At 33.4% G+C, this 72,089-nt stretch overlaps 2 protein-coding genes across 2 annotated transcripts; one reads left to right on the top strand and one right to left on the bottom strand.

Moving 5' to 3' along the window:
• Positions 1-23,419: 23,419 nt before the first annotated feature.
• LOC143238895 (uncharacterized) lies at positions 23,420-37,068 on the top strand. Its single transcript, XM_076479524.1, has 4 exons — positions 23,420-23,536; positions 31,743-32,446; positions 34,886-35,023; positions 36,040-37,068. Exons 1-4 carry the CDS (start codon positions 23,431-23,433, stop codon positions 36,172-36,174), a joined length of 1,083 nt encoding a protein of 360 aa, XP_076335639.1. The 5' UTR covers positions 23,420-23,430; the 3' UTR covers positions 36,175-37,068.
• Positions 37,069-42,414: 5,346 nt separating this feature from the next.
• Positions 42,415-57,805, bottom strand: LOC143238919 (uncharacterized). Its single transcript, XM_076479565.1, has 2 exons — positions 57,677-57,805; positions 42,415-43,748 (listed from the first exon to the last, which is right to left on the bottom strand). Exons 1-2 carry the CDS (start codon positions 57,704-57,706, stop codon positions 42,621-42,623), a joined length of 1,158 nt encoding a protein of 385 aa, XP_076335680.1. The 5' UTR covers positions 57,707-57,805; the 3' UTR covers positions 42,415-42,620.
• Positions 57,806-72,089: the final 14,284 nt, after the last annotated feature.

Below are 72,089 nucleotides of genomic sequence, written 5' to 3'. Positions count from 1 at the left end.
GTCCCACTTGTTCTCCAAAACTATAAAAGATTCTTGAGAGTAAGTTGTTGTTTTGGAATTTCGCACAAAGCAACTCGAGGGCTATCTGTGCTAGCCGTCCCTAATTTAGCAGTGTAAGACTAGAGGGAAGGCAGCTAGTCATCACCACCCACCGCCAACTCTTGGGCTACTCTTTTACCAACGAATAGTGGGATTGACCTTCACATTATAACGCCCCCACGGCTGGGAGGGCGAGCATGTTTTGGCGCGACTCGGGCGCGAACCCGCGACCCTCAGATTACGAAGCGCACGCCTTAACGCGCTAGGCCATTGAGAGTAAGAATCAATAATATTGTTGAAACTTCAAGAAACTCGCGTGATTGGTATAAAAGCAGCTAAGCGAAAGACAGAGGAAGAATATTATTCGTCAGCTACATTCAGTGTGCCATAGTTGTGATTATCGCCTATTGAAAGGAAAACTACAGAATAGGAGCAGGAACTTTTACAAATTTCGAACATTACAAAACGTATAACTTCGGACGCTAGTATTTCTACGAAGATATTAGATATTCTCATCGGTTAAACTTATGGGTACTTCAAGCTTAACCAGCCATCAAAGTAAGTTTAAAGGTATATCAACAAGGAATTAATTTGCTCGTGGACCTTGATCATCGATAAAATATTCAGTTCCAGAGCAGATATAAGACTCAACATTGTTTGTAAAACTCTTGTATATAAACCATCATTTGTAATAACTATTAGTAATAACCGTTATTATAAATTGCATTGTTCTTGCTTGTTTGTATATTAAAATTTATAAATCGGAAGACTTATTGATATAACGAGCCATCTAATGTATGGCATAAAGCGTACTGTAATAACTGATATACCGTGAATGAATGACATTAATATCATTCTAAACAGCACTTTATGTCTTGCTTTCACAGACAACCTGATGACTTCTGGTATTGAACAAAATGTCTTGTTGGTACTGGCTTGCGCGCAAAGCACAGATATAAGTAATACTAGATTGTTCACTTATTATCTTTATTATTGCTATGTGTTGAAATTAGAAATGGCAAATAATGTAAAATAGCTGAGAGTGTCCGTCAAACCGAGATCTGAAAGAATAAAGGAAACACATACCGTAACCAAGAGCCGAAGGCGGAGAATGTTACATTCCACAAGTAAATAAAACGTTTTTGTGTAATATATTAAGTTACAGTGGCCGACATCTCCGTGGAAATGGTGGCGACACCGAACTGGCATTAAGTTTACATCTAATTTCAAAGTATATATGCGAGTCTGATTCGGAAGAAATTTCACCTACATAAGTCGGAATGACAGCTTGACACTATGATTTGAAATGCTGACAATATTAAGTACACACATAAGTTGATATAATCATCCACAATGTCCTAATGTCGCCTGCTGGCTAGTCGAGCTGTACAGAATCGTCGCTAAAACATACACATGTACAAGTTGTGTGTACATGCACTTTTGATGCTATCACTGAATATCAAGGTAGAAGTTTATTAAGTATACTACTTCTCTTAATGAATGAGAGAGGAGATTTTGAGTTAATTTGTATGGATCAAGACAAGTCTAATCTTATCAGTGACATTACAGCCTATCCGGGAAACAATTCAAACGTAAGCCTAATATTATCAATAGACTTATTCCCAAAACTATATTAGAAATTAAATTTTTGCAGGTGGCTCCTTCCAGTCCAAAATCTTTTAGCTGTCAGTCATTATATCAGTTAGTACGCAGTACGGGTAGTTTAAAGTTTTTTGTTGCTTGAACAACAACAACACATTAATGTATCTGTGATAGATAGATATATATAAGAATGCTTATAACAGAGTAAGCCTAGTTTTATTGCAGTGTATATCTACAATGGCTTTATATCTTATTACATTTCATTGTGATGTATGTCTAATATGTCAAGTAAGTGAGATGTAGCAGTGTTTTGCATATTGTCGATTGTGTATTTGTATGTTCACACGAAAATAAAGTACTGAAGAAATGATTCTCATATGAAGTATCTGAATTTAGCCAACATATAATTGTGAATTGTAATCCATAATCATTTAAGAATTACTGGTGGAAATTGTTGATTATGCTGTGGAAAATTATATTCCTCCAGTGTTCTTGAAACCGATCCATTGCAGCTTACTGTACTCAGAGGGAAAGATTGGATCTGTTTCCTGCGTATTTCTCTGTTTGATTAATCACTTTTGACAGATTTGTAAAATTACTCTGTGGCATACGTTACCCACATGGACGATTTTTGAAAAACTTATTTATTGAAGGAATATTGGTATTGTATTTTAACTTTTTGATATGTCAATATAAATGCTGGTAGACCAAAAGTATTGCACAATTGTAAATTCATAAAAGTTAAAAAAGGACTATTATGAACTGTATTTCTGAAAAATACGTGATGGAAAAATGTACTGGTATGAAAAATTAGGTACGTACATGGTAGAGTAAGACGTAAATAATAGACATATGATATGCGGATTAGACAACATAAAACTAATAAAACTGTAATGAGAAGAGACACACCTGATTTATTTTTGATTATGTAAGTGTATACCCATAAGTTGACCTGTTAAACACTTACAACTTTATTGCCACATGAAAATTATATAACTTGTAATTTCATAATTTGTCATACATTTCTGAGTTCAACATTATTTAAATATATCAGATCAAATGTGTGTGCCCCTTGCTAGTACAACGGTAAGTCTACGGATTTACCACGCTAAAATCAGGAGTTCGATTCCTCTCAGTGGGCTCAGCAGATAGCCCGATGTGGCTTTGCAATAAAAAACACAAACACACAGATCAAATGTGAACACGATTTTCGTGTTTTAATACGCATATATCTTGTACTAAACTAGCAACATATGATTTTTATGTAAAATAAAATACTTTGCATGTTTAAGTAACCTGATTTTGTTATATCGACATTTAAAGGTGAATCCCATTATGGGAAATGATACTTAGCCTTAATGGCAGGATGATCTTTAAGAGTCACTGTTCTAATGACGAGAATGCTAGCAGTTCATCCAAAATATTTTGTTATGATTACAGAATAATAATATTAACGAAATTTCTTTAACTGGGTTTTACCAAAAAGATAAATTTACAGTTTTAAGATAAATTCTTTTTTCTTATTTTTAGTAATGAGAGACTGGCTACGTACATGAAATAAGCTGCAATAAAAATTGGAAGGTTGTAAAAAAGTTTTTCCTACGCTTCAAGCCTTTAATTATAAGACTCCGCGGAGACGATTTTGAAGGAAGTGGATTAGACTTAAAAAAAATATCTAATAATAGGTGAAGAAGGAGAGGAAAACATGACCTTTCAGCCATAACTTGGTTAAAGGTGGAAATGGAGGTCTTTAAAAGCGTAACATTGTTAAATTTATTGTCTTTAGATCTTATACACTATACGTAATGCATCATTGATGAAATAAATATAATGACTTTTTTATTTCTTTTGAACTTCATGCCCTATATGTATACTTAGGCACCTGTATCAATTTTTGCCCTAAATTCTCAAATACATCCGAATAAAGTTCATTATATTTATAAACTAAATGTTCTTAATTATTTTCATCCACTTCTGTTGAGAACGTTGAATGTTTGGAGGCGCAGAAACATACATAATACTCCTCTTCTTCCGCAGAAAAGAACATGCGACACATAATAACCAGCGACGAAAGAGAATATATTTCAGTCTTAATATTTCACTTTGGACTAAAATACAATACATTATTCACATTGCAGGTTGGATAGATATGTGTGTTTTGCATTAGGTTAAAATCAGGTTTAAATCATTTTGGCTTGACAAATTTATTAAAATCAAATAATATATTCAGTTTAAATGGAAATCGGCCATAAGTTGTGAACTGAAATTGTCTTGCCATTGTGACTGGCGAGCACTTTGAAAGTTCAACACATAGCAATGGCGGCTGCTTGCGCATGCCAAAAATCATGTGACTTTCAATCTAGTGTTCGTGATGACGAGAGCCCCACATGAAGTAAAAATGTATTTCAGGGCGGCTGCTATGGATATTAAAACTTTTACTAAGAAAGCAGAAAACAAAATTTTGACCTTTTAGGTTATCTTCAGATTAACAAATCTAGTGTTACCTTTATACATAGTGCATAGTGTTGCAGTCAAAATGCCACTAAGTTTTTTCTTGTTGAAAACTTGTAATATATATATAGTGCCAGTCACGAACAAATTGTTAAAACTATTACCAGTCTTATTGTGGGGAAATGTAATAAGAACTATCGAGTCAACTGTTTGTTATATGTGGAATAACAAAACTAATAACAGACAATCTCAAGGCCTATGGCAGGAAATTTGTTTTTCAGTTAAATTCTTTCTTGAATTTCCTTTGTGAATCTATGTATTTGATTATAATTATGATCTACAAACTTTATTTTTAATATTATTATTCCTTTGTTTAGTAATATTTTATATGCTTTATTATTTATTAATTGTACAATAAATACTTATATTCATTAATGATAACAGAAATTAGAGAAACAAAATGAAACTAGAACCAAAAAACTACTAACCAAGAGAAACGTTACATCCTGATTATAATGTACAAGTTATACATTCCGAGAAAGGAGGAAGAAGACGACTGGCAGGAATTTAAATAACGTAAAGACTGTAATTTATGGCTGAAAGCTCTAAACCCAACTTACACAGACGAGTATATAAACATCAAAAGAACTGAAGTAAAAATTGAAAAAATAAATAAACCAATCTTAGGGAAGTGAACTTAATGACCGGTACTTAAAAAATTCTAGAAAACCACAAATTGATACTGTAAACACATATCATTGGCTGGTAGAATCTAGGAAGAAATAAAAACAGAATGCGCTATGCAAAACTGAATCAGTATGTACTATTAAAGGATACTTCTTAATCTGAAAGTGGATAGTAGATGTATGGTGTGTCTCACAAATACGGAGAGCTTGTAGACAGCATGTTATCAAGATGTGTTGTATTAGAGTACACCGTAATACACAATAAAGCTCTATGTACTTACATTAAAGCATTTGTAAACATACAGGAATGGAAATAAAACGTGTGTTATAACAGATGGAACAGTTACAGCCAACTGGTTAGGTATAATGATAAAGAACATGGAAACAAGAGCATGCACACTCAGTGATATGATAGTTCTTTCTGAGAATAATACCTGTATAAAGGAGGAAGAAAAACTCAGTAAATACTAAAACCTTGGTCTAAGACTGACATTAGAGAATATGGAATACGTATATTAGAGTAATTTCAATGATAGTAGGCACTCCTAGAACTGTTAGTAATAGAAAAAACACAAAAGAACAGAAAAATCGCTCATTAAATTCAAGAATAATAATTTTGCTAACGTGAAGCTACATTCGTATTCCCTAACTGCTTGGCATTCAAACTAACTGTACTAACTTCATGTCCTCAGAATGGGAAGTATTGAAACTATCAGTAGTTGCTGTGAGTAAGTAATTAGTAATCAATGCCTTTATTTAACACAACACTAAAGAATGAATATTTTTGTTATATTGTATACATTCAGAGTTGTACTTAATTAATATATGGAAGATGTTTGATTTTTCTCTTGTAAAGCAGCGTCTTTGGCTTCTGATGCATCTGGTTTCGGGCACATGCACTAGAACAAAATGTTAATCAAAATCAAGTTATTGGAATAGATCACAAACTGTTTTCATTTATTGAAAGCAACCCAAAGTGACTGCAACCTAAAGGAGCTGCTAGATTGCAATCATCAAGCATAATATAGTGGTGAAATTGTGTAAAAAACTGAACCACACTTCCCGTGATAGTTTCTGTTGTGAAGCCTACATTAGAATATATTGGGCAGGATAGTAACTCTAACTGTGAAACTGTTGGTGAAACCTCATCCCTTTTAAAGTTCTATGATTGGCTGGTGACTATGTGTGAAGGTTTGAAGCCGTCTCAAGTAGCTTCCACGTATCTGCGTGATGAGAATATGAATATTCCAGAAGTGAAATATCAAGTGTTAGTTTCAAAACTTAAAAGAATAAGTAATGAGGAAACTATTGACTAACATTTATAAGCATTGAAAAAATAGTAGATAGTAATGACTTATGTACACAAAACTTCATGCAATAATTCTTTTGTGTATTTTAAGATTTGGGTCATAACGACTTGTTAAAGATTAATAACAAGCCATACTATTTTATAAGCTAATCCATTTGATACTGAATGTTCTAAGAATTTGAGTTTCTAAATATTTTTTGCCGATTTCTTTGTGTTCACTGATTGTTTAGTCCAAGTTAAAAGTTCTATGTTGCAAGCCTTGGTTGCTTTGGCACCAACTGTAATTTTAATTTTCTGGTTTCTGAATACAAGCTCTTTGCTCACTCATTTGGAGAAGTCGTTCAACCTTGTTTTTGAAAATAATTCATCGCATTTTCTTGCACATGATAGAGGGCGGTTGAATGTATAGAAACTTCAGCTTTCTTTATCTCTTGATTTTAACTCTACCAGTTATATCTGAATTTTATCAAAAGTAAGTTTAATAACACCACGGCAGAATAATATCTGAATGACTTCATGATGGCGTTGTTGATCAGAACGAGTTAAGTCGATCAAGTTAAATATTATTTGTGATCATTTCTGGAATCAGGTTCTTGGCGATCATTGAAGATAGTTTCTCACTACATAAATGTTGTATATGTAATATTACTACACATATTGTGTTATTTTTACTATGTACATGTACTTTACATATTGTGTTACCTGTATGATATAGATGTTTTTAGATATGGTATACATATATAACAAGGTGAAATGTATGGATGGAACGATATTTTGGACTGTGCTATGATGCTTCTGCTCTATAACCTGTAACTTCATACAAAAACATGTTGTGCAATTAAGTACAAAGCTGTACAATGGGTTATTTGTACTATTCCCACCATGAGTATCGAAACCCGATCTCTAGCGTTGTAAGACCGCAGATATGCTGTATCACTGGAGAGATGTTGTATGTGTACTCTGTATATATAAATTACAAGATACATGCGTATATGTTGGTGTATCAGTGTCGTCAATACTTGGTATTTGAGTTCCATGACGCTCTTTTATGTAAATTGTATTTCAGATAAACTTTTGTTTTAGATCCTTCAGCCAAGCTGATGAATTCTATTGAACAAAGGTCTCCTAATCAGTGGTTACTTGCAGCAAAGCCCCCATTAACACAACTGTACGTCTGGAAGCTTATAACGCTAAAAACCGAGTTTCGATACCTGTAGTGGGCACAGCGCGATGTTTAATGTGCTTAACTACAAACAAACATGTAACACATAAAAGAAAGATCTGAAATGTTACTTCAAATATCCTTGATTTGAAAGACAAATTAGATAAATTAAAAAGGACTTTAGAATAATTATTTAGTTTAACGTAATTTTCTCACAGCTGTTAGAACTGTTAATTTTCCTGTGCTTTAGCATCACCACATTCCAGATGTTACTATGAAATTTTTGTATTATGTGAGTAAAGAGTGTTTCAGAAAAACGTTTTATGGTTTATCAAAAAAGCTACGTTAAAAAGCATTCCTCACAAAATGTTTGTTTCTCTTATTAACAGAGATCTGCATATTTGTGCCTTTACTAGATCAATGTACAAGATGTTGAACAGTAAATTTATTTATGATAAAAGAATATAAAGCAGTTACAGCTTTTTCAATTTCCCTTCATCAAATCACGGTTACCACTTTTAGACACAAACTTTTGTCGTCACAGAAGGTTGAGTACATTATATTAAAATCATTCTTTTATTATGTACTTACAATATTTAAGTGAAGAGAATCATCTTATTTTATTTTGTGCGGCAATGAGACGCGAATGCATCGACATTGCTAGGCGGTTAGTGCGCTTGACTCGTAATTTGAATATCGCAGGTTCGAGTCTCTATCACATCCAACATACTCGTCCTTTCAATCATGGGGGCGTTGTAATAGGACGCTCAATCCCATTATTCGTTGATAAAGAGTAACCCAAGAGTTGGCGGTGGGTTGTGATGACTAGCTGCCTTCCCTCTAGTCTTGCACTGCTAAACTGGGGAGAAGTAGCGGAGATAGCCCTCGTGTAGCTTTGCGCGAAATTCAAAATAAATAAACTGTAGGGAATGTAAATAATTAATTCCTTATTTTCCGAGAATTAGTTCTCGTAATCACATTAGTTCGGACAGCAATGCAAAGCTACACGAGGGATATCTGCGCTAGCCTTTCCTAATTTAGCAATGTAAGACTAGAGGGAAGGCAGCTAGTCATCACCACCCACCGCCAACTCTTGGGCTACTCTTTATCAACGAATAGTGGGATTGACCGTCACATTACACCCCACACACACACAGCTGAAAGGGCGTGCATGTTTGGTGTGACCGAGATTCGAACCCGCGACCCTCGGATTATGAGTTCAGTGCCATAACCACCTGGCCATGCCGGGTAGAAGATTTGTTTGTTTGTTTGTTTTGGAATTTCGCACAAAGCTACTCGAGGGCTATCTATGCTAGCCGTCCCTAATTTAGCAGTGTAAGATTAGAGGGAAGGCAGCTAGTCATCACCACCCACCGCCAACTCTTGGGCTACTCTTTTTCCAACGAATAGTGGGATTGACCGTCACATTATAACGCCCCCACGGGTGGGAGGGCGAGCATGTTTGGCGCGATCGGGATGCGAACCCGAGACCCTCAGATTACGAGTCGCACGCCTTAACATGCTTGGCCATGCCGGGCCATCGGGTAGAAGAAGACAGGAAAATAATTATTTAGAAAAATATAAAAAGATAAATGCAAAATATTTGTTTATCTGTATTTGGTTAGAAATGTGCCAGTTTTTTAATGTTAAACATTTAAATGACGCTTGTTTTTATTAAATCCAAGCATCAGTTTAAAAAAACCTATAATTGATATCTTTGAGAAATTAGCTGCAAAACATTAATTGTGGCAAATATTATAATATGTATATTAATGATATATCAAAATACTGTATAACTTATGAATAATTCTATTCTAACATGATATAAAGACTGAATTTTTTTCCAATAAATATTGCACAAGAAGTTTTGAAATAAAAAATAAAATGAATGAATCATTAACTTTTGTCCTATATTTTGGTAATTTAAAATATTTATACTCATAATTGACTGAGAAAAAAAAACTCTTACAGGAAAAGGCTGTCCAGTATTTTTCGTAAATTCACGCTTGAACACTGACGATTTCGTTACTCACTAAAAGTGATATGGACATTTGACAATAATTATCTATGTGGATAGTGAGTGTCTTAAGTTCTGTACATGAGGATATTTTCTTGATAAAAGAAAAACGTCATAGATATAAGCAGTAATCGAACTTTATATTCAAATAATAAACCATCATAAAGGAATGGGAGAGTATATTGTTAACGTGAAGAGCCATAGACTTAAAAAACGGTACATGGGCTTTATAATTAAAGAGCGAAAAGTATATAGACCACGTAAAAAGCCATCAACGTAAGGACGGACATAATGCACAGACCATTTGAATACCCAAGAAGACAAGAAAAATCCTTGGGTTTTACTCTTCATGTGTGATGCTGTTTATAGTTAGCTTGAAGAATAACACCAGTCTTTAGACTCTACACTTAAAGAACAATGAATAAAGCTCTTTATTCTTGACTGTGTATTGCGCAAGTCCCTCCTGTTCTTGAAACTTGTAGAGAATTTTTGAAAGCGAGAAGCAACAATATTTGTTTATGAAAACGCGCTAGAATGTTGTTGCAAGTGAACTTTTGTAAAGGTTCTAGAAACTCTCGTTTTTTTGTATAAAAGTAACGCGCCGAAAGAAGAAAGTTTTATTGAATAGCTACAGTCGGTGTGCTATAGGCTTAGGAAGCTATAATTATGATTAGCGTCTATTAAAACTACAGAATTGGACCAAGAATGTTATAGAGTTCGAACATTACCAACTGTTCAACTTCAGTGAATTACTTGGGACATTATAATTTCTACGAGGACACCAAATATCTTTGCTGGAAGGAGTTTTTGTTGTTGCTCTTTTGAATTTCGCGCAAACCTAGCAGTGTAAGACTAGAGCTAGTCATCACCACTCACTGCCAACTCTTTTAACAACGAATAGTGGGATTTACTGTAACGTTATAACAATCCACGAGCATATTTGGTGTGATACGAACACGCGACTACTAATCTCAAATTAAACTTTCTAGCTATTTGAAATAGTAAAACGTAACGTACGTAACAGTTAATCGGAGACTCGTCCGAAATAAATTATAATACGTAACAATACGGTAATTTATCACTTTGTGTAACTTGGAACTTTAACGACTGGAATTAATTAAGATGAAATTAATTTCATCTTACATATTTTTGTACAATGCACATCAAAAGATGGTTATGACGTGCACGATGATATATTTCTACATTCATCAGGACGTTTAGAATGGTTCTTCAAATATCCCGTGTCGCTATGAGTATATAAATACAAGTTGTAAGTAGCTGCGGGCCCGGCATGGCTAGGTGGGTTAAGGCGTTCGACTCGTAATCCGAGGGTCGCGGGTTCGAATTCCGGTCGTATCAAACATGCTCGCCCCCTTTCAGCCGTGGGGGCGTTATTATGTGCCGGTCAATCCCACTATTCGTTAGTAAAAGAGTAACCTAAGAGTTGGCGGTGGGTGGTGATGACTAGCTGCCTTCCCTCTAGTCTTACACTGCTAAATTAGAGACGACTAGCGCAGATAGCCCTTGAGTAGCTTTGCACGAAATTCAAAAACAAACAAACTGACTGCGCTAGTTTTTAATATTTTAATTTACCGACGCAAGTGTTGATAGTTTCTTTACTGCTATATGGACGTAGTAATAAACATTATAGATAATGTATATGAAACTTCAAAATCTTCTGTAATGATATGATACATTAATCCAGTTTCTTAAAGACAATATTGTGATAAAAGTTAGATGTCTTAACATCACAGCAACAACGTGTTTGATTATGTCACTTTTTCCATATTAGACTGTATTTCTCTCAGGCCTTGCCAGTATCATTTTGCCAGCCAGTCGCAACATTACACAATGAGGAAATGTCTTTGACCATTAAACTATAATTAGTTGTATTCAGATGTGGTTCTTCGTATACTACCTGTTCAGTTTTAAAGATACTTGTTAATTTAATACGTAGTTTTTGTTCTTGTTTTGGGACAGTCTATCAATCAGACGTTTTTAGCGAGCATCAGAAACTAAAGAATGTGCGCTGTTTGTGATATTTTTATTTTATAAGCTCCTTTTGTAAAAAAGATACAGATAACTTAAAACACAAATGGACAAAGAGCAGTAAAACCCAAGTGGCGCAGCGATCAGCCTGAAATGCCAAAAACTGGGTTACAGTGCCAATGGTGCAGATAGCCCACTGTGTAACTACATGTTGAACAACAAACAAACAAGAGCAGTAAAGCTGTTAGCAGTTTGAAATAATATTTAATCAGATATAACTGTTTAAATCTTAACATAGTTTTGTTTTTGAATTTCTCGCAAAGCTACACGAGGGGCATCTACGCTAGCCGTCCCTAATTTTGCAGTGTAAGGCTAGAGAGAAGGCAGCTAGTTACCACCACCCACCGCTTACTCTTAGGCTACTCTTTGACCAACGAATAGTGGGATTGATCGTTATATTATAACGACCCCGCAGCTGAAAGGGCGAGTATGTTTGGTGTGACAGAGATTCGAACCTGAAACCCTCAGGTTACGAGTCGAGTGCTTTAACCACATAGCCATGCCAGGCTACCTAGTTTTGTATAATATACAATACATTTAATTATTTTAATATTAGAAATAAATCTTTTATTTACTCACAAACATGAAAATACTTTAAATGATATTCTTATTTTCATAAACAAAACATTTCAATTATTTAAATATTTATTTGAAATGGAGAACAGTATAGCTTACTCTATGGATTCAACTTTAATAATAATACATGTTAAACTGTTTACTATAATTTTTTAAAGAAATAGTATTAATGTATGAATATATAAGTGTTTCAAGGAAAGAAAAACGTTTGATAAAATACACTTAGTATGAACTGTTTTATGTTTGTTCATAAGGTAATGTATGTCTATGATCTTATTCAACAAAGAAACAGTTGGTTTATAAATTTCTAAATATAAAACTTTTTGAAAAGTTAATCTCATATAATATAAATATTACTTTACCCAATAAACCTTTCACATGTTGTTTACGACTTAAATTATTGTCAAATGATATTTGTTCTCTATTTAATATGTTTGTATATTTGTATACAAAAGGGATTTTTTTTTAATATTAGTATACACTTTGCTTTTGCAAAAACATTTAAATGCTGTTCGCAAAATAGTTATAATATTATTATTTTATTTCTTTTATGGAATTAGAACTAAATGTCAGGTTTATATCATCAGAAAATTGTGAATTTCTTTACTCAGTTTCAGTCACAGAATTCATTTGTCAACATTTGAAATAATACCAGTCGAAATGTCAAACCCTGGTATACTAGATGTTTAATTAAGTCTTCGTCACTGAAACTATTTTTATTTGTGTTGTTTGTGCTCATTTTAATAAATAATGTTGAAATCATATTAATGTACTGCCTCTTCTTTATAATATTTCTAATTTGTCCGACAGTTGCATAGCGGAATGTCTACGAACTTACAACGCTAAAAATCGGGTTTCGCTACCCGTGGTTGGCAGAGTACAGAAAGCTCATTGTGTAGTTTTATGCTTAATTTAAAAACAGCAATAATAATTTATTTCAAATGTATATAACGTAGAAACAGACATATAACTTTTATACACGTTTCGGAATCTTTCTTATCTTTGACAAATTAAAACTTTATTGTAATTCGTCTTGCAGAACATCAATCTAGAAAGACAAGCTATAAATGCATATCAATGGATCTAAAATATAATCTTGTCACCTAACAATATTCATTGATATATCATCGTATCTCAAACTTGTTTTACACTTATAACTGAATTATTAATTTTTTTAAACCTATGGATGTTTGAGATATAATGCTAATACTCTATTTTAAATTAGATGTCTCATTAATTTCGTTATAATTTTCCTGTCTATTATTTATAAACTAGTGAACTTAAATGAACTCATTTTCATTTTCGTAGAGAAATTTGAGATAATCTGAGGTTTTAGTCTTCTATCTTTTCATCGGTAAGATGGGAACAGTGAATATAACATAAATGCTTTTTGATTGATATGTTTTTAGAAATTAGCTTTTAATCCTTCTTCATCACTTCGATTTATTTTCGTTAGATTTTAAAATTGTTTTTATAATATGAACTATAGGGATATTTGTTGTTTTTATTTATCCAATTTGTAATTAATTTATCATTTAATTTATAATCCACGGTTTCTTAAATAGATTCATTTTAACATAACATTATTTTTAGGGACAACATGGGGCCTGTTGATCCATTTCAACTGTCCCATCTTATAAGCTATAGTAAAACTATTAAATAAGTATTTAAGCCAGCCCTTATCCCTGTAAAGACTCTGTAAATAAAGAATCGTTTTAGATGATAAGACAGATCTTACTTCTCTGCTACTGATTGGATGTTACAATCAGTCTATCAAATGTATGAGAAATAAGGATGGTAGTGACATTAGTTTCTACTTTCAAAATTAGTGATCCATAATTACATACAAATTAGAGACTTATGTTTGTATTGCCTACCTTATCAACTTACTTCGAAACGTTTACTCACAAGATGCATTGTTGGCTTTAAATGTTTAAATTTTATCAAATCATAAATGTTCAGCAAAATCAGCTTCATTAGAATGTAAAGTTAACAGTCTAGCATGAAATATGGATGCAGCAGGACTACGAATTACAACAAAATGCATATGTGTTCAAAATCCTTCTTATTTTGATGTTTTTAATAAATGATGAAATGTATTGATATTTATTTTTAAGGACACGCCAGTCATTTTTGGTGTGTATCCCTAAAATACCCAGAAATGTAAAAAGGTTTACATGTATAAAATAAAGCAAGTCTATCGTTTCCTGTGTAGTTTCTTACCATTATCTTAAATATTAATTTTATATATTTTGATATATTACTTTCCAACAGTCACTTCCTTGTAAGGTTCCTGACAATAATTTGAAACATAAAATATATCTTACTGTGCACTAAATTATGTACATTCTCCCTGTGAGTCCTTACTATTCTTTTAAATGTCTTGTGTATATTTGTATTTAATTAATTGAGTAAGCTTTTATGAAAAATGCATTTTCAAAGATTAAGAGAATTCGTCTGAATTGTGACAGTACTTAGTTTTAGACAGCATACTGTACTTGACCATGGACTTCTTGTTAGAAGATGATAAACGAAATTAGTTGTATTAGAGACAATAATTAAGATATGTCAATGAATTGTTTCCCTTGACTGCTTAGATATTTTGTTCTCCAGTTTTGATTTTTTTTCCTTTGGAGGTGACCATAAATAAATTCATGTGTTTCCAGACAATAGAACATTCTTCAATAGGAACATTCTCCAATAGGAACATTCTTCAATAGGAACATTCTCCAATAGGAACATTCTTCAACAGGAACATTCTTCAATAGGAACATTCTTCAATAGGAACATCCTTCAATAGGAACATTCTTCAATCTTCAATAGGAACATCCTTCAATAGAAACATTCTTCAATAGGAACATTCTCCAATAGGAACATTCTTCAACAGGAACATTCTTCAATAGGAACTTCCCCAATAGGGACATTCTTCAATAGGAACGTTCTTCAATAGGAACATCCTTCTCAGAATATCGCGAATTCTCCTTCATTTAATTGTTTGTTTGCTCAGCATGGACCACTGGTTCTTCAGGTGTTGCAGGGTAAGAAGAAAACATTCTTCGCTCTGGAATAGATACTATTTTTTTCTTTAGAAAGTTCAATGGTTGGGATGCCATCCACAATTGTGGAATGGACAGATTATTGATCTCTGGACTTTGGGACAGATTTCGACATAATTTACAAAAGTTCTTGAATGTCAGAGCTTTCCACCAACAGAAAGTCATTCTCCATTGGCAGATATATAGCTATAGTCACTTTTCAGAATTAATTGAAGTCACTGTAGTAGTCAAAGCTAACATTGTAAATGAAGTTGTCGGGAACACTTTCTGATTGCCAAACTTAATAAACATGGGAAGCTAGCCCAAAGGTTCAAAAATTTGATTTATACACTAAATTATGGTTAAAATTACTGGTATATGTCTAAAGTACATTTAGTTGTGTAGGGTTGAGCGTTTTAACTAAATTAGTAGTTTAAGGTTGAAAATTTTAAATGAGAAATTTCAACTAAGGTTTTAATCAAAATATTTTATATCCTGGGTGTTAAGCATTACCCCTTCACGCTACATGTTTCTATCGCCCAAAGTTACGGCCATGGTGTAAATGCTAATTACATTCACATTTGCATGCCCATAAGTATTCTTTCAGGGTCTTTTGTATCAACACATATACAAGAGGAAACGAAAAGATTTTATAACATCTGTAATCACTGGATGAGAACTGTGTATACAATTTGAGCTAAAAAGAGCAACCAAAATTCCGGGAATTGCTGGTTAAATATAGTGACGTGTTTTTGGAACATAAGAACGGTTTGAATTAGACAAGTAGAACATGGCATAGCATGCATCAGCAAACCAGTTCTTTGTAGAATCAGCTGAAGGGTTGTGTATGATGATGGCACACACTTTTAGTCGGTAAGCGTTTTCTCTAAAGGTATTATACAAGAAATTCCATAATATGCAACACGCGCGACAACAAATGTGAGTGAGGAAACGTTTGGTGAACATTAAATGTTCACCTTTCTAAACTAAAGGAGACATAAACACCTGTTATGCTTCTAAATCTCACCTGAAGATATCCTTTCTATATTGCGAAACGATTCTATGTAAGCTACATTTGTTAATTAATCACATTAGTAATATTCTTGTGAAGGTCATTGTAATTCTAAAACATGAATTAATCATGATGAAATACAAACATGAAGATGATGTTTACCATGTCTTAATTCTTAAAATACTCTGAATCACTAGCTGTGTATCTGTTTCTAAACAATAAATCAGTCACTATCTAAATTCTTACAATGATGATATACATAATATATGTATGTATGTAATGATATAATAAATCAAGAAATACCGAGAAAACACATTTAATGTTTGGAAATTTTCTCGGTTCTTTTTTCATCTATACAATTGAGTTATTAGATTGCTGCAACAAAAAGTGAAGTGTGTTTTTAATATAACTTGTTTTTGAAGTATGTTCTTGTATATCTCTAATAATTGATCATGTACTTAAAAATTCTTAAGATTAAATTTCATGTTTTTCGTGATATTTCTTTCATTTATAGATTTCTTGTCTGAGCCACCAAATATTCTTCGTAAAAATGCTTTATACAGTGTGATCAGTATATAGATCTGTATAAAGCATGGTAAAGCACTTACTTGTATACATCATTTTTATGCTCTAAGCATGAATTGCATATATTTATAGAAAGCATAATCATGCTTTCTTATATAAATATGCATATATAATTTTCACGCCCTGAGCATTACTTATGTGCCATACACTGCATGATAAATTTTTACCATGTATAAATCATCTTAATCTACACTCCACAGCATAATGTGCTATTTCTTTATATACGTAACTTTTAGATCCTAAGCATCTATATGTATATTTGCATATAGCATGATCGATTACTTCCTTTTATATATAGTGTTCACGCTCTATGCTCCAGCGTTTTTAATATTTGTATATATGTATGTGTGTGTGTGTATATATTTCCTATAATTCCTGGTATATATCCTTTTTGTATTGCAACATCAGATATTTATATTTTATTACGAAATCACGATTGCTCCAACTGATGCTTTAAGTCATGAATTATAGATTTTACTTGCACCGAATCACCTTCGTTATATTCGCGAGTTATATGTATGTGCGTTATGCTAAACATCAAATTCACTTCTGGAAAAACAATTCCCACTCGTGTACTAGATTACACCGGACTTATTTCCTTCGGTAGAACTTTTTGCACCCATGACACATTAATTGTATATTTTTATAAAATTCCTGAGTGTTTCTGTGTGCATATACTTCTCATTGTGTAAATTATTAATTAAATATGTTGGTTAGAAATTACATGCGTTATTTTATTGTGCAAATCCTTGCTATGTCTGAAATACTTATTACTTACTTTTGTATATCACACTGGTTTCACTCCCCATATACTTTTCTTCTGTGTTATGAAACATTAAGTGTTTCCCTTCACAATTAATTTGTTGTCGATAATTTTATTTAATTACATAAATTAAAAGTATTGCTCAGTTATGTAAATACATTCGTCTAATGCTTGCCATCATACAAATTCTTATTAGATGAAAGATAGTAAGGAGCATCAATAAGCAAGGTACAATTCTCTAATCCGTAAGTTATTTGTTGTTACTACTTCACATATATAATAATTTTCCTCAGGGAATTGAGGACGTCAAATTTTTGTTATTTTTTAAGTTTCACATAAAGTGTTTGCAATCAGAAAGTATAGTTGCTACAACAGAAATGTCACACCTTGACCGCGATATTTAGTATTACAGTAATATATGAAGATTACTTTTAACATGTGTTTTTCAGAAGACCATGCGTCATACATAATACTCGATGGATCACTGATTCCACAGGAAGTTGATCATAATTATTCATGCAACAGGTATGTATATTTCACAATCACTTATTTATTGTGCTACACTAATCTATCTATCTATTATTTTAAATCTTAATTTGAACTTCTGATTAACAAACTGTTAGACACATGGCTTGAATATTTGTCTATTGCTGCGTTGTTAATGATATAACTAATAAAAGATAATCGTTCAGCTATTGTTAAGTATCAGCATTATTGTTTTAAAATATTGTAATATTTTGTGCAATCCTTTTCAATTTTAGGAAATTAATAAAGTATTTATAATTATTGTTGTCGTTTTCAAGAGAAAACCGACATATTTAAATATATTTCCAGCTTCAGAATACTGCAATTGATCAAAGTGTAGTGAGAATGGTAACCAACTGCCTTATCATATGTCATACGAAACAAGTAAAGATTCTCCAGCAGATGGAGCTCGGTAACCTTCATATCTAAGCTTAATAAATAGTTAGGCGATATGTGGTTGGTAGTTCAACCTCTAATTACCTCTAAGACGCCACCTTAGAATAACTCTGCTATATAAGACAATAAAAGAGTATATAAGATTGATTTTAGAATTTGAAGGATGAAGGGATCACCTTAGGTTTATAGATACGAAAGCTGTTTTAGGTTTACCACCAAATAGCCAGAATAAGCCAGAATTTGTTCTACCTGTATGTAAGCCAATTAACTTTATATATTTTTAATGTTCTTACAGTCTAAAAGAAATCAAGCATATTCGTTTTGATAAGATGTTATCTCTTTATATTCAGTAAAGTCATGACAGACAACTAAATTAAGTAGGGATAAATATCTAATAATTAGTTTACTTGCCATACGATTAATCGCAAGAACATCTTAAGTAAAACATAAATTCTTTAGTTTGGAAGTAATCTCCTTATTATTGAAATCGTTTTTTCTTAAAGTTCATTGTAGACTTTTACTGAGCGACTGTAATCATATTAAAATTGAACAATAAATGGTTACCATTAAAGGTGCACTACTAAGGTTAAGAATTTTCGCTTTCAATTTGTTATTAGTCTGTTATCATAATGACCGCTGTTTTAAGTAGCAATGTACTTTTTGAACTGTAGAAATGGTAATTCTTTGTTTCACCTAGTAGTTCGAAATTTTAAAAAAAGTTCTTAATCTTTTACTTTCATATTATGAAGGTGTTTATTCCTAAATGCCTAACTAGGTAAAATATTAATTTTCTACTCCGAAAGAAAATCATAATTTGTTTACCTCTTGATTTTACCATATATTGAAGAACGTCTATAAATCGTTTTTGGATATCAGAAGCAACAAGAAAAATGTAACGTTTTTATGAAACAAACTATTAGTATCATTCCTTAAATGTTTCTAATGTTTTTATGTCTCACGTACTGACGTATTATATCATCAGTTCTATTATCTGTACATATTAAATTGAAGTACTGTTTTAACTTTATTGGTTTTTTTCTACATGGCTAAAGCATGCATTTTATAACTCTTAGTGATGTTTTTACTGCTTTTTTATATAATTGTATGCTTTAGTTGATTATATATATATACAGTAAAATAATATTGCTTTTATACAGCAGGTTAAATAGTTTCCTTTGTTTACTTAAACTGAAATGCTTCTACACAGTCAAATCATGTTATAATGTCCCACACCATTGTCTTTTATATCGGCTAAACAAATATATGCGTGTGTCTATTGCTAAAGTTTTAAAGAGACTTTTAAACCACGACGTTCAAAATTTAGCTAAATCATATTAATACAATTCATTTGAATTACTTGCGTGTTTTTTTACAACCTCCATGAAATGCCAAAGTTTTTATGTATCCTACTTAGGGTCTTACACAGTTTTAAATTTGTGTTATGGTACATTTATTCACTACATTAAATTATAATTAGAAATAAAACACTCACAGTCAACTATTATCATTCAAATATTTTGAAATCCTTCCCTTAAACTCCACCTCAACTGCATCTACCGCGTCTGATGAAGCTAATCTATTCCAAAAACCAACCAATCATCTTCCTCATAGTGAGCAATACACAAAACTTTAATATAATCAGCAAGTCGAAGTAATTTATTGACCATTCTTTTATCTCCATCATTTATAACAATCTTCTGCTTTATTCCACCTACCCAGTTTTCTATCCAAACTATTTTTTATACTTTCAGATAATTATGGTGAACGCTTTAAAAAGCTTTTTATGTGTCACTTTATCTGAGAATCCAGATGTATCAAATCCATATCCGTATCCTCATCTACATAACCTCTTCAATGAATGCTGAACGATTAGTCGAGTAAAATTTTATCCTAGTGAACCATGCTGACTATCAAATAAAATTTTGTTAAGTGACTTGCAAGGCATCTTTTGACAGAACTTTCAAAAACTTTTCGCACCAATGATGTGCGGTCATAGGTCTAAAGCTACAGGGACAATGCTTATCATATCTTTTGAAAAGAGGAATAGTATTACCACACTTTCAATCTTCTGGCACTTGTCCACTGTTCTGGCAAGTGGCTCACATACCAAATCCTTAGACACCTTCGAAACTCTTGGTAAATATTAATCGAACAAGGCGGTTTATCAACCTTTAAACTTTTCAAGATAAGCAATATTGCATATTCATTGGTAAAAACAAGAAAAATCAGAACTTAATAGCCCAGTTATCTCATAATCATCAGATATTAACTTCCTGCATTATCACCCAAAGACACTACCCTCATTCTTATATTTTTGTAACTTTTTTGTATTTAAAAAAAATCTTTATTATTAACATTCAACAATTTAGTAGTCTTTAATTTTATAATTTCACATCTGCCCAATTCTTAATTTTCTATAATTCTCCAAATCTCCAATCATTGTTGCTAATGAAAAGTTCTTATATTTAAGGTGCTTTCTTTAACTTATATTTTATACCCATTGTGAGCCAACCTGGTTTTTACTTGCAACCATCTTTTTATCTGTAAGGAACATGCCTGTCTTGAATGTTTAAGAATTTATCTTTTCAATTTGCCCACATTTTGTCAGTGCATGTGAAATCAGTTCAGTTTCCAAGTTCACGAAAGATAACTCTTTCTCATTCCATAGATGTTTGTTTTTTTAGAAACCTGGAACCAAAATATCATTATTATTTATCTTCATATACAGCAGAACGTCTAATCCAATAACTTGTACCCAGATGGTCCACAGTCTACACCTTATTAATCATTTCTATATCAAAAGTCAAAAATAAATATGAAATAGTATTGAGTATTGTTCCTAGTTGGTTCTTTAATCAATTAAAAAAACATAACGAAAAAATCTACCTTTCATGAATAAAAGGTTTCCCAATATATATGCCTAAAATTAAAATCTCTCATGACTGTAACCACACCATTCACCTGGAATTTTATGCCACTGCAACGGTTCTCATTAATTTCAAGTTAGTTTGTACCAAATTCTCTCTCACTAAAAGCCTTATTCCCTTATAACCATTAACAGAAACTCTACGGATTCAACATTATTGCTCTTAGTTTGCATAACCTAAAAGTCGACGATATGTAACTGATATTTTACTTTTAAAGGACTTTTCCAACGTTTTAAAAGTATTCTGTCCATATCTATAATTTTGTGTATCAAAAAACTTTCTACATTTAACCAGATTTTTAGTTGTTTGCATTACATCAAAATCTTCAGTTATGACCGGTGCTCTAAAGTAAATTATTTTACTTTTACACTTATAACACTGAAAGTATAACAATTTAGTCTATCAATAAACTTATTTTTTCTTTATTATTCTGGTCCTCACTGTTGTCCAATCCTAGTTTATAGCTGTTATTATAGTGAAATTAAGAACTATAGTAAACAAGCCAGGCCTTTTCTTTGTATCTAACTATTTAGTTTCACTCTGTGTAACATCTTTACTGCCATGTCTTATGTGTGATTTCGAACTACAAATATCTCAGTGTTCCTTTCTGTCAAGTTTCACTATTTAACATATTTTGAATAATGTAAGTTGCGTTATACCTTCTAAAACCTTTGTCGTCTCAATACTCGTATAAGGGCTTGGATTCTGTTTTGTTTAATTCTTACAGTAGTTGAAACTGTTGTACTTACATGTTGTTTCTTTTATTTAAACTCTTTATTAGTATAGTGCAATATGAATATTATTCATGCATTTTTGCTGTGATAAAAATAAACCCACACATAAAGTGCCCTGCTTCTAAAAAGTTTCTACATTTTGCCATCTGAGTTTGAAATTATGAAACTTTCAAATGTGACTTTATATTTACAATATACACAATTTGCTCCAAACTGAGAGAACCGGCATGGCCAGGTGGTTAGGGCACTCTACTCGATGTCCGAGGATTGCTGGTTTGAATCTCTGTCACACCAAACATGATCGCCTTTTCAGCCGTTGGGGCGTTATAATGTATGGTCAATCCAACTATTCGTTGGTAAAAGAGTAGCCCAAGGGTTGGCGATGGATGGTGATGATTAGCTGCCTTTCCTCTAGTCTTACCCAGTTAAATTAGGGACAGCTAGCGCAGATAGCCCTTGTTTAGCTTTACGCGAAATTCAAAACAAACCAAACTGAGAAAGCTAAAAAAAACGCTGCTATTATATGAATAAGATTGATTTTCAAAGACAATTTGAATATTCTCACTTGCATAAGTATTCAACAGCTTTGCTACAAATATCCTAAATCAGTTCAGGTGCAAATTTTAGTTTGAAAGATCACGAAATTATTGTAATAAAAGTGGTTTAACTTGAATTCAGAGTAAATGCATCTGTTCAAATCACAAATCACACAGCGATATGACAAACCGACAATAAAGATCAAGGAGCTTTCCAAACAAATCAGAGATTAAATGAAAGATAAGCACAGATTAGGAGAAGGTTAGAAGAAGATTATAAAGTGGCTGATTATTCCTCTGGGAACGATGAAGTCCATCATTAAAAAGTTCAGACCGCCTATTCAAACTAAACAGCAGGGCAAGAGAAAAATGATTAGGGATGCCACTGTGAAACCAACAGTGACTTTGAAAGGTATGTAGAGTTCCGTGTTTTTGATAGGACTCAGTGTTCATACATTGACAATATTCCGATCCCTACTCATGTATGCCATGTATGGGCAAGTGGTAAGAAATAACCTAAAGCCACACTAGAGTATTTACAAAAAAATAATGTGAATGTTCTGAAATGGCCCAGTCAAAGTCATGATTTGACTCCAACATAAAATTTATAGTAAGACTAGAAGATCGCAATCCATCAAGAAACTTTTCAGAATTGAAACAATTTTGCCAGGAAAAAATGGACAAACATTACATCATCCCATTGTGCAAAGCTGGTAGAAACCTATTAAAAGCAACTCACAGAGTAACTACTGTCAAAGGTGTTTTCCACCAAATGCTGACTTAATAGGATAACTAATTAAGCAATAAGCAAATTTCAGTTTATATATTTCTACACAGGTTCTGGTAATATTCATCTTCCTTTAAACATAACAGTATTAAGTTTAATCATTAGAGTTTTGAATAAGAACAAGCTAATAAAAATGTTTACATTATTTGTATTGTATCAAAATATAACATTATTTGTATGGGTGAATAATTTTACAATTCACTGTAAATACTTTTTCTTTCAGTAACAGAGTGGCGTACATGAAATTTCGAGACGTTTTACATCTTGAATCTGAATTGTTGACAAAAATGAGAAGAAATAATATATGGTACCAGGGGATCTTCTTGGCTCTTTTTACAATCATTGGTATTGTTTTCCTATTTTATGCAGTTTTGTTTATCATCACATGTAAATGGTAAATGAGGTAAAGTTCCAGAATGAAACAATTTAAGATCTGCGTCAACACTGTGCATATTACAACCGAGCTTGACGACGAGATCATGTTTGCTATGATGATTGGGATGAAACTGTAGTAAATAGTTTATCTCTTACTGAACTTTACATCATTTACATAAGATGTATTTTCCCCTAGAACCTGAACGTTTTTATACAGGCTTATTTCTAGACTAATACGTTTCACATATATTTGTTGTGCATAACTTGAAGTACACACACACATATATACATGTTTGTAAACATACAAACCTGTATTGTTTTTTCTGTGATGCTCATTATTCAACATCTGATGACGAGTTTGAACAATGTCTATTGAAACAAGTGTTCAGGCCCAGCATGGCCAGGTGGGTTAAAGCGTTCGACTCGTAATCTGAGGGTCGCGGGTTCGAATCCCGGTCGCACCAAACATGCTCGCCCTTTCAGCCGTGGGGGCGTTATAACGTGACGGTCAATCCCACTATTCGTTGGTAAAAGAGTAGCCCAAGAGTTGGCGGTGGGTGGTGATGACTAGCTACCTTCCTTCTAGTCTTTCACTGCTAAATTAGGGACGGCTAGCACACATAGCCCTCGAGTAGCTTTGTGCGAAATTACAAAAACAAACAAACAAACAGGAGTCACAGATCCATGATGCAGCAATAAAGAGTGTGTTGGTATGATGAGTGCCCAAATAGTTAGCGAACGAACTACCAGAGGGTAAAGTAGATCTGTATGTTATCAATTCTATAGTAACAACCAGAGTTTTTAATGTATTTTATCAAGTTTACATAAACTGTTGTACAATTATCACAATAACAGCTTCATTTTTAAAGTAAAACATTAAAATATTTTGTTTTACAAATGTGGACACTCTTGATGACTAGAAACCCATTCGAAATAAAAAATGCATCTCAGAACGGCTGGTATGGGTATTAACACTTTTACTTATAAGGAGAGAACAACGTTTCGTTCTTCCTAGGTCATCTTCAGGTTAAGAAAAAGAGAGTTTGAATGTGACCATTGCTGGGTAGATGTCTTAGGAACGAGAGTATAATCGGATACGGGATTGTAGGTGGTGTTGCAGATGAATGTTAGGTTATTAATTGGTACAGGTATAAAGGTGTTCCTTTACACTGGTTTAATTTTGGTTTTAGTTGCCGTATAGGAAAGTCTTCTTTGATTTTGCGTTAGTTTATATTTGTTTCCCTATTTAATATGTGGGTATTTTCTATGGTTATGTTGTGTAAATTTGACTTGCAGTGTTCAAAATCGTGTGAAAGTGTTTTTTTTTAAATCTAGTTTCCATTTTTCTGCTTGTTTCTCTAACATAGAAGTCGTGGCAGTTGTTGCATTGTATTTTATAAATTATGTTGGTGTTGTGTGTGTCAGTGTAGTTTTTACATAGTATGGACTTCAGTTTTGTGCCTGGTTTTTGAATAACTTTGGTGACACTGGAATGTTGTGTTTTGATATGTTTTTTTCTAAATATTGTTTTGTTTTTTTTTGCTGGTGTCGGGAACGTAGGGTATGCAAGAGTGTACGGTTTTGTAGTTTGTTGTATCTTAGGATTTGTTGTTGTTTGTTTGTTTTTGGTCTAGTGTGTGCGTATTATTTTTTCTACGGTTTTTGAGGAAATTTGTTGATGTTGATAAAATGTTGTTTTATTTTGTTGATTTAATCGTTAATTTTATTAGGTGAGCATAGTTTTGTGTCAGTGTTTATTTGGTTTCTTAATATGTTGCGTTGTTGCTTTGTTTAATGTGCTGAGTCATAGGAAATGAGGTTAAGAAATGCTATTTGGTTGTTGTTTTTTCCTGTTCACTTGTGAACTTAATGTTAGGGTGTATCGAGTTAACATGAGTGAAAAAAAACACTAAGTGTGTGTTCTGTAGATGTGAATCCAGGAACTGTATCATCAACATACCTGTAATAATATGGTGGTGGGTGTAAGACTGAATTGGTCGCTTGTGATTCAATATGTGTCATAAAAATGTTAGCTAGAACTGGTGATATGGGATTCCACATACTTAGGCCATTTATTTGTAGGTAGTTTGGTTATTGAATATAAAGTTAGTTTTGGTGGTAGTGAATTCTATCAGGGTTGCTAATTGGTTGCTGGGAATGTATATCAATGGGTTGAGGTCTTGGATATAAATGTCTAAAGCTATCTTGCAGGCTTCAGTTGCTGAGACTTTTGTGAAGAGGGAGATTACATCAAAACTGGCCATTAAGGCTTTATGATTTAGTTGATTAAGAATATATTTTAAAGTTAAAAGAGTATTTGAAAAAAGGAGCCGGCTGATGTTACATATTTAGAAAATTACCACGCTATATATTTACCGAAGTTGTAGGTAATAATAAATGTTTTCTGAGATTTTTCTGGTTTTTTTCATTTGTAGTAGTATTTTGTTTAACTGGTTTTCATGTGTGTGTTTATATTGGATTTGCGTTTAGTAGTCTAAATTTCTTTGTATCTGGCAAGATGTTGTTCATTTTTTGAATGTATTGGTTTGTATTTATTATAACAATAGCATTGCCTTTATCTGTTTTTAGAATTTTGATGTTGTTGTCTTGGTTTAAGCTGTTTACAGAATTAACGTCTTTTTGTGTGAGGCTGGTTTTTAGATTTCTTTTCTGTAAGATTGTGTTTATAGTTTTGTGTGAAAATTCTTTGAAAAACATATTTAAGATACTGTTTTGAAGTGTTTCAGGGAAATAGGTGTTTTCAGTTCTATCTGGAAAGATAGGTTGTTGGTTGTCGATGTAACTGTTGTCGAAGTTGTCTTCTTTCTGGTGGTTGTTTTCCGTTGTTTTGTTGGTGTTTGTTTAGAGTGGATCACCAGTCTTCTAGCAAAAACTGCCACGACTTCTATATTAGAGAATCAAACAGAAAAATGGAAACTAGATTCAAAAAACAAAAAAAGAAACACCTTCACACGTTTTTGAACACTGCAAATCAAATAAACATAACATAACTATAGAAAATACCCACATATTAAGGAGGGAAACAAATATAAACTAACGCAAAATCAAAGAAGCCCTAGCTATACATAAGCTAAAACCAAAATTAAACCAGTATAAAGGAACACCTTAAAACTTATACTAATTAATAACCTAACATCCACCTGCAACGCCCCCTACAATCCCGTATCCGTTTATGCTCTAGTTCGTAAGTCAACCGTCACATATTCTTTTCTTTACTTGAAGATGACCTAGGAAGGTCAAAATGTGTCACCAGTACAAACTCGCGGGTTTTTAAACATGCTTAGCCTGGGGCGTTAAGATGACCTAGTTGAAGGTCACAATTGGCGGTGGTTTGACTAGCTGCAAACTCTAGTCTTACACTACTAAATTAGGGACGGCTAGCACAGATAGCCCTCGAGTAGCTTTGTGCGAAATTCCAAAACAAACCTTACCAGTAAGACTGTTAATACCCACACCGGCCGTTCGGAGATAAATGTGAACACTGTTTGTTAGTTAGGAAGATGAATTAATCAGTAGTATTTTACCATATTTGCATAATACACTTTTACAAATATCTGTCATTAAAATCGCAGATGTTTTGTAATAACATCTTTGAATATCGCGCAATAACTTTATAGTTTTTCCTCTTTATATTACATATATTATATAAATGCTGACAGTGCTTCTATGATTGGATGATGTCGTTATTAAAAAGTTTTAATAAGTATAAAATTATTTTAGTCAGACGTTGTAACCAATGGCAGTGTTTCTGTAGTTCCATAGTATTTGACATATTTGCTTTAACAAGTAAAATAATTATTTCAACGAGACATTTATTAAAACACTGCTACATATGTCAGTTTTATCATGAATATTATATTAATGTCCCAATTATCTAACACAGCAAATATTATAGTCACTAATTTACCTTACATAGTTTTACAAATATCCATGACTTTATGTATAAAACATTTCATTAATTAATTAGTTCTGTCGTTTTCACATCTATATTTATTTTGCATTTTGTACTTTTTTGTCTTTGATATTTCTATCTAAAACACTTATTGCTAATCCACATCTGTAACAGTAAAATTGTATAACATATACCACCCTGAAAAGTATACTTATATAAAGGCCCTTAATACAACTGCAGTAAGTCTTCGGATATGCAACACTAAACTCAGGGGTTCGCTTCTCCTAGGTGAATACAGCAGATAGTTCAATGTGACTTTGCTATAACAAATATACGCACACTAATTTAAATCTTATGTTTTGTTTTATAAGTTTATTTATTTTGCTAAAGTTTATAGAATCTATGTTTAAATAATTATTTTTAACTGTAACTATTCTTACCTTTATCTGGATAGAAATATTTTCCTGTGGCTTGTTTCTCGCATATAGACTTATTAAGTAACATTCTTACCATTTCGGAAAACGAACGTTTGATACAGATAGGTCATTCGTTTGGCCTACTGCTGGCGCATCCCAGAAGAAGCCAAGTTTACAAAGTTTGATCATCGTGTAATATAAAGTGACAGGTGAGCCTAACGCTCAAATAAACAATACTTTGATTTTTATAAAACTTACAGATAAACCAGAAATTATATTTCCGTATTTTTTCAAACTTTATTTCATGGTCAGTATAACATTTAAACGTATTAGTTAACTAAAGCATTCACTACATTTATCGATAAATGAACATAGTTTATAACTGAAAAGAGAGTTGATAATCATAATCTTAATAAGACTTTTCATTATAAATCAAATGATTATTCTTTCACATGTCATAAATCCTCACCATTTATTGTTTATCGTTACATTAACGATGTAAAATTACAGACTTCACAAGTGTACTGAAACATTTATTAACGAAATTTCAAGATATTATAAACATCTTAACTTATAAAATACTGCATTAACTTCCGAATGAACATTTCTGCATTACGTAAATCCATATTACTATTCTAGTTAGAGTTCATATTTTTCATTAGTGTAATGTTATTGGAAAACAAACACTAAATTTATCACGAGACGTATTAGTCATATCACTAGAAAAATGAATGAAAAAAGGAGTCAATGCAAACTAAACAATTTCACTTTGAAGGCTTAGAAAAACTAGTTTATCGACTATTTAAACACAGATATTTTCCTTAGAAGGATTTTGAAACACTATTTCGGTAAAATGTGATGTATTAGCTTTGTCTTTGTAGAAAGCTCATCAAATATATATTAATCGTAAGTTACAGATTAGTGTTCTGTGATTTCGTAATATAAAAATCATGTTTCATGATAAACCAGTATGCTATCATTAACAAACGTAAGTAAAATAATAATAGACTTAGCATGCATTACACATTCAAACATTTATTAACAAAACTTCGAAACAACTAATGTACTACTTACGAAATCATCTTAGTTTATAAATGTATAGCCCTACACCTATAGCCCAATGTGATAATACCTATGGTATATATTTGTTCTAGCATGTTATTAGTCCACTAAAATAACTTACCATGGCAGAAACACAAGAATTATTTTCTTCAAGTTTATCCTGAGGATCAAATCCACTAAAAACTTGATACCCTTAGATATTTAATAATAACACAAACTGAAACATGTATGAATTGTACAATAATGGATTGCAAAAATTAAAATAAACTTCATACTAACTTTCTCACCTACAGGGCAACAAGAACTTACTTCCATGCCACCAAAATCTTTTGTTTACTGCACTTTTTAATCAGTGAATTGACTTTGTATCTAAAGTGCTGGTTGGTCAAAAAGAATCAACGTTGTATCACATCCTCTAATTGCATGCGGAAAGAGGCTATGATAACACTATGTAACACAAATTTTGTTCCTGGATAGTATGTGTTATTTCTTAATTGCTTATGTTGTAAAAGTACAGAAAATGGTCATTACGCCCTTCAAACTTTGGTTTTGTGACCTGAATAATGAAATCTAGAAATTAATCTATTTTTTATGTAGAAACGGGCAAATTTGCACATTTTCATTTATGTAAGGTCTGAATAAAACAACATATGAATCAAGATTTACATGGATTTTTACTAAAGCTATACAAAAATGAACAAAAATATTTAGAAGTGAGTAGTTTTCGAGATTTGCGACTGTAATGTAAATCACTTTTACATATTCGCCCCCAAAAATAGTATTCCATCATATTTTTGTTATATGCTTCTTGGTAGCAGCATTTAAAGTCCAGTATGTTTTGTGGAAGCACTCGCCTTGCTCCTCTGTGTATGCTCCCATATTCTCCTTGAATTTATCAAGATAGGCGTCAAGGATATGGACTTTCAGAGATATCCTTCAGCCCTTTTTGCCGTAGTTCTTCAGCACCAGAGCCTCAACCAGTTCCACATAATTTTTGGCCTTATGATTGCTCAAGAAGTCTCCAACCATTGCGACAAAGATGACCCAGGCTTTTTCCCTTCCTATTTAGCTTCATGGGGAATTCTGTGTACTCCAGGATCTTCTTTATTTGTGGTCCAACGAAGACACCAGCTTTGAACTTTGCCACAGACAGCTCAGGGAAGAAGTCTTGAAGGTACTTGAAGGCTGCAGACTCCTTATCAAGAGCTGTGAAAAAATTGTTTCATAAGACCCAAATGTTTGTGCAAGTGTGAGAACAATACCTTCTGGAGGTCCACTAGTGGCTCACATTTGACATTGTGCCTCCTCACAGAGAACTTGGTCCGTTGTGGCCAATGCTTCCTGTTGTAGTACGCTGCGGTTTCCATGCGGAAATTACAGGGAAACTTGGTAAAGCCCCCTTGGAGACCCATCAGGAGTTTCACCATTCTGAAGTTTCCGATAACCTCTCAGCCATACTCATCATAGTTCAAGGCTTTTAGCAAGGTCTTGACACTATTGTGTACTTCTTTGAGGTGCACTGAATAAGCCAGGGGAAGAGACGGATACTTAATTCAGTTATGGAGCAGCACAGCTCTGAGGCTTCTGGATGAGCTATCAATTGAAGAGACGCCACTCGTTCGAGTTACAGGCAGTTCCAGTTGCCTCGCACAGACCGGATACATTGTGGCAGAAGCAGAGCCCATCTTGACGAGTGACGTTCAACAACATTCTAGAAAATTTTATGTAAGCTCTACAACATTCTAAAACGTTTTTGAAAATTTTTGTAAGTTCGAGAAAATTCTCTACCAGCTACGCAGCACTGAATCTACCTGGAATGTTCTTTAAAATGGGTAAATTGGAAAATTTCATTACCCAGGTCACAAAAGCAAAGTTTTAAGAAAAAAATAGGTCTTTTTTTTTTCCTTTGCTTTAGGCACAAGGAATTGGGAAATAACACTTTCTACCCAGGAACAAAAAAAAAAGTAAATATTTTGTTACATAGTGTTATAAACATTAGTCCATAATTAAGTGTTTGTTTCACTAATGTTCAAAAGCTTTGTTTTATTGCTTTTAATGTCGTTAGTTTTTGCCTTCAGTGTGAAGAATATGTTAGTGAACTCGAAGTTTGCATGTTACAGTAAAAGATTTGAAAGGTGAGTGTCTTCACAAATGGACACTTTTGGTTGACTTTCTACAGATTCTCAAGTTGTTTTTTCCACAATGAGAAGCCAGTGTTGCTCTTGGCATGGGAGGTTTGTTTGCACCCAATCTTTTCAAGACCATCACACAAAATACAGATGAATTTAGCATTTTCTCATTTTTAGAAATAGTTATTTAAAAGACAATCCCAACACTTCGATATTTTTATAATACACATTTCACATACAGATGAACATAGGTTTTGTATGTTAATTCAAAAGCCATTCCACACGCTGATGTAGATAGTCACCATCACAAAATATGTTAGGGGTATTTTCCTTATGTCAACTGAAAAGCTAAGTTCCCTGTACTTAGCAGATGTAATCAACCAATCTAGTCTTGTTTAATTAGTAAGAGAGGTCTACATGAACAGTCTATTGACGACTCTTCACTGTGTTGCAGCTTGCTTCTTCTTTTACATTTTAAAATGATTTTATTGTTTTAAATATCTTCCTTGATTTTGAACCTAATTAATTCAGAGTATTTTCTGTTTTTCCTATTTCTAATGTATTTAAGCACAACAACTTTTTAGTACCTGAAACAGAGATTGATGTTTCGTTTGATTAGTTCTGGTTAACGTTTAATTTTTAATTTTATTTTAAAGGGCTAGTTAATGGAGTAGAATATTCCATTGGCACTGACTATATGACCACTATGAAACCAACAAAAGTCTCCAGTTTTTCTCTGTTTAATGATTTGGTCAGCTCATTCTTAGGCGACAAGTCTAGACTGAATATCACTAATTTTCCAACAGAGTTTCAACATCAACAAAATGTTGCTGATATGGTTTCAACGAATTTTGAATTTCAACTTAATACATCTACTGCTTCTCCTACGACTTTTAGAACTCAATCTAGTTCAAACAGTACTTTTTCAACAGAATTCGTCGACGAGTCCAGTTCAAGCTCTTACTTTTTAACTACTTCTGAAGCTCTTACAATTTCAACTTCTAATAACTCAACAACTTTTGAAGCTCATCCCACTTCTTCTCAAACAACATTCACAGTCAAATCCAGTTCAAACAGTATTTCTCCAATAACGTCCGAAGTTCAGTCGAATTTAACCACTACCCCTCCAGCAACACCTATATCTCAACCAGTTTCAACCACTATTTCTCTGACAACTACAGAAACTCATCCAAGTTCAGCGACTACTCTTCATACAACTCAAAGTCATTCGACAACTACTTCTCAAGTTGCGTCTGAACATAAACCTGGTTCAACCAGCACCTTGACAGCACCTTCTGGTGTATATAAGAAGCCTCACATCACCTCAGACAATACCCTTATAGCAAAGGATACATCCGAGGTAGGAACTAGGAATTATTGTCAATTGATGAAGTACAATTATAAACAGTGGCTTTTACAAGTAAATTATGATAGATAAAAGAAAAATATATTACTTTGTTAAAATTGTATGATATAATATTTAACCTACAAGATTCTAGTTCTAACGAGTTCAAAAATATTTTAATAATTAATTATTTCTAAGTGATTGCAAGTTAAAATGAAAATAACACCAGATTCAGCAACCAGTTATTAAATAAGTGTGCCTTATTGTGTTAGAAATGAGAATCTAAGGATTGAGGATTCATCCTACACTGCCAAAAAAGCAATGAATATCTCTGTTTGGGATCATGGTTGCACTATAAAAGTGATAGTCAAACATCAGTATTTGTTCAGAAGAGCAGTCATAGAGCACAAAATTAGGGCTGGTTATGCATAAATAGTTCTTTGTGTGTAAATTGTTGAACAAACAAATTAAATAACCAGTGACCCCTCCAAGTGGCTCAGCTGTATACCTCAAGGCTTAAAATGCCAAAAATTGGTTTTCGATACTGAATCTGTGCAGCACATAGATAGCCCATTGTGTAGCTGTATGCTTAACCACTAAAACAACTTGGCATAAGATCGTATTTTACTGATAGTTTTTCATTATTTTGCAGCTTTCTCTCTTTCTTTTTTTCCCCACTTATGACTTTCAGCATCATGGGAGATGCAAACATCTTTTCAAGGCAAGGTGTGGCATTTTGGAAATCATTACTTTCATGTTTTTAGCCGTTTTTTTACTCCTTGTATTGAACACTTCCTGGGTCTTCCTCTGCTTCCGTTTTCTCTTAGTTCTAAATTAAATGCTGTTGTTGATAGCTGCTTTGAACTCATCTGCCTCTTGTTCAATTTCTGCTTTTCTATATGTTTCAGTCCTTGTTTCCATCTATGCTGTTTTCTGATTGTTTAAATTCTTACTTTATTTAACCTGGTCTTAATGATAGCTTTACAGGGGCATTTTGTTTCACATAATGTTATTGTTTGTTTGATTTTCTTATTGATAGTCAATGTGTGGCAGCGATATGTGAGGATTGGAAATTAAATGTTACTAAGTGGTCTTTTCCTTTCTAAAAGGATGCATTGGTGAGACACCATAGGGATATTTAATAAAATATATTGTTTGCTTTCTGACATTTGATTTCTATCTCTCTTCTTAATTTGCCATCTCCAATGAAGATGGGCTCAAGATACTTGAAATCCTTATATTGGGTGGGTCTCCTCAATATTTAGTTTAGTTGTCCTGATATTTCCCCAGTCCTCACTGTTTCTGCTTCAGCCTTTCTAATTCTCATATTATATTTTTTACATTTATTGAGGTGGTCCTGAAGTAGTTTGTTTTTTATTTGTGTTAAACAAGAATTGGTAATTTGTGAACGTGAATTTATTGATTTTTCTGACATTAAACTTGCTTCTTATGAAGAGAAGGGGCAACATGACATCCTTGACGTACGTCATATGCTAAGACTTTCCAATTTGTTATCTTATACAGTAATTTGCCCTTTATGCCACAATCTTTTAGTACTTTTTAAACTCTCAATCAAATGCTTTTTCTTAGTCAATATAATTAAATTCAAATGTGGATTGTATTATATTATCTTTTCTCACGGCTGTCATAGCATGAATGTGACATCTATGCCACATCCTTTGCAAAATCCCATCCAGGCATTTCTAAATTGTTTTTCCAACTGCTGACCTAACTTTCTTTTCTAAGATTTGTCCAAATTTCTTTCCCATATGGCCATTTAGGAAATCCCTTTATATATGTTCACAGTACATTAATTTCTATGTTTTTCCATATAAGAATAATGATTGCTGTTTACCAGCTACCCGGTACTTTTATTTTCATGTGAAGTTAAAATTCCCTTTAACCATAATATTCCAAACTCTTAACATTTATTATTTTGCACGTTTCAGCCACTGTAAAAATAATATTTTAATTAAGATTCATAAAATTCATAATTGTTATTACATACAGAACCTTGCTAAAGTATTCACCCCTTGCGATGTTTCTAAATTTTGTTGCTGTTTAAGCATGCAATCATAAAACTTTCAAAGGGAACTTTATATTTAGAATCTATACAGTCTACTTTAAGCTGACAAAAGTAAAAAAAAGTTCTGTTATTGTGTAAGTAAGTTAGATTTTCAAAGAATATTATAATATTTTCTATTGCATAAGTATTACCACCCTTTCAGAGACCCTAAATCATTGTACAAACTATTAGATTGAAAAATCACAAATTTAGTGTAATGGTGTCTGTCTGTATGTAATTAAAGTTACATGACAAACAAGTCAGTGATAAAGTGGTAGATTTAGACCTCTGGTTAGCTAAACTAGATCATTTGTGAACTTCGTAAATTGTTTACATTTTAAATATATTATTCGTTTCTTGTTGTGTTAAGACTCATGCGTTTATTTCAGTCAAACGAAATACCAAGTATTCCTGGAATTCCAGGAATACCCGGAAAAGACTTCCCATTCTTCGGATTCCCTTTACCGAAAACAGAGTTTCGATGTAGGAAGCCTGGTTACTTTGGTGATCCAGAAACTCGTTGTCAGGTAAATACTGGCTTTCGTTTCGCTCAAATAAGTGCTGTTATCAAGTAGATATAAATGTTTTGTTATCATCTTAAATCAAACCTGATGTCAGATGATAATGACATTTTAAGGCATTTAGTATAATGCTATATAAATAATTAAATTTTTCGTTTAGCGTAAATGAAGAGTGATGAAAAGTAGATAATTACACTTTGTGTTAAACTTGTACAAAACCTGATAATAGACTCATAATAACATTTTCAAACCTGAAAGAAGCTCGATTTCAATAGTACGAGATATAACATATCATTAGCTAGCTCGACATATTTTACTAGTTTTGTTGAATTTCGTACGAAGCAACTGCGATAGCGTCCATAATTTTGAAGTGATTAAGTAGAGAGAAGACATCCAGCCAACGCCACCAACCGCCAACTCTTTAGCTACTCATTTAACAATAAATAGTGTGCTTCACAATCACAGTATAATGCCTTTCACTGCTTGAATGGCAAGGTTGTTCGGCGACGGGTTTCGATTGTGCGATCAGAAGATCGCGATTCAAGCGCCGTAACCATCAAGCCCTTGCCAGATCCAGTCAAGACATAATTCATTTTGTATTTCACTTTTAGCTTAATTCGCATCGTGAACCTCTCAAAGTAGATTAGAAACACAAAAAGGGTAAATAAAGAAAATCTAAATCACTGAGTATTTCAAACTCTAATCAAAATTTTATTAATAGCTTAAATAAAAAACTTGTTATTTTCAAGTTTTATACAACTAAAAATATTTTGTAATTTTAATGAAAATAGGGTAGTAGGATTGTTTGAAGTTAAGCACAAAGCTATCCAATGGACTCTCTCTGCTCGGCGCACCATGGGTATCGAAAACAGGTTTGTAGCGTTGTAAGCCTATAGACATACCGCTATTTTATATCTTAATTTCTTACATTTTTGGATAATTGCTATTTTCAAATATACTTCAACAGATTTTTTCAATAACACGAAGCGATATTGATGCTGTTATCATTTCACCTTTTTCAGATGTTCCATATCTGCCAGGATTTCAGGATGGATAGCTTTCTGTGTCCAAATGGCACAGTGTTCGACCAACGATACCAAGTGTGTAACTGGTGGTTTTCTGTTAGATGTCCAGTTTCTCCCTCAAACACAATATAACCTTAAGTAGTTAGACCTTCAGTGGATGGCTGTACGGTCGCGAAACTTCTTGCTAGAAAAAACTGTCAAGTTTTTATTTTACGACTTATTTTAATCAGATTTTACTTATTTGTTTATTAGAAGCATATCATTTAATGCATTTTTTATTATTTTTTACTGATGTAAATGAAAGAGAAAAGCCAATGTTGTAGTATTAAATACGGTTATCTTTCAACATGTATATTACACTGTAGTCAATTAGGAAATTTTTGAGATTATTGAGTACAAATATTTTATTTTAAGAAGGATATTTTTAGGGTAAAGATTTGTGTTTTTCATTTTGAAAAATAAGAATTATGGCCATATCTAGCAAATAACTAAAAATACGAGTAATTTGAATTACTGAAATATAGATTGAATTAAACACCCAACTAAGAAGACTCAGTGGATCCATTTATTACCTTCAATCAGTTTAATCAAGAAACTTTGCTTGTGTTTTAATCAATACAATTCTACTAGTTTTACCGTTTGAACTGTTTAGATGGAATAAAATATGAAACCAGTTTGATTCGAGCCAATAATTGTGCTGAAAAAAATAGAAGCTTTAGCCATTTAAAATGTGATGTAGGAAGTATAGTGATTATCAGGTTTTCTATTATATGAATTTGAGGTGAATTTCGAATAACGATAGTAGATTTGTAAGTCTGTGTTTGTTTTATTTGTTTGTTGCAATCGGGAAATGTAAGTATTTTAGCGTTCAAGCCAGTTAACCTGGAATTCTTGAGCAATTGCTCTAGATAATAAATGAAGTGAAACTGAGAATTCCAGCTTTTGAGATGATACAGCTTAGACAGCTAAAGTTTTAACCCAATAAATAGATGCTTTAATTCAGTTATTCAATATTTTAAAAATCATTATACTAACATTCAACAATACTCTTAGGATTGTTTTTACTCTAATTTGTATCTCAGGACGGTTGTTATGGGTATTAACACTTAAGTTTCGACCCTCTTGGGTCATCTTCAGGTTAATATCCATACCAGTCGTCCTAAGATACATTTTTACTTCAAATGGGTTTCTCGTTATTACGATTTACTCGCACTTTGTCTTCCCTTTCTGTGTCCATCAACATTATATTGGTTGTACTTATTCCTACAAGGAATCGAACCATACCATTGTAAACATAGTCGACTACTGTTAATTACTTGTAATCAATAGCACATGTATTTGGAAATAGGTCTTGTTTAGCTATATATTGTTACATATATACATACGCTTTATGTTATTTCCAAGTGAAATTACGGGATTTGACGTTTATAAATAGCCCTACACCCCATTTCACTAGAAAGACTGCCATCTTTCTAACTGAGCTTACACACATTCTTTTTCGCACGTATTTGTCCAATGTTTTTAAGTTCTAATAATTATTCTGAAATTTCTTTGGGCATTAAGACTTCCTACAGTCAAACGTCTTACCAATATTATTTTACACAGATAATAAGAGCACTTTACAAAGTTTATTTCTATTCTGCAGAATGAGCTCTTTTTCTTACAATTTCTTCAGTTTAAGGTTTCCTGTAGCAAATGGCGCTTTCCTACAGAATACAAACAATTCTGAACTAAATTTCTTGACTTGTAAATTAAATATCAATCCTATTTTGTTAAAATTCAAAAGAAACAAATTACAGTTATTTTCAAAGAGGTGAAACCCAGGATTAGCTTTCTAAGCCTAATATATCTGAAAGTTAAAATCATCTACTATAATAAAAACGCTTTAACTTAGACTACAGTTATATAAGCTCATGGAGGAGGTCCGGCATGGCCAGGTGGTTAAGGCACTCAACTCGTAATGCGAAGATCGCAGGTTTGAATATTCGTCCTACCAAACATGCCCGCCCTTTCAGCCGTGAGGACGTTATAACTTTACAATCAATCCCACTCTTCGTTGGTAAAAGAGTAGCCCAAGAGTTGGCGGTGGGTGGTGATGACTAGCTGCTTTCCGTCTAGTCTTACACTGCTAAATTAAGGACGTCTATCGCAGATAGGCTTCGTGCAGCTTTGCGCGAAATTCAAAAAACAAAACAAGCTCATGGATATACCTTTTTGGAATATTCTGATAATGTTATTCATAATTTAGGAGACTATTATTTGTCTAATGATAAGAAGCAGACGTAGCCAAAGGGTTAAAGCTTTATATCCCCACTAGGAAACTAACTGGAAAGTGTTAGTTATCTAAGTTCTGATACACTTTTACAACTTTTTTAGTGTTAAATTTAGAAAAATAGGGGCACAACTTTGAATAGATTAAAACTTAAATCGCACCCTCGAGACATTACAAGATTTTAGAGTTAGGAAAAACACCAGCAATTTAAACAAGGAGAAAACCAAATCATAAAAACTATATAAAGAAGTAATACTTGTTCATGTACAACTAGTAATGGTTTTTCATTATATTTGTTCTTGCTCGGGACGAAATTATTGACCTTTTTTCTAGCCTTATGTTTACTGAAAATAAAATGGAAAAGATATAACTAATGAACTTTTCAAATCGATTTTTTGTCTTGACACGAAATAATCACATTTTATGTTTAACAGTAACATCTATGAACAAACTGGTTGAGTTTATTTGTGTTCTAGCCTTTTCCCCTACTTTACTAACTTTTTATGTGGTTCAATGAAAAACATTTGGTAACCTGTCCTGAAAAGTTTAAGCCTATGTATTACATAAACCATGTTGATGACATTTTTGTGGTATTTAACAATGTTGGTTAATGAATTTCTCAAACTTTTAAATGGAAAAAACACAATAGTTTATTGTTGTAAATGAACGGAAAAACAACTTCGTTTTTAAATGTTCTCGTCTGTAAAGTTTGTCGTAAACCCAATTTAACAACTTTATATTAAGCAAATGTTCAGGAGAAATTATTTTCTGCTATCGCTGCTGAGTGGAATGACCCACACTAAAAATGAAAACTCAATAACCCATCTGTTATTGTTAAAGTTTCTGCAGCAAACTTACTTTCGTCATAACTTACTTACTATTTCATACATGATTAAGAAATTATTAACGATCTATATCGATAAGTTTTATTCAGCTAAACTATGTCTTTAAAATAGCTTGTGTTAAAAAGTCTCTTAAACTTTAAACTTAAAGACAATAATATCTAGTGACTACCTTGTTTCTTATCGATAAATTTACGTTCCCAGAAATATATTGTATCAACAACATGAAAAATCTGAGATGTAATAAAACACATTTACTCCACAAATCTACAACAACTGCAGTATTACCAAATGCTGTTGTGATGACATCAGCATCATTATTTTTTCATTCCTTGGAAAATTTTCACGTTAGAATGCTACTATATTTTGCCACTGAGAGAAGAAATCCAGCTTTTAAACAGAACATTAACGCATTCTTACTACAGCTTTATTTCAGAAAATGTAAAGAAAAATCAATACATGAATTTTAATCGATGACTATGAAGGAAAATAAAATAACATCTTACTACCTGAAAACACTTAATAAAATTAATGGTAACGTAGCACAAATACACTCTGATTAATGCTAAACATCGTACTACTTAAAATTAATGGTAAAGCTGTTACTACTTAGAAAACATTTGCTGGGATTAATAGTTACCTTTTATGTGTGTATGTGATTAACGCTAAACCTAAAACTACCTAGAAGTGATATCGGGGTTTATGGTAATTTTATGCAAACTTCGTATAACTAATATCAAACCTGTTATACTTAGAAAACAGTTACATAAAATCAACGAGGTCCTTGTCCAAATGTACAATGAATAATGTTAAACCTGTTTTTTTTAGAAAACATTTATTAAGAATAATGCTAGATCTGTTACTATTTAGAAAACATTTGCTGGGATTAATGGTAACTTATGCAAATTACCCATGATTAATTTTAAATCTGTTACAATGCATATAACTGTTAGTGAGACTTGCGGTAAAACTCTTACTACCTATTAAACGTGAAAATCAATAGTTAACCTATTACTACTTGTAGGCCTGGCATGATTTGTTTTGAATTTCGCGCAAAGCTACACGAGGGCTACCTGCGCTAGCCGTCCCTAATTTTGCAGTATAAAGTTAGAGGGAAGGCAGCTAGTCATCACCACCCACCGCCAACTCTTGGGCTACTTTTTTACCAACGAATAGTGGGATTGACTGTCACATTATAACGTTCCCACGGCTGAAAGGGCGAGCATGTTTGGCGCAAGGGGATGCGAACCCGCGACCCTCAGGTTACGAGTCGCACGCCTTAACACGCTTGGCCATGCCGGGCCAAATACTTTATTTATTCAAAGGGTGTTCTAAAGTAAATGAGGCTGTCTCTGTGGACTTTGATGAAAAGAAGACAGTTATTTGAAGTTTAGGATATAACTGTGTTAATCCAGGGGATAGCGTAAGTGAATTAATCACTGATATGTTTGTGACAAGATCAAAAAAGAAAAAAAGTTTGATTATAAAGTAATTGAATCAATCTTAGTGGATTTTTCACAATAAAACGGGAAGTATTTGCAGTTTGAGACGTAACTGTAATATCCGTAGTGTAAGGAATTTTTCGTACATATACTTAACTTCTTTTTAATGTATTACTTTAAAACAAACGGATTGTGTGCTTTCCGTTTATTGTTCAAATTTATCGTCAACAAGTCACAGACACCTACTGTAGAAGAATATTCAGCCCACACACATATTTAAAATCTTGAAATGACTCATGGACTGGTTTCTTTATATAAAAAAAATATTATCTGATATGTGGTAGGGTTTTTTCAGTTAAATTTGCCCCATAAAGCCAGCTAATTCCCATTTCCCACGTCTGGTTAGCCCCTTTTCATTTCTTTGATCTATTTGGGTTGAAAAACTCATTCTTAGGTTATTGTCTCCTTTTTGCATTAACAGGTGTTGGTTTCTTACACTCTGTGTTGTAAATGACCATGCTTCCCACTTTCGTGAAAGTTGTCTCTTATTTCTATCTTTTGGGATTAGCTGTTATTCTTCCAAAGCTAAAATTTTAGATTTGTTTCTTTGCATTGGACAATGCTCAGACAGTTCATTGTATGACTTTAAGTTGAAAAAAATTCAAATTGGTTATTATTTCCTACATTCATTTTTCTGCATTTCCTGCTTATCTCATTCTGCTTCCAAATGACTAACTAATCCTTTCAATTCTATTAGGCTATCAAAGGGAGATGATCTGATGATTCCATAACTTCTTGATGATGTCCGTATTTCTTTATACGCAACTTTAATGGATTCAAGTTTTATCATTAACTAGTTAATTCCATTATTCGTTGATAAAGTGTAGTCCAAGAGTAAGTGTCTTATTTAGAAACTTGTTACCAACTTACTCGTGCACATTTCAAGAGGTTGGTTACAATTCCGCCTGCTATTTACGATACCAAAAACTTTCAGAAAAAGGTAATGCCAGTTAGATATGCGTTTGTAGAATAAAGTTCACTGGTAACTAACAGCACAGATTTGTTATCTAGTTTCGTCATATTACTGAGCCTTGAATAGAGTAGAATATGTACTTAGGAACGTAAGCCATGTAAAATGTTTTCTAATGTTCATCTATTTTATTATATTACAATATTTTTGTAGTTTTAAAAAACAAACTTATATTAAATTTAATTGTTTTTAAAATTTTTATTAAGTTTTCATTATAATCAGAATTAATACTTCATTGAAATTTATGTATTAACTCATTGTAAACATTTCGTCATAAATTGTTTACTGTTTCATACTAACGAGAAGATTCTCAGCATTATATGTTTACGTCATATATAAGTATTATTTGTTCGTTTTTGTTGTTGAACACATAGCTACACAAAGGGCTATCTGCAGTCTACCAACTGCAGACATCGGAACCCGATGTCTACCAATATAATTCATAAGACTCACCGCTGAGCCACCAGGTGCCAATTGTAGATAACTTTTAGTTTCCAAGAATAATTTAAATTTGTCTTTCTTGTTCTGGAATAAGAAGTTAAATACATTGTTCTTAATTTAATTACAATTTCGCTGATTAATAACAATTACAACATTGTGGTATTTCTAAAGACTTTCCCCAATAACATGAATAATTCCTTATTTTTGTGTTTATTCTAGCTTCAGCTTGATTCCCATTAGTCGGAGCAGTTTCTAAATTTTGCATTTATTTTGTCTCTAAGATATATAACTGATACTAACTAGAGTAACCAGAAAAAACCTTTTTTCTTTAAAAGATGTGTCTTTATCTAAAATGTAAGATAACTAACACTTACAAATAAGATTCCTGAATTTCATTATAAGACATTTGACATTAATAAGATGAAATCTTCAAATACGCTATAAATAAAAATATACTTCTTACTAACATTTCCAGCTACAAAAGGCCGTACAATCTACAAGATCAGTTTGGATATTTGGTGGTAATGAAAAATCATTAGCTTGTGGAGTGTTCAGATTCGCTTAGGTTTTATTCCATTTTTACCTGAATTAATTTTTTTAAAGAATATGTCTTTATCTGAAACTTTCTTAGAATTTCTTTTTTTTGATGGTTTGGAAATATTTTCATTCAGATCTTGATAGGATTTAAGAAGATAAATTGGATGCCTGTTTCTCAAAAATGGAGGTTTGAAGGTTTGTCTCTCTTCTCCAGTTTTGCTTTCAGTGACTGGTTCAAATCTCGGTGTTTGTTCATTTTTGAATTTGTTTTCATTATTCAAGCTGTCATCTATTGTTCTGAAGAAAATAATATCGTCATCTGTTCCATCTTCATGTATTTGTTTATTTTTAACTACCTCACGAAAATTTGTCATTGGAGCTGTTTTCACTTCTCCCAGTTTATCATTACGACCTTCAGAATTTTGAACAAACCATGCCTGACTTGTCCAGCTAGGATTCTTTGGTCTGTAGACTTTAACCTGTTCGCTCTCACTTTCAATATGTCGACTAGTCAATGGTTTTAGTTTAAATCCTTGAAATTTTTCACTAACTAGCACGTGACCGCTACCATCTTGAACAAAATGGTTATGGTCAGTGACATCTCGGGCAAAGCGGCGATGACCAATTCGGTCTTGGCCATAGTAGTTTTTACCAGCATTGTCTTGAACATAGTGACCTTGACCAGTATCGTCTGAAATAATGTGACCAGTTCTGTCTTGATCAAAGTGATTTTGTCCAGATCTGTTTAGGACAAAGCTATCTTGGCTGTTTTGTTTCGTTTGACGACCGGTTCCTGTAGTTGCAGCATACTTGGGAAGTTGTGCGATGTTCACATCTTGCTCTGTACTACCACTGTTCTTCTTCTGAGGTGGTTGTTTCACATTGTTACCAATGGGCGACCCAAATAAGGTGGGAAAAGCTCTGGGACTTAATATTTGAATCCTTCCCTGCTGTAGAAGTTGTAGAATCGGTGCGCTGTTTAGTCTGAAAGCCCCTAAGCCACTTCGAGGAGGAAGCAAAACGAAGGGAGATTTAAAATGTGTGTTTCTATTTGTGTTAGTATCCGTGAAATTCGTACCAGCTGTTGTGATTTTCTCCACAGTTAACATCAGCTTTAATAACATCACGATAAGGAAAGCCATCTGTTAAAAGGAAAAAAAATGTGATTAATTGGCTTGTGCTAAGAGTAATAAAGCCAAGAGAGAGACTCACTGTTTTAGTTTACTTTCCAGCCCTTTAGTCTAAAACAAGTCTTGTCAAAATAAACAAATAAAATCCTTAATGTATAAGTACAGATAAAACTTTAACTTAAAACAACAATCAATATCAATATTGAATTTTCAAATATACGTGTAACGCTTCAGGTTTTCATTTTTGAAGAAACTTTCTAAGATTGAAATAAGTTTAGTCATATTTGGTCAGTCCAAATGTATATATGCAAGCGGACACACAAACTGACTATTCAAAAAATCTGTTAATAAAGAAAATAACCAGAAATTATAAATGAAAAGAAAGGTGAAGGCGGAATGAAGACACAAGAAGAGTGGCAGAAGATTTTTTGTTGTTGTTATTAAGCACAAAGGGCTATACACATAGCAAGAAAAGTCCGCAGACATGCCACTGTGTCACTGGGGTCAAGTAGCAAAGGAAATACAGTGGTAAGCAAGAATAGGGTAACATCAAACATAAGGCTAGTCTAGAATGATGGGCGCATTTCTGATCCAACTATGACATTGTTTTTCAATTTTTATACATTGCAAAACAAGCAGTCTTAAATTATGTTTCTATTAACTTCAAGAATAAGTATAACTCAGGTGTGGGTATTACCACTTTCCGTCGTCATTACGAATTCAAGAATAAATGTTCCAACCATCCGGTAGATGGAGGTGTGGTTAATATGGGAAATCAAACTAAATTGTATGTGTGTGCGTGCGGAAGTATAGATAAAAGAAAAGGATTTTACTCCAAAATAATCGTAGTAAATATGATTGAGGAAATCTAGTTTAATAAAAATTTATACCTAAGAAAATTATATTTTTTACGTTTATAGAAATTTGTAAGCCTAGTGGCAACAGTTTGGTTTTTACGTAATATATCAGCTGTGAGCTTTAAAGCAAAAAACACACAACATAAAGATTGGACCCAACACGCAAAGTGTTAATAGTACTCAAGATTATTCTCAAAACAAGAATAAATGAATCTGCTAAATTCAATACATTTTTCCAAGTATTAATGGAGATCATATAGCTAAACTTGCCTTTTTCTGTTTCATGGTTGTACCTATAACACTATATTAAAAACATGCAGGAAACGTAACTCGCTCTTTGGAAACGTGTAAGGATATTCCTATAACTGAATGTGCATTTAGCTCTGGATTTAACTGTTTATAATGTAAGGCGTCTGTCTTTTATATGATTATATTAGTAAGCAAAGTGACTACCTTTCAGAAAAACATTTTCCTGAAACTACTAAGCTTCTTTATTTAGTTGTATTTCCCTGAAGAATAACAATACTACAATAGTAATTATACAGTGGAAACGCTTCGAGCATGCACTGGAAAGCAGGTTATTTTAAAAAGTTCAACTTTCTTCAGGAAATACGTTCGACTTGTTGACTGATTTAGAAAAGGAGAAACAAACTTCACAGAGCCGATTAAAAAGTAAAGTTTTCAAGCTCTGATTATTGTGTTCAAATATCCAAACATATTTGTTCTATGAAAAGATTGCATTAAGAAATAAAAGTTTGATTTGTGTGGATATGAAATTATTTTCTAGTTTTACTCTAAATGAAAGCAAAATCACTATTAGTATGCAATTTCTGTCTTTAAAGGCTGACTCGACTATTAAACTTAACGCTCCGGTGTGTGACGAATTTTACTTATTTTTGTGTCTATGGAATGTGACGATTTAAGAAAACTTTTCTTTGTGATGTGTGAAAGAAAATTCAACCTATCGTTATGGTGTGTTAGGAATGTTATTCAATTCGTCTAATGTGTGAAACATACCAGTAGAATTACCTCTACTCTGTATAACTAATATTAAATTACCTAAAACTACCTAGAAGTGATATCGGGGTTTATGGTAATCTTATGCAAACTTCGTATAACTAATACCAAACCTGTTATACTTAGAAAACAGTTGCACAAAAGCAACGAGGTCCTTGTCCAAATGTACAATGAATAATGTTAAACCTGTTTTTTTTAGAAAACATTTATTAAGAATAATGCTAGATCTGTTACTATTTAGAAAACATTTGCTGGGATTAATGGTCCTTATGCAAATTACCCATGATTAATTCTAAATCTGTTACAATGCATATAACTGTTAGTGAGACTTGCCGTAAAACTCTTACTACCTATTAAACGTGAAAATCAATAGTTAACCTATTACTACTTGTAGGCCTGGCATGGTTTATTTTGAATTTCGCGCGAAGCTGCACAAGAGCTATCTGCGCTAACACGCCACCCTTAGATTACGAGTCGAACGCCTTAACCTACCTGGCCATGCCAGGACCACCAATAAGTGAAAACAAACTGTAGAAATGGGTCTCAAACCAAAAACGTTTGACTGACAGAGCCAATACTGTGTCCAAATAAGCTGCCCGGGAGTAAAGTCGTCATCCTCTCCTTTCACCCTTAAGTTTTTTTTGTTTTTTGTATTAAGGTTCTGTACGATTTGGTTGGATGATGGTAAATCAAACAACTAATTGTTTAGCCACCAACAGCACAAAATGGTATGAAATTTACACTCATAGTTAAAAAAGAGAGAGAGAAGAAAAAGCCTCATGTGTGAAAAAATACGAAAACGATTTGTACTCTGATTTTTCAGTTAGCAGAGCATTTACTCATTAAATAGGGCTGAGAGTTTAGAGTTTCTTTTAATTTTTTCACCTTTTTCACTTACAATAATGTTTGTTACAAAGTTTACTTTAATTGTTTCCTAATGTGAATTAAATAACACCAGCAGATACTGCGTGTATCTGAGTCTAATCAGACTTGCATGATTCGGTTGGAAGATAATAAATAAATCTACCAGCTGATTTTCAAAAATAATACAATAATAAAAAAATAAAAATAAAAACTTTTTTAGCATTTAATAGGGAAAGTTTAAACACTGAAATTAGCCTAAATACTAGCTAGTCAAAAGTTTAAGACCATATTAAAACGAAGCGTTAATCGGTAAATACGTAACGAAATTTAGTCATTTGTGTTCAAGTATTAGCGTTGTCAACATCTCCCACTGACATCTCCCGCGTTGCATTGGGTAAAAACATGGCAAAGGCTAAAAAGTTGACAAAGTTTGAAGGTGGCAGAATTGTCGAGCTGCAAAAGCAAGGTCTCTCTCAACGTGCCATCGCTGGTGAGATTGGGCGTAGTAAAACTGCTGTTGCAAATTTCTTAAAAGACCCTGAGGGATACGGAACGAAAATTTCAAGTGGTCGGCCCAAGAAAATCTCGCAAGCATTGAGCAGGAGGATTCGACGGGTTGTCCGACAAGACACCAGCCGATCGTCGAACCAGATTAAGGCCCTTACGGAAGCAGAATGCAGCTCAATAACAATAAGACGGCATCTACGAGAGAAAAGCTTTAAAAAATCGTAAACGTCTTCAAAGGCCACGCTTCTTTCCACACCACGAAACAGCTCGGTTAAATTTTGCTGAGAAGCACCAAACACGGGACGTTGAAAAGTGGAAGAAGGTTAGGTTTTCTGATGAGAAAAAATTTAACCTGGATGGTCCGGATAGCTTCCAACGTTACTGGCACGATAAGGATATCCCACCAGAGACATTTTCTACACGACACAGTGGTAGAGGTTCCATCATGATCTGGGATGCTTTCTCCTTCCATGGAACAATGGAGTTTCAGGTTATACAGGGGCGTAAAACAGCAGCTGGCTACATTGACATGTTAGAAAGAGCATCCTTATTGACTGAAGGCCCTCGCTTGTGTGGAAATGATTGGATCTTTCAGCAGAACAACAATGCAATCCACATTGCCCGCAGGACAAAGGACTTTTTCATGGCGAATAACGTGATTCTTTTGGACCATCCATTGTGTTCGCCCGAACTTAACCCCACTGAAAATGTTTAGGAGTGGATAACAAGAGAAGTCTATAGAAATGGACGCCAATTCCAAACAGTGCATGATATTCGTGAAGCCATCTTCATCACTTGGAATAACATTCCAGCCAGCCTTCTGCAAACGCTTATATCTACCATGCCAAAGCGAATGTTTGAAGTTATTCGCAATGACGGCCGTGCAAGTCACTACTGAGACCTCTTATTGGGTATTTCTTACCCTGTTTATGACTTCTTTTTGGTATGGTCTTAAACTTTTGACCAGTTAGTATTTAGACTAATTACACAGTGTTCACATTTTCCATATTAAATGCTTTTTTATATTTTCCCTTTTTTATTTTCATCTTTCAAAGCTCTACTCAAATAAATGGTTGAGTCTAACAACGCAAAATATTATGGCCAATGAACATAAAGAAAAAATTATGCATATAGACTTATATAGAAGAGTGTAAGGGTTCAGCTATGATGTATCTAGGTTTTCAGAAAGTGTTTGATAAGATGTCATATAAAAGGCTTCTAAAATTATCTATATATATAGGGGATAAGTTAAAAGTATCGTAGGACTAGGGGACTCAAATATAAATTTTCACTGATGTTGAGAAAACCCACTTGTAGTGAAATAAATATGCAAAAACGGCTCGTTTGGGTTCGCTCTTCTATGTAAAATATTTTCTCAACCCAAACGAGCCGTTTTTGCATAAATATAAATTTTGATAGGGTGTGAGTCATCTTCAGCTAAGACAGTTTTATTTTTCTAACATAATGGTTCACCTTTAGAAGAAGTTGCCTCCAGATGTTGTAAAGGCAGTTAATTTAAATGAGTTTGAGAAAAAGTTTGATAAGCACATTAATCACAAGGGCTGGTTTTAAGAGTTTTTATTTATTTGTTAATAGTTTTAGTTTAGTTTAGAGGACGGAGCAGCCGAGATGGACCAATAGGTCTCGTAATATATGAAAGCATTATGTTATGTCTATGTTGTGTTCTCGAATGGTATAGAATTTATCTATGATGTTTATTACAAATAATATGAACTTGTCTGTGTTGTGTATAACAAATGGTAGTGTAAGATTCTGTGTTGTGTGTGTTACAAATATTATTTAACATGGGAATGCTGCGTTTTACTAATATTTGTCATCCTATGATACGAATTTTTATGAACTTGACTATGCTGTATATTACGAATATTGATGAAATTGTTTGTGTTGTATTTTACGAGTGTTTGTCAACCTGTCTACATTCTTGAATGCAAGTATCAACCTATTTATGTTCTATTTTAGGAATGATGGTGGAGTGGCCTATTTTGTTTCTTATGAATGATAGTGGAGTGGCCTATGTTGTGTTTTACGAATTATTGTAGAGTGGCCCATGTTGTACTTTACGAATGATGGTGGAGTGGCCTTTGTTGTGTATTATGAATGTTATAAACTTATCTGTGTTGTACATTGTGAATTTTCTTGAATTTCTCTGTGTCGTGTACTACAAGTATTAATCAACCTCTCTATGTTGTATGTTACAACAGTTAGTCAAAATGGCTGTTCTATGTTTTATGAATGTGTGTAAACATACTTATGTTATGTATTACGAGTATTACTGAATTTGTCTATGCTGCGTTTTACGAATGCTACGTAGATAATCTATCTTGCGTTTTATGAATGTTTATCAAACATTCTATGTTGTTCATTACGAATGATTATTAATGTGTCTTTGTCCTGTTTTAGAATGTTAATCGTCTTGTCTATCTTATGTGTTATGAATGTTAATCAACATTGCTATGCCGAATTTTACAAATTTTAATGAACTTTTGTCTGCGTTATGCTTTACGAATGTTAATGAAACTGGGAAGGATGGGGGGTGTTGCAGTTAGAAGTTAGATTATTAATTGATATAGGTATAAAAGTGTTCTTTTATGTTGGTTCATCTTTGGTTCGAGTTCTTGTACAAGTAGGGCTTCTTTGATTTTACGTTTGTTTAATTTTGTTAAAATATGTTTGTGTTAAGAAAGAAAATTGTGTGTTTCAATATTGTTGGCAAATATCATAAATTTGATACATATGAGAATTCAATTAGCTTCTGAATTAAAATTAAAATTTCCGGCTATTTGAAATTGTAATAAGAAACTCATGTAACATAATAAATCGGAGACTTGTCCGAGGTAAATTATAATACGTACCAAATTCCCCGAAACCACAAGTCCATAGGTGATAGGGCATATTATTTTAGGAAGGTGCAGCAGTTTGAGGGAGGACAGCCACTGTCATCAACAATGAGCGGTCAAATCTTCCACAATCTCTGCTCTTTGCATGTAAGTTATATACAACTAATAACCTCGTCAATTGGATACTCCTTTATAGATGATTTATTAGATTTACTCCTATTTCATTTAAATTATTCTATTATCTACTTTTTTCAGGGAAGTCATTGCATTAAACTGAACGGGTAAAATGTTGCCTAATCATTTGTTTAGATGGTCTGATCCTTAACGCCACTGAGTACCTAATGGAAGTACAGCATGAAGATTAGGAAATATATATAGTCAAATGGCAGTGACAGTTATGCCAGGTAGAAATCGATCTATCCACTGGGTAAAGTACAAATTGTGAAACTGGGATCTCTTTGAAAATTTGGGTGCTTTTGCAGATACTCTGTTTTATTTGCACACAGCTTACTTTGCAATGACATCAGCAGACCATGAGAAAATGTTTCAAAAATATTTGTTGAGGAACAGGCAAGTGAGACCATGAAGCACCATTTAAGGCACAAGTAGAAGATATTCATACTCAAATGGAGGTCTGTTAGAAACTCTTTTTGTTAACCTGAAGATGACCTAAGAAGGTCAAAACGTTTTTCTGTACCTTATTTTAATTAAAGTTTTAATACTAGTACCACTCGTTTTAAGAATACATATCCACAGATTGTTCAGATTCTGTTTTTCTGACTTCTCTGAGTTTGTTTGACACTGCATTTTCAGTTCTGACTTTTATTATTTAAGATAGAAATTTTAACTCTTCTGGTTATCCTTTAGCCAACTGGATGATTTTAGATCATTCTAACAGTGTTACAAATCAACCCCAAAGATCTTTAGTAAGGTATGACCAACATGAGTTCTAACTACTTCAAACTTGGAATCTGACATACTGTAGGAAATGTTTTACATCGTACAATAATTTTGGCTCATCAAAGCTAGGAATATTATAGACTAAAAGAAGTGTCTCAGAATAATACCGGAGTTATTGGAAATTATTCTTTTTCCACTTAAGTTGTGAAAGTTTAACTTTCACTAAATTTAACTCAATTTAGTGATGGAGTTTATTCTTAAAATGGTGTTTGGACAGAGTAACAAGGCGTTATGATAAATCACAACAAACAATAACATTATCATTTATTAAGTCAGAAATGTGTCAAATGTTCCTAGTTTGGCCTACCTACCTCCATTCGTTTCTGAAAATCATGTCATTAAGACATCATGCAATGAAACTTACTTATTGATCAAGAGACAAAAGTTCTAATTTTCGTATAATGAATAAAATCAGACACAGTCATTTTTTTCTGAAATGGATGCTTAAAAGGCTGTTTTTTAGTGATAAACTTATATATGTATTTCTCAGTGGTATAATGACATGAAGGATTATCGTTTTTTAATGTTGTGTGTATATTTATATTTCTGTTTAGGCGAAATTATATTGCTTGTTCACTAAAAATGTCTGTGATTACTTTCTATAATTGTATTTTACTCAGACTCTACTCCTGTTAATGGTTTTGTGTATGATATTGTAAGTGGGATATTTAAACGTGTAGTATTGAAGGTTTATCCTAATAAGTTTAATCATAAAATTATTTTGTTTCAAACTGAGTTATAGAACATATTTCGTTTTTCATGCACTGTTAATTAGGTGATATTTTCTATGATGAATTTCTCTTAGGATTTTTCATGTGTATATTTTAAAATGATCAAAAGACATTTTCACGATACTGTTATAAATGTTTAAGTCAGCCATCCCTTTAAAAGGGACATGTATCTCAAGGTTCAAGGGATTATTAGTATGTTTTAACCTGCAATTTTCAAAAGTGTGTGAAAATAATTATTATTTTATCTCCTTTTAAGGTGTCATTTTCTTTGTGTTATATATGTCTAGAAAGAATTTCATTTCATTTAAGGATTCATTTTTTCATTCGGTCAAATGGTCTTTCTCGGTATTATTGTCGCTAAAAGGTATAATTTATTTATAGTTTGTATTTGTATTACGAAGAGGTTGTGTTGTATGCAGTTTTTGTTGTTAAAAGTGATTGCATATGTGACTTTTGTCAAAGGGTATTTTTCTGTCCATTTTTATCAATGTATATTGGTTGCACTACCTCCTCGTAAAAGAGGCAATTGAATTGTGCAAATGGTTTTATGATAAAAAAGGTGAGTTATTTTGATTTCTTAAGAAGCGTAGAATTATAGTTTGGATAGTAGTTGTAGTTTCAAAATTATGATGGCCAGAAAGCTTGGAACTAGGATGTGGAAGAAATGTTTGTGATACAGGATAGTAACGTGTGTTATTTATTAGTTAATATTTGATTATATTCGAAATATTTGTTTTTCTTTAAATTCACTTTAGACGTAGAAAGTTATTAATGTAAACAATAAATTTTCCTTAATCTAACTTTACACAGATTTGGATCCATTAAGTCGTCTTCAATTCTGATATCTGAAACAGACAGCTGTCTTTTCTGTCGAGAAATTGTCTAATTTACAGGGTTGCCCTGACCTTCTATCTGAATCACAGAGGACGAAGTTCAAGTGCAAAAGGAAACATGAGCAAACTGGCATTGTTTTTATTATTCTATTTTTAGCATTAAAATCCAGTCTTTATCGTGTTATGCAAATATTTTATTTTTACAAAGATTCAGTTTTTCTGATTTACAGATTTGGTAACTTTGGTTTTTGTGACATTTTCTTAGTATAGATTTGATTTTTGTTTAGAGGTTTTCCACACAACTTTGTTTATGACATTTTGCTTCATTGTAATTTATTTTAGCTTTCAGAAGTTATTTGCATTTTGTAGTTTAATTAGTTTTTTATTAGTTTAAGGGGGAGGAGCTCACAAGATAATCGCGAAAAAGAACTGTTAATGTTTTTTTTACGTCTCACTTATCTGCTATTCCAACACACAAATTATAATTACTTGCCTTTTGTCTTGTTTGTGATTTGACTGTTTTTTTTTCTAATAAACATTATAATATTTGTATTTTTGTGTGTTGACTTCTTTTTATTGCGAACTCAGAATTTGAGAGTAATTGGCCAACATTCTACGATATAATATTCGTCAAACCTCCCTTTTAACTGACCCCGCAGGAGCACAACGGTATGTCTGCGAACTCACGCAGCTAAAAACCGGGTTTCGATACTCGTGGTGGGCAAAACACAGATAGCCCATTGTGTAGCTTTGTACTTAATTCTAAACAAACAAACCATTTTAACTGACTGCCTGCGAGAAATTGATGTACCTGAGTATTTCAAAATATAATTCATATTCAATTTTAATAATTTATTTTTAATACTTAAAGATAATAAATTATATTGAATGCCAGCTAATTTCAGCTTGGAGTTGACTTAATTTTGCTTAAAGTCTATGTGACTTGTAAGGTTTGTTTCTAAACATTTTTATTAATTAAATATTACTTCTGACAATTTCTTTTTCTTTCGATTCTTCAAAAATGGTTACAAGTAAGTCTTATGAAAACACATATAATGCTACTTAAGGTATAAGTTTTGAACAAATAAATCTTCCGAATTTTAAAAACGTTTTCGATATTTCATTTCATAACAGGTTGAGGTTATACAATATCCGTTACTTAGTATTTCATCCATTTAATCACAAATCAGAATAGAGAATTTGATCTGAAATACAAATCTCAACTACATTTTATGGTCAATGTTCATTTGGTATTAGACTTCGCACCCCAACAAACGATCGCAAAATGTTTGATAATAAAGTAAATAGCACCTCGAACATTAATGTAGGTCATCCATCAATGTGACATGTTTAAAATGAGTAAATAAATAAATCTCTAAAGTGACGTGTCTCACTCCTTTCCTGTAGCTTCTCTTTCACTTTAGCAAAATTGCTTCGAGGCGAATCACGTGCTACTAAAACATGTCTTCCAGAGCATTCATTCCATATGTTTTTAATGGCATTCAAATCTGTCAAGTGTGCTGACCAACGTTTTCGCTTGACACTCTTTTTCTTCAGAAAGTTGTTGACAAGTTGAGAATGATGAGAACGTGTTATCATCTATTTGAAAAATGTTCCGACCAAATGTACATTCACATGACAACATAATGTTTATTACACGTCTTGTGTCTACGATCACTGTCACATGTGAATCGTCTTTGAAAAATTCATTATGTAGTTTCATAAACTGTTTTAGTAGTTTGTTACAACGGTCAACCTTATGAAACCTGTTCTGATCGTTTCGGTGCTGACTTTTCATTATAGTTCCTATTCTGTAATATATTATTACCTACATCAATTTTGTGAGACTTGTAGTCATTCTATAACGACTTGTTGCATTTGAAAAGCTTCTAATCAACTCATTGTTTTCCAGTCGTCAATGTTCAGATGTCTTGTCTACTTGGTGAGACAAGTGGTCATTCTATAGTGACTTGTGTATTTGACCAGCTTCTAGCCAACTCATTATTCTTCACGTTTTTAATGTCCAGAGACTAGTGAGACTAATGGTCATTTAACACTGACTTGTTGTATTTAACCAGCTTCTAGCCAGCCCATTGTTCTTCACGTTTTCAATGTTCAGAGACTAGTGAGACTAATGGTCATTTTACAGTGACTTGTTGTATTTAACCAGCTTCCATCCAGCCCATTGTTCTCCACGTCGTTAATGTTCAGAGACTAATGAGACTAATGGTCATTTTATAGTGATTTGTTGTATTTAACCAGCTTCCATCCAACCCATTGTTCTCCACGTCGTTAATGTTCAGATGTTGTCTCTTGACATCTCGTGTTAATGAATTTTTTTGCTGGGAACACAAAATGTTTTTAATATTAACCGAAATATGCGTATTAGATTATATGACAGTTTTGTTTTAAAATGGGCTCATGGGTGCCATTGACATTATTTAATCTTAAAATTAGCAAAAGGATTAACTTTCCTTGTGAATCCTTGAATCTGTTGGTTATAGAATTCTAAAAACGTATGGAAAGAAAATACCGTGAATACTGCAGTTAGTTACAATAATTACTTCTGGTGTTTTCTACGTAGATTATATAGAAAATAAGTCATTTCACCCAAGTGTTTTGATCAGCTGTTTATATTGAGTGTGACATTAAACTTCTCAATTAGCCAATATGAGGATTCCGTCTTCAGTGAACAGCATATAAGAAATGGATAGTTGGAAGGTTAATAATTGCTTTTGTATTTAAACGTTGTAAAAGCACAGAAAACACAGATTATGCTTTAATTATTTTGAGCAGTGTAAACAAGAGTAAGTGTCTGTTTCATAATGCTCAACTGAACTACCTAAATGATATATGCATATCTACATTTTTATCAACTCACTCATGCGACGTTTTTCATTCAATTTATATTACGTTACTAACTTCTTGGTTATGAACTAGTACATGTAGGCCCGGCATGGCCAAGCGTGTTAAGGCGTGCGACTCGTAATCTGAGTGTCGCGGGTTCGCATCCCGGTCGCGCCAAACATTCTCGCCCTTTCAGCCGTGAGGGCGTTATAATGTGACGGTCAATCCCACTATTCGTTGGTAAAAGAGTAGCCCAAGAGTTGGCGGTGGGTGGTGATGACTAGCTGTCTTCCCTCTAGTCTTACACTGCTAAATTAGGGACGACAAGCACAGATAGCCCTCGAGCATCTTTGTGCGAAATTTGAAACATGTTTCGTATGACAGGGATTCGAATCCACAACCCTCAGATTATGAGTTGAGTGCTAAAACCCACCTGGCCATGCCGGGCCGATTGTGTCGCTTTGACTTTTCTTTCTACATTATTCATGCATTTTTCTCTTTCATTCTTCCTCTTCTTTTATATTTTCATAAGAAATGAATTCACACGATAATGTTATTAATTATTATTCGACTTCATTCTAAAAATAAATAATTTAATTATATTCCAATTCGTCATAGGTCTATTTAGGTGACTTGTGTTTTGCCATTTTATTTTCCTGAGATACATGAATGATCTTGCTTTGGCATTCTCAGACACTATTGACTCACCACAAAATAAATACAATAGTTCGGTGTCTTATCTATTTGTGAAGAAAACAACATAATACGAATCTGAGAAACAATGAAGTAAATTCAACAAAGTAACATAAATCTACCACTTTTAGCCTATTTTTCCTTCTGTTTCTTTGTTCTGAATTTTACACAAAGCTACATGAGAGCTATCTGCACTAGCCGTCCCTAATTTACCAACTTAAAATTGGAGGGAAAGCAGCAAGTCATCACCACCCACCGCCAACCCTTAGGCTACTCTTTCAACGTCCACATGGTTGAAAGGACGAGCATTTTGGTGTGATTGGGATTCTAAACCGCAAATTTCAGATTAAGAGTCGAGAGCCTAACCACCTGGCCATTTAAAGCCTTTTCACTATCTGTTAATATAGCACTTTTTTTTTTTAATCTTGCTTTTATATCGCGGTATAACCTTTTGGCTTCTGTAAAATAATTGTACAACAAGAGGAAAAGAGTAAATATAATAAAATCAATCAATTTAGTAATCAAAGTTGCATTCTGTGTGTGTGTGTGTTTTCGTATAGCAAAGCCACAAAGGACTATCTGCTCAGCCCACCGAGGGAATCGAACCGCTGATTTTAGCGTTGTAAATCCGGAGACATACCGCTGTACTAGCGGGGAGCAATTGCATTCTGAAACCTAATTCAACTTTAAAAAAATTAGAACTACAAGAAAATAGTACCAACCTAAATGAGAAAAAAATTGACCTAAAAAACGTCTCCCACAGACTTTCGCAGCCACTAATCGTATGTTTCATCGTATCTATGAGAATCACACGTCCATCTGAAGCAAACAGTACCGTTTGTTACATTTTAGAAATGTATATGAATAAACTATAAAAACATTTATACTGCGCTACCCATTCCTAAACTAGTACCTTAACTACTATTATCGGATTTTATTTTACATCTAAAGTTGAGATCACTTAGTATCTTAAATGATCTTTACCTAGATTAAGTGATTTTCCCAGTTTAATCTCCATTTTTTTTGGTTTGTTGTTGTTTTTCAAATTCATTAGCCAACACTGTATAGTTATTAGTCTAGCAATATTTTTGTCCTTAAATTTGTAAAACATGGTATACACAAAGCAGAGTTGTCCAAACAAACAGAAATGTTTCAGACACGAGACACAGCGTCTGTGTGGTGCAAGGGCAGGTAAGACACTTTAGGTTAATGTCGAACAAAGTAAACATACCATTGAAGATCAACCGTTGCATATATATATGAGAATGGAAGCAGTCTGTAATTTTTAAACACATGGTTAATTTCGCTGACTTAAAAGTAGGCTGATGGTTCACATGGATTTAATTGTAAAACAATAAAATATGGATAACGTTTCTGACATTGTTTAAAATGCGTTTTAGATCTTTAGTTTCGGATGGTCATTTATTTTAATCAGCAGGAGCAGAAATTGATGAAACATTACTGTAGTGTGAAGTCGCTGTGTTGGGCTTGTGCGAAAATATCGCAGTGGCACGACTTAAAAGCTGCAAATATACCAATATTTGTGTAGTTGAGGCAGTTCCACATAGCAACAACTCTAATTTTAGCCAATCAGATGTGTGGATCTTTTATTAACCATAAGTTTCATTGAACCGTTCCTTGAGCCATTCATGATAATATTTAAGTTCTCGCTATTCTGTGGTATTCATTAATCTTCTTTTTGTTCATCAGAGTCTCACGACCTCATAATTAGTACTTTTTCTCTCCTAAAGTAAAAACTAGAAGGAAACCCACCTCTTGAAATTTCTTTTTCAGTCTTGTCATCACTGCAACTCAAGTCCATCATTTATGGCCAGTTTTGCTCTGGAAATCTCCATCACGTATGCAGTTCAGCGTGTATCCGACTATTTCATGGTATCGCTTCGCTCATGTGTGTCTCAAGCTTTGTAGATATAAACAGATATATGTTCTACTTTTAAGCTCTTTTGCGATATCACTTGAGAATACTTATTATATTTCAGTTTAAATAAACATCTTTAAAAAAATACAATAACAGGAAAGGATGTAGGGCGTCTTAGCTGGTGGAGCATGACTTTCAGTAAGTGCACGTGCGTGTGTGATATTACAAACAATAACTTAAGCATATATTTTCTACTAGCTCAATACAGGTTTCCTGTGAAGAGAATGCATCTGAAAAACATATCAACTACACTTGGTTTGATGTGGTTGCCGCTCTAAAGACCTTTTGCTCAGTACCAGACCTCATTAAGGCAGATGGTGTGAAACATAAAGTTTTAATGGAAACATTTCTTTTGTGTATAAGTCGTAAGAAACTACTCTTAAGATTTCAACTTCTTGTTTTCAGTAGTCATTGCGGTACTATTTTAAAGTATCCACAGTTACTCAAAGCAGCTCCAGTACATACTCTGGTCTGAATGACGTATTATACTTTACAACTGAGGCGTTCTACACTCTAAAATTAGTTATTCCATGTTATTTCCCAGAATAAATACTGTTCTATCAATTATTATGTCATAAATATTCACCTGATAGGTATCTTCCAATCAAGTTACTGGTGAACTAGTAATATAATAGTCATTCAAATAGAAGCAGTGCCCAATCAGTTTGTGGACAACATCATGTCAATTTATAAACAGTGCAAGATTATAGATGTTATTCAACGAGCTTATAGTTTTCAGTCAACTTATAAATTATATTTGGTCAGCTTAACTGTATTAATCGTCATTTCAACAATAATGCTTTGTTTTTAATTGTTTGTTTCACCACATTTTTTTCGAAACTTTTGCTATAAGAAAGTATTCAGTCAGCTTATATGTACAATATCATGGTATATTTTTAAGATGCTAGAGTATTCAATCAGCTTATATATGCAATATCATAGTATATTTTTAGATGCTAGAGTATTCAATCAGCTCATATATACAATATTATGGTATATTTCTAGGTGATATTAGAATAATCAACAAATACAGTTAATCAACAAAAATCTATTATTTAATCGATGTTATAGATACCATTAATTCAACATATAGATTGTGGTAAGTCAGATTGTGTTTGTTACACCAACTCAGTCAACTTACACACTGTATTCAGTGGTTGTATTCGTTTATTCCGTTACACTAAAATGAATTTGAAGCCTTTCCACATCGTTCCAGTCCATGTCGACATGTTTAGTCACGCTCTATTTGACGACATGTGTTTTGACAATAACGCTACGGCATAGTTGCTATTGGAAAAGCTTTCTTTAATAGGCTGGCATACTCAAATTACACGACCTCTCCCTGTTTGCTTTCCATAAGCCATCAAGTGTACGAGAACGACAGTTTAATATTGTCCATTTCCAACACTCCAGTCGCATAGATAACCAGAAGCACTGTGTCCAGTGTCTTCACCGTTACGTTTTAATATGGAATAATATAATTACCCGTCTCAGTGTTCAACTTCTTGAGGTATGAGAGCATCCAGTCATTTTAAAAATAGTTTTCAGCAACCATATTATAAACGGTGATCTTATAAATACTATCCAATCAACATTTAAATATTATTCAGTCGTTTTAAAAGTTGTATAATAAACTATAAGCTAACATTTAGTGATCATATAGATAGCAGTCAGTCGACTGCTCGATATAGACCAGAACAGTCAGTTTATAGGTAGTACATGTCTAATTAACTCAAACTGCTCTACGAACCTGTATGTTACATTAATCAAATATCACTTTGTATTTGGTCTAGTTTTAAACTGTGTTGTTCAGTTTATTTGTAGATAGTACTCATTTTAAGCTATAAATATTATTCGGTCAAGCAATAGATATTATTCCATTACCTTACAGGATATGTTATATTAGGTTGTAACCAATATTCAGTGTACATATACAATGTCTTCCTTGCAAAAGTATTGGTTCTCTACCAATAACATTTTGAAGAAAGACAAAATACGTACAAAAAATCAATGGCATTTTTAATTCTAAACTATAATTATCAAACTTGGTTTGTGTGAAGGAGAATGAATGTCAGTAAAATTAGCAAAAAAATATATAAATTGAAATTTAGTGGTTACATAAGTATTCAGTCCTCTGAGTCATTATTCGGTCTCTAACAGCTTTGCACAATAGAATGGTGTAATATTTGTCCATTCCTCCTAGCAAAATTGCTCCAATTTTGACAAGTTCGTTGGAAATTGCTGATGGACTGCAATATTCAAGTCCCCCATACATTTTCCATGGAATTCAAGTCAGGGCTGTGAGTGAGCCATTCCATGACATACACTTTCTTCTTTTGAAATAAATCTGGCGTGGCTTTGTTCTTGTGATACAGATCATCGTCAAATAGAAATGTCAATTTTCAACCCATATTTAGGCTCATGGCTGACTCAAGCAGGTTTTTCTTTAGGATTCACCTGTACCTTACATCATTCATATTTCTCTTGGTCCTGACAAGCTTCACAGCCTCTGCTGATGAGAAGTATTCTCGTAATGTGATACTGCTATTGCCATGCTTGATAGTTGGGGTGGTGTAAATTGGGTAATGTGCTGCGTTTGGCTTGTACTTTGAATTTACATCTAAAAGCTCAATTTTTGTCTCGCCTGACTGTAAAACGCTCTACCACATGTCTTCAGTATCATTTACACGCTTTGTTGCGAACTCTATACGTGATTTAAGTTGTTGTTTTTCAGTAATACTTTTTCTCGCAACTCGTCCATACAGGCCAGCTTTGTGTAGGGATCGAGATATTGTCGATGTATGAGCACTGACTCCCATCTCAAAGTTACTGTTGGCTTCAGAGTGGCATTCCTAACCAATTTCCTGCTTGCCCGGAGGTACAGAATGAAAGGATAGCCTGATCTAGGTTGTGACATTCCACTTCTTAATAATGAACTTCATTTTACACAAAAGCGTAAACAATCAGTATTTTTAAAATTTTCTTGTAACCTTCTACTGATCTGTGCTTCTCTACTACTTTATCATTGACTTGTTTGGAAAGCTCCTTCGTTTTCGTGGTTAGTTTGTCATATCACTATGTCAATTGTGGCTTGAACAGATGAGTTTACTCTAAAGTCAAGTTAAACCATTTGGATTACACTCGAACATTCACTATTACACTAATATGTGGCCCCTCTCCCACTGGTATAGTGATACGTTTGTGGACTCACAATGCTAAAATCTGGGTTTTAATACCCGTGGTGGGCAGACCACAGATAGCCCATTGAGCAACTTTATACTTAATTTGAATCAAAAACACACACTAAATTTTTGACCTTTCGAACTAATATTTTGCGCTTGAACTGATTTATGGTCTTTGCAGCAAAGGGGTGGAATGTTTATGCAGTTGAGAATATTTTAATTTTATTTGAAAATCTAACTTATTTAGATGATATCGGAGCCATTTTTAGCTTTCTCAGTTTGGAATATATTGTGTAGATTCTAATTATAAATTCCCATTTCAATGTTTTATAATATAAAACTCAGATAGCAACAAAATATGGAAACTTTGCAGGTGAATACTTTTGCAAGACACTGTATATAGTATTAAATCTCTTTAAATATAGTAGCAATCTAACTTATAACTAACTCTTGATTAACATACAGATAATATTCATTCAAATTAACATCGATACAACATTTTTTATTTAAAAATGAGATTAAAACCTTTTACTATATACATCACGCAAAATTTGTTTGAGTGTAGATCACGTTTTTCTTTAAAAGTTAACAGTAATAAACAAGCACATTAGCATTTATAAAAAAAACTTAGTATTAAATGCACAATGCTTACCTAATACTAATTTATATTTCAAGGTAGTCACAAAATTTTATTTAATTATTCATACTGTTTTATCTTAAATTCATGTGTAAGTTGTAAATGGATTTGCAGGGTCATAAATATCAGTTATCCATTTTTTTTCAATATTAATTCAGTATATATAATTTCTATACTACTAAAATAGTTGCATTATTTTATTTGTAACATTATTATAAATGTTTGGTGCTTGATAAAAACAAATTTTTCAAAACACTTCCTTCTGTGTAGAATTGCACAGGTGAAAACAAAGAAATGTAAACTTCTTAAAGTGACGGTAGGGCTTAGTGAAAAACTTACTCCTGCATACTAGGGCTGACAAACAGGATTTTAAGAGAGCTCTGAAACAAAATAGTGCCAGAAACTGGAAAAATAATGCATTTAGGGGCATGAATGGTCTTGGGTTTAGGTTAAGTAACTGGTTCTAAGCACCTGCTAGTGATGAAAAGGAGCACGTAAGGGAAACAGATGGGATCACGGAGAATGAAATCGTAAAGGATAGGGAAATTACAGCTGTAGGCGACTCTATAGTTAGGCATGTAGCTAAATTAGTGTATGGTGTATTTAGGAGCAAATTAATATGTATGTGCTATCCAGGGTATAAGTCATAACTAACAGAACCAGAGAGATAGATAGTTATGTGTGCTAGTAGCAGTGCAGTTTTTGTCATACATGTTCAGGCTAATGATACAAAGAAAAATGTATCTGAGGTGCTTACTGATAAGTATTAAACTTTCGCAATAGCTTTCAACTAAAGGGGTCATAACTTGATTTTTCCAGGGATACTGCCAAAAATAAATTATGAAGATGAGACACTAAATAAGTAATTAAGATTGAATACCACGCTTAGATCAATATGTTGTTCGATTTGTGAGATAATTCTAATGGGAAAGTTAATCTATTTTTAGAATGGTTGGCTTACAGTTAAACAAGCCAGGAACTATCATGTTAGCAGAGAATGTTAACTTAGTTGTAGTAGTAGATTTAAACTAGGGTTAGACAAATGTGAGGGCAGCGATATTTGTAAAATAGAAAATATAACTGACCAGAACATATGTGCAACAAACATAAAACACAAAAGTAATTTAAAATCTATTATTAATTGTTACTGCTGTAATGATAGATTTATTAGAAATGAAATGGATGAGTTGAAAGCAGTTATGAGACTTTGTTACATTTGAACAATTTTGATGAGAGAATTGTTTTTAAATACGAGGCTATAGATTATTTACTACAGATTGATAAAAAGAGAAGGATAGGCTTTATGTGTGTATCCTGTTGAGTTAGGGACATTAAAGACATTAGCACCGATGTTGAGTCCGTTTGGGTTAGTGGATATAAAGGGAAAAGTCTTGTAATTGAGACTTGTTATAGCTCCAATTTTGTTAGAATGCAGAAATTAATGATAAATTGTATAATGAGATCAGAATAGTAACTGAAAAAAAATTACAATGGGATATTTTAATTTCAGGGATATAAATTTGGAACATTTTGAGTTGACTGTGAGGGGTAGGTTTTTTAAAAAATGTTCAGGATACTTTTACACAACTGGTGATAGAACCTACCAGAGACAAAGCTGTATTGGATTTAATATCAGCATCTGATGTGAATATGATAGACAGAGTTGTGACTCGGTAGAATTTAAGTACAAGCGACCACAACACTATTAGGTGTGGGAATTTACGAAATGAAAACTTCATTTTAACAAACGAAAAATGACAAATATCACTTAGTCATGTTATTGGTAATTTTCAGTTACAAGCATTTTCCTGTCAAGTTAGATATAATATTCAATCACGCTACTGATAATTATTATTCATAACTAAATGTAAGTAATTTCCTGCCAAGTCAAATAAGATATTCAGTCAAATTATTGATAATTATCGATTACAAGCACTTTCTTGTCAAGTTAGATATTCTATAACTTTAGTATTCAGTCGGTTGTTAGAAAGTATTTGGCTTTGTACTTTATAGATCGTGTCCAACCTATTTATAGATATTCAGTCTACTTTTGTTTGTTTCGTTGTTTGGGAATTTCGCACAAAGCTACACGAGGGCTATCTGTGCTAGCCGTTCCTAATTTAGCAGTGTAAGACTAGAGAGAAGGCAGCTAGTCATCACCATCCACCGCTAACTCTTGGGCTACTCTTTTACCAACGAATAGTGGGATTGACCGTAACATTATACACCCCCACGGCTGAAAGGGCGAGCATGTTTAGCGCGACGGGGGCGCAAACCCGCGACCCTCGGATTACGAGTCGCACGCCTTACGCGCTTGGCCATGCCAGGCCATCAGTCTACTATGCTGTACTCAGTTAACCCAGCCCTGAATTAACCATTAAGTAAAATAAGCACGTGCTTATGGCAACAAGGGAAGGGGAGCACCACAGAGTTTTTCCCCTAGTTATCATGCCCTTAACTCTTTCACTGCCATATTTAACTTTAGTCGATTTTTTTGTAATTGTCCTTATCTGCGATGTTCGATTTTTCTCTGCATTGTTAAAAATCGTTTTCTTTGGCTCGGTGAGAGAATAAGGTTTCGAGAAACTACTAAACTATGTATCTGAAGTAAGAAGTTATTGATTTGCGAAATATTAATATAAAAGCAGAACAAAATGTTGTTAAAACTTCAGGTTAAAGATCATCATATGTTATGATGTCTGAACTAGAAGGTGAAATTTTTTCTCAATCATTCCTTCTGTTGTGGTTATTTATAAATTATAAGCAGTGGAACTGTTTTGTTTAACTTTTACTGCTTTATTCAGTCACATCTGCAGAAAAATAAGACTATAATACCACAGAAACATAAGTCAACGAAATGGTGACAGATTTGTACAGAAACGTGACTAGTTTTACATTTTTTTGGCTTCTGTTTTCGTACGTTATATTTGAATTATTGCCTCATTTGTTTTAGCTTTATTTGCGTTAGTATTGTATTATTCATGTGTGTTTTGTAATATTTTTATAAGTGTGTTTCTCACTGAACTTTTCTGAACCGTAATTTTTTGGCTTCAAACAGCTTGCTGTAAAAAAACCCTTTGTGTGTGAGACATATTTTGAAACTTATCATATCAAGAAAACATTTAGAAAGGAATTCCACTGTAACAATGTTCCTTTTATAGATTATATGTAACCTACAGTCATGTGAAAAAATTAGGACACCCTATAAAAGCCTATGTATTTTTGTAACATTTTTGGATATGTAAATATTTATTCTCACTTTTAACAATACTGAGAGATTATAGGAATATAGATAAGCAATTAAAACTGAAGAAAAGACTTTTCAAAATCTTATGTAAATGTCATGCTACAAAAATGCATATTGTAACTGAGGAAAAGGTTAGGACACCCTATCCCCTAATAGCTAGTATTATCCCCTTTGGCTGAAATAACTGTAGTGAGACGCTTCTTGCAGCAATCTACCAGTCTCTGACATCGATCTGAAGAAAGTTTGCCCCACTCCTCAATGCAGAATTCTGTCAGCTGTGAGATGTTTGAGGGGTTTCTTGCATGTACAGCCCGTTTCAAGTCACCCAACAGCATCTCAATGGGATTAAGATTTGGGCTTTGACTCAACCATTCCAGGACTCTCCATGTTTTAGTTTTCACCCAGTCCTTGGTGGATTTACTGGCATGTTTTGTGTCATTGTCGTATTGCAGGGTCCAGTTCCGCTTCAGCTTTAATTTTCGTACAGATGGTCTCACAAGATCCTCAAGCACCCTCTGATACACAGTAGAATTCATGGTGAATTCTATGATTGTGAACTGTCCAGGTCCTGCTGCAGCAAAGCAGCCCCAAACCATGACACTTCCACCTCCATGCTTCACAGTTGGTATGAGGTTCTTTTCCTGCAATGCTGTATTTAGTTTACGCCAAACATGTTCTCTGTTTTGGTGTCCAAATAATTCAATTTTGAACTCATCTGTCTAAAGAACATTATTCCAGAAGTCCTGGTCTTTGTCTACATTCTCTCTGACAAACTTCAGTCTGGCCTTGATGTTTCTCTTGGAGAGCAAAGGTTTCCTCCTTGCACACCTCCCATGCAAGTTAAACTTGTGCAGTCTTTTTCTGATTGTAGAGGCAAGCACTTTCACATCAACAGTAGCCAGCGCCTGCTGTAGGTCCCGTGATGACATTTTAGTGTTTTTGGAGACCTCTTTTAGCATCTTGCGGTCTGTTCTCGGGGTGCACTTGCTTGGATGACCAGACCTGGACATGTTGACAGTTGTTTTGAAAGCTCTACACTTGTTGACTATTTTCCGGACAGTGGAATGGCTGATTTCAAAATCTTTTGGGATCTTTTTAAATCCATTACCAGACCAGACTCATAAGCTGCTACAATTTTCTTTCTGAAGGCCTCAGACAGCTCTTTTGCTCTCGCCATGGTGCTCACTCTCAATTTAACAGTCAGGAGCACACCAAACTAAATGTCTGAGGTTTAAATATGGCAAGCCTCATTCACAATGCTGACTAACGATCCACTAATCACATGCACCTGGTGTGATACACCTGTGTGTGAGTTTAGCCATTTTATGTGGGTATAAATGTGGGGGTGTCCTAACTATTTCCTCTGTTAGAATATGCATTTTTGTCGAATTACATTTTACAGAAGATCTTGAAAAATCTTTTCTTCAGTTTAAATTGTTTAGTTATATTCCTATAATCTCTGAGTATTGTTAAAATTGAGATTAAATATCTATGTATCGAGAAATGTTACAAAAGATACACAGGCTTTCATAGGGTGTCCTAATTTTTTCACATGACTGTATAAGAGTATTTTGGGCATATATGTATTCACTTGTAATTCTTTAATAATATAAACCGATCTGAAGCTGAGATATATTGAGGGAATAAATACAAGGGTGCCCGGATTTAAATGTGATTTAAGACTGGGCACCCTTGTTTTCATCCCCATTTATAAATAGCCAACAAAAGTTTGTCAAATATGCTATTTTTAGACCTAAAAATGGAGATCACGATTATATTCTCCTTACTTCTTACTTGATCCTATCTTTAAGTCATAATGCCCCGACCCGGCCCGTTCCATTGGTGATATTTTTTATGAGATGAAAGAACAATCCCAGACAGAAACACAGAGACAACGACGACAAACGTTTAGATGTAATTCAACTATTTTATGACTATAACTTCAGATCAGTGTGTCTTCTATTACATTTCTTAAAAGTTGGCCAAACAACTGACTGATTAGAGTAGTCTAAAGGCGATAATTCGACCTTTTAGGTCAAATTGAGTAAGACTTCGATGTGTACGACAGCATTATTCTTAACGTTGTTATGCATACGCTATAAACTATACTACTAGTAGCAGTACAGTACTGTGGCACCGTGGTCATACAAAGATACCATAAAGAACCGACAAATCAACAAAATCATTTTAGGATTGTCTGAAAAATGCATGAATTGAACAAGTTCATGTGAGCGAGGTTAGTACTGAGTACTAGGCTTAACGTTATTGGCCTCAGTTGCAATGTATTAGTATTAGGCCTGTTGTTAGTGTTACCTGAGAACCGAGTGACAATAACGTTAGGCTCAAATACTGTAACTAGTTTAGTGAAAGTACACTGGAAACGCCACTGTAGCCTGGAATAATGGAGATGTCTATTCCCAATTGAAGGTCGTTGTTTTGAATTTGCCTTCGCATCCAGGCATGCATATAAAATTTCGGAAATATGCCTATTTGTTGGCTCATCTAAAGTATCCAGGTCAAAACTGAGCTTATAGTTGAGGTTATAACTCATTCTTCATATATTTGATTAGTATTACGGTACTCTAGACTAGGCCTAACCCAGTATTTAGTAGTTCAACGTGCAGGACAATTTACAATAGATTATAGGTTATGGATGTGTACCATTACAGAATAATCACTGTGTATATAGGCTACTACAGTATGTGTTGTTGATTACAGATTGTTTTAGAATACTTTTTGGCTCACAATGAATTTGCATATTACCATTGGCATTGCTTCTTGCATACAGCTACCATAGCAACATCCTTAATGAAACTTTTGCAATGACTGAAAACTAATTCTTTTAACCAATCAGAATGCAGCAAATCAATAACGGTATTTATGAATTCATCTTTATGTGCTGATGGACTTAGGTCGTAGGATAACTTTCTGACAATCTTTGTCTAAATGTAGACCTAGAGTTTAGTATGTTTGACTGTCTTGCCAACGTTTTTCTTTGTGAATTTAGTGCTTTTCTAATTATTATATTTATAAGTGATCCATATTATTTTGTGGATTTTTTGTTTCTGTATTTTTCAGATTGCAAGATGAAATGTGTTCAGTTAAGTGGTGCACAAAAGAGAAAACTGGCAAAAAACAACAACAAAAGTCTTTGGATTTAGTGGCCAAGACTGTAAAGCTGACTAATTTTTTTCACTCAGCTTACACAATATGATCTTACAAATCAAAACCCATCTCCGCCATTAGAAGTCACTTGTACTGCATCTTACTCTGACAAGATTGAAGTTGAACCAAACTCCACACCTACAAGTACCACTTTGTCCACTTCAAGGTCAAAATATCATGATAATGTTGAGGTGTCACAGGCTGGCTCAACTGGGACAAGTCTCACAACTGATCTCACTCTGCCTGTAAATTATCCTGATATCTCTGGTGCTAATGTTGATGCAAGCTGCTCTACAAGACAGTCTGAAGTTGAAATAATTGCTGAAAATGAAAATCCTCTGGACTATGGTAAAATATTTCAGTGTACAAAAGATGAAGAAACTAGAGCAAAAGATCTAGGGTTGTGGCCCGATTTCTTTGCTTATGATGTGGCTTATTGGATTGCTTGTGTACTTTATGACTGTCAAGACCACAATAGGCCATTTGCCAAATCTTAACGGACTTTCAATAGTGGCAAACCAACGAGATACTGTTCGCAAAAACTTTTCTTTGGGATAAAGGCCAGTGGTGAGCAATACAACAGAGAGCGGTTGTCGTATTCACCGTCAACAGGGTCAGTTTACTCTTTTGTTTGCAAACTTTGTGCCCCTAAATTTTCCTCGCGTTTTGTTAAAAGAGAAGGGTTCAGTGAGTGGAGAAATACTATTGTAACAGATCATCATGAAAGAATCACTACTCACCAAGACTCAATGTTAACATATTTAACTCGCAGATGAGGTTTCGGTTTGTGACAAGAGTTGGAAAAACAAAGAAGAGTGCAATTACTGGGAACACGTCTTAAAGCGTGTAATAGCTGTTATTCGTACATTAGCTGAACGTGGCCTGACTTTTCGAGGAACAGATGAAAAATTTGGTTCACTGCAGAATGGGAATTTTTTAGGGTTGTTTGAGCTCATAAATCAGTTTGATCCATTTTTAGAAATATGGAAATTCTGGAAAAGGAAATTCTTCTTTCTTGTAAAAATTACCTGTGAAGAACTCATTGAACCAATGGTTCAGAAGGTCCACGCGTTCATTGTGGATCAAGTAAATTATTCTGGTTATTTTCGCTTGTCGGTTGACTCGACGCCCGATCTATCACATATTGATCAGTTAAGTGTTGTACTTCGATACTTGAAAGATGGGCAGCCTATTGAACGCTTTTTAACCTTTCTGGATCTGAAAAGCCATACCAGTGAGGAAATGGCAAACTAACTATTGCACTACTTACGTGAAGTTTACAAACTTAATTTTTCAAAATGTAGGGGTTAGTCTTAGGACAACATGTCTGGGCATTATAAGAGGTTGCAGTAGAAGATTTTAGAAGAAAATAAATGTGCCATATATGTGCCCTGTGCAGTCCATTCACTAAATCTGCTAGGCTGAAGTACTGTTGACTGCTGTCACATGGCAGTTATTTTTTTCTCTACAACGCATTCGCTCTATACTTTTTTCAGCCTCAACCAGCCGGTGGAAAGTTCTTAAAGCTTGTCTTGGAAATGAAAGTGTGTTAATATCCCTCTCTGATACGAGACGGGAGGCACTTGCTATGACAACAACAACAATTTTAAAGTCTTTCTTTAAGATTTTGGAAGCTTTAGAATGTCTAGTTGAAGACCAGTCACAAAAGGAAGACACTAGAAAAGAAGCAGATAATATTACAAATAAGATGCAAGAGATATAATTTGTTTTTATGTTTATCATGTGGGATGAAATTTTGTAAAAGTTTCATAAAGCAAGTTAAGTTATGCAAAATGAGGATATGAACTTAAAAAACACGTGTAGATCTGTATGGGTCATTAGCTAACCAACTACGCACTTTAAGGGATGACTTTGAAAGATTTGAAGTTGCAAAGGAAATACTATCAAATATTGATTACAATGCAGCTGAAACTCGCAAACGTGTCAGGAAGAAGGTACTCAATAAGGTAATCTGAAAGCCAGATACAAATTTCGTATAACCACCTTCTACACACTTTTTTGGCAAACTATAAACCCAGATGAGAAAAAGAGGAAAGATGTACAAAGAAATAGCAAACATTTTCTTTCCTAAGTGATGTGTCAAATGATGTCACTTCATCTCTTGGCACTGAAAGGTCCTCTCAGTGTTCCCAAAAGCTAATTGATGCTTACTCAAAAAACTTGGACACTAATCTTTCTGCCGAGCTTCAGCAGTTTCACTCATATATGCACCATAAATTCAGTGCAACAAAAACTGTAAGAATCAGATTCAGTCATGTTGAACTTTGAAAAATAATTTTGGAAGACAAATTTAAGTGTGCGTTTCCAAACGTAGGCATTGCATTGCGTAAAATTTTAACATTAATTGTCACAAATTTCACAGCTGAGCGTTCATTTTCTCAACTCAAGCATGTTAAAAATCCCAAAAGAACAACTATGCGACAAGACAGGCTGGATGCCTCGTCTCTGCTTAGTATAGAAGCAGATTTATTTCGCCAAATTAGTTTTGAGGACTTGATCAAAGATTTTGCAATTAAGAAATCTAGAAGAAAACTTTTTAAAATTTAAATAAATATTAAGGTATAAGTAAATAATTTGCTTACAGTGTTTTAAGTTCAAAGTAAGAACTTTTTGAATAAAACGGTTTTGAGTAAATTTTTCGTTTTTGTTAACATCAAAGTGAAAACTGTTAACTCAAAGTAAAAACAAATGTACGGTAAAAATGATTCTTTTTAATTATCATCAATCAAAGAAGTGATTTTCCTCATCATTTCTAAATACAAGGCCTCAATCATTGCTTGATTTTGTTCCATGCCCAATATTTTGAATAAATAAGTTTTTTTATTTAATATAGTTTCGGGGTCGACCTGGAAGAAAACCGAAGAAGGATTATAAATTTTCAAACATTTATTTCACTTTCAGCGCTTATTGAATCTTAATGACTTGTCAGTTAAGCACTGAGGGGAACACCATAGTTGGGCTGTCCTTAGGGCATCTGTTGCCCTTAATCCGGCCCTGAGTTAACCAGAAGAAGACCTAAGAATGTCAAAACGTTGTTCTGTACTTTAATTAAAGTTTTAATACCCATACCAGCTGTCTTGAGAATATATTTTTTAACATACGGATGGTATTTAGTTTGTTTCTTTGTTTTTGAATTTCGCGCAAAGCTACACGAGAGCTATCTGTGCTAACCGTCCTTAATATAGTAATATACGACTAGAGGGAAGGCAGCCTAGTCATCATCACCCACCGCCAACTCTTGAGTTACTCATTTACCAATGAATATTGGGATTAACCATCATGTTATAATGTACCCGCGGCGTATTTGATGTGACGGGGATTCGAATCCGTGACCAACGGATTACTAGTCGAGCGCCTTAACTACCCTGCTATGCCGGGCCTATAGTATTTAGTTAAGTCACATATATTTGTAAAATACTTAATTATTAGTCAATAGTGTTCAATGCTATTACATATTAATGTCCAGTTGTGATACAGTGTGCATCTCCAACTTCATTAAATATGTTTCCCAGTAAGTCACTATATCACTTTCAAATGTTATTCACCAGTAAGAAATTACAACGCAAATTGTATGATGTATAGTTGCCAATAAGTTAACACATAACATTCCGTGAAATTCCTTTATAATAAATCTATGACACATTAAACAGAACGTGATATGAGGACATATTGCCGAAACAAGACTGTGGTCCAAATTTTATTTCTGGCATTGTTTGCATACTTGGAATTTCGTTGATTAAGACGTAAATAATAGTTTGGTTCTATATTTAACAGTTATCGTAGTAGCAAATATGCTTTTATTTTATATAACACAATCTAGTGCTGTTAAAACTTTGTTATTTTCTCATTTTTTATGAATTAAACGTTATAGACGCATATCTTTACATAATAAAAAAATTTTAGAAGAGCCCTTATGTTCTCACTTATCTGTTAGCTTTTATTATAATTAGCTACACTACAGAAAGCATGACTTATAATTCACAATTTCCTGTTGA

Source organism: Tachypleus tridentatus, chromosome 13, assembly GCF_004210375.1.
Source record: "Tachypleus tridentatus isolate NWPU-2018 chromosome 13, ASM421037v1, whole genome shotgun sequence".
In the NCBI taxonomy this organism is placed as follows: Eukaryota; Metazoa; Arthropoda; class Merostomata; order Xiphosura; family Limulidae; genus Tachypleus; species Tachypleus tridentatus.
The sequence above is the reverse complement of the archived record's forward strand: the minus strand, read 5'-3'. Positions and strand labels throughout refer to the sequence as shown.

Bases quoted from the DNA above. Each gene is read 5' to 3' on its own strand.
- LOC143238895 (XM_076479524.1), top strand. From the start codon at position 23,431: ATGAAATTTCGAGACGTTTTACATCTTGAATCTGAATTGTTGACAAAA. The intron at 23,537-31,742 runs GTATTGTTTTCC...TTTATTTTAAAG, and splicing joins GGCTCTTTTTACAATCATTG to GGCTAGTTAATGGAGTAGAA. The intron at 35,024-36,039 runs GTAAATACTGGC...CACCTTTTTCAG, and splicing joins ATCCAGAAACTCGTTGTCAG to ATGTTCCATATCTGCCAGGA.
- LOC143238919 (XM_076479565.1), bottom strand. From the start codon at position 57,706: ATGACAAGACTGAAAAAGAAATTTCAAGAG. The intron at 43,749-57,676 runs GTGGGTTTCCTT...TCCTTTTAACAG, and splicing joins TGAAAAAGAAATTTCAAGAG to ATGGCTTTCCTTATCGTGAT.